At 53.5% G+C, this 70792-nt stretch overlaps 1 protein-coding gene across 1 annotated transcript; it reads right to left on the reverse strand.

Moving 5' to 3' along the window:
- Window positions 1–7619: 7619 nt before the first annotated feature.
- On the reverse strand, window positions 7620–58481 carry SV2A (synaptic vesicle glycoprotein 2A). Its single transcript, XM_074938650.1, has 13 exons — window positions 58265–58481; window positions 43804–44708; window positions 30020–30200; window positions 28247–28398; window positions 25759–25892; window positions 24327–24416; window positions 22702–22812; window positions 21499–21587; window positions 15556–15720; window positions 14721–14854; window positions 12618–12821; window positions 11364–11523; window positions 7620–8392 (listed from the first exon to the last, which is right to left on the reverse strand). Exons 2-13 carry the CDS (start codon window positions 44390–44392, stop codon window positions 8209–8211), a joined length of 2193 nt encoding a protein of 730 aa, XP_074794751.1. The 5' UTR covers window positions 44393–44708; window positions 58265–58481; the 3' UTR covers window positions 7620–8208.
- Window positions 58482–70792: the final 12311 nt, after the last annotated feature.

Consider the following 70792-nt stretch of genomic DNA (forward strand, 5'->3'; position numbering starts at 1 on the left):
TTTTAAGACTTTAGCTGCTCGTTTAAAATGTGCTCTGGGAACCCCACGATCCGCTCCGCAGAGGGAAAGAGGGAAATCCAATTGTGGGCTCTGAAAAAACCCACCTTCCCTTCCCCCAAAGCACCGCTTGCAAACCCCTCCACCTGGACCAAACGCCTCCCCTCCCAAACACACCTGTGCTGCCCTAACCCTCCCACTTCCCGTCAGCTGGGACTGCTGCTTCGGTTTAGTTGATTGAGAAGAAATGAACAAATTTTTTTAAAAAAAGTGGAAAAATATTTGGCGGTTGGGGGTGTGTGCATCTGACCCTCCGAATGGTGTCATCGAACAGGATGTAAGGGTCAAGTAAGGGTTGCCCTGGGTGATCGGTACATTTCAGAGCTTTCTGTCGGTCCTGTTTGGCCTGTTCTATGTACCCACCCCTTCCCTCTGCCTTTCAAAACACACCGTCAGTGACTGGACCAGCATGGCTCGCTTGGAGCAGGCACCAGCAGGGTCCACCAATTGCTGTTCCTCCAAGGGAGGAGCGTGGCTGCTATTGCAATGAGCTACCTCCCAGAGCGCGTCTGCTGGAGTTGTCACATTTCCATTGGCATAAGCGAGATTAGACTCCAGGCCTGGGTGATGCAGCTGCTGTTCCTGATACAGGCCTGATGCTCAGTTGAGCTAAGGCTCCTTTATGGTGCAAAGGTAACCTCAGTGGAAAGGAGAATCAGGCTCCTAATCTGTATCTTCTGGCTTCCTAGGGGCCCAGTTCTGCACTGGGTTACTTCAGCTTTGCCTCGGTGTAGCTCTGGGGGTTAGCTGGGAACGAGGAACCGGGGGTCGTGGCCGAGGGGCAGCGTTGGCGGGTGAGAGGCGGAAGCGGCAGCTCTGAGTGGCAGCAGGGTGCAGGGGAGAATGTATCCGGAGTTGTGCTTTTTCCTACATCATGTGTGGCTTGAGCTGTGCTCACCCAGGGGTGCTGCCGCTCCTGCTCCCAAACGCCGGCGAGGCACCCGGCAGGCGGGTTGTACATGAGCCATCGCAGCAGGGTTTGTGGGGATGGCAGGGAGTTTCTGTTGACCTCAGAAGACTGGGGTGCTGCTGACTTATAGGGAGTCCAGGGCCAGCAGGCTGACCCTGCAGAAGAGCTGGGGCCAAGCTGGGGAGGGACCTAAGTTTGGTCCAGTTTTGGGGCGGGGGGGGGAGGGGAAGTGACCATTTTCAAAATGTTTGTGATATTTATCCCCTCCCCTCCCCTCTTTTCTTTTCAAGCAGCCAATTAACATTTTCCAAAATGATCCCTATTTTAAATCTTTTACGTTTCAAAATAAATTTTTTTAAAAGGGGGCAGGGGTGGGGCTGGCCTTCCCCGGCCTGGGACCAGTTTGCTCCAGTAAGATAAAAATCCCTCTTGCCTAGAACGTCACTCTCCTACTGACCTCTCGTCTTTGCTCCAGTTTGCAACTAGATTTTTAAACTAAAAGCGTGATACGAAGAGGATTGTTTTTTTAAAAGGAGACTCGGGGTAATATTTTCATAAGTGCCTAAGTCCCATTTCCAAAAGTGACTTAAACCCTTGGGAGCCTAAATCCTCTTGACTTTCAAAGAGATTTAGGAGACATATTGTCAAAAGTGACGAGTAATTTTGGTCCCCGCCCCCCTTATGTTTTGCATACCCAAGTCGAGCCATCTTAACGCGGCTCAGAAGGTGGGCGTGCAACGCTTTGTGCAAATCCGCTCGCTTACCCACGCCCAGCTGTGTGCACAGACCTCAGATGCTCTGACTCATGAGTCTCTTCTGACAATGGGACTTTGGAGCTGAGGGGGTAAAATTTTCAAAAGCAGCTGAGAGACTTAAGAGCCCAAATCCTATTGAAAGGCCATAAAACTCAGGCTCCAAAGTCACATTTGATAATGCTCCCAAGTGACACAGGTGCTTTTGAAAATTCCAGCCAGCGTTCAGTTAGTCTGGTGTAAATTACGGTACAAGACCAGCCACAGCAGCTGTGCTATTCCCTCTGATCGCAGCCTCACACTTTGGGCCCAGAGTGGTTTGTCTATATGGTGAGACACGTGTAACCCAGAATAGGAACAAGCTCAGCCCAGGGTCTCGAGTTAAATCTTTCTAAAAATCAGTCCCCTTCGTTGCTAAGGCAGCCATGAGTCAAGCGCTCCTGCCGATCCGCTGGAGGGAGGCAAACGCAGCCTGGTTAGGATAGGGAAACATTGATGATCAACTGGGCCTTGCAGCCCTTCCTCACTGGAGCAGGTTGCATTGGTGGTCCTGATGCTGCAGCCTAGCTGACAAGTTTTCTAATCTCCCATCTACACCAGCCCTTTAAAATGAGCTTTTGTGGGCAACACTCATGCTCCCTTCTGGCTCAGGTTACAATGTGGTCATAATCCAGTCTGGCCCCATTCACAGTGGGGTGGAAAAGCCAACGTAGTTGGGACCAGTAGATTGATCTGAGCCTCCTCCTAGGTGGGGCCTTTGTCCTACTATAGTGCTTGGCCTTTTGGTACCTTTATTAAAGGGACTGGCTACCCAGCAGTCACCTTGTGGTTAGCTGCTAAAATAACATCTATCAACTGTCATGCTTCAGAACTGGAGCTATGATTGCTGCATGGGTCAGGAAGGAAATTCTCTGTCCCATTACATACAGGTGCTTGATGCATGTCCTTTCTCTGATCCCCCAGCTAGCAGCCACCATGGGAGGCCCAGGGGCTGATTCACTCTTTCCTTTCACCTTGTGCAGCCACTTAGTGCAAATCACCACTTTTCTCACTAGGGAGTGGTGCGCACCCACTGCGCAAGTGACAAAATGGGTGTGCGGTGCCACCACATCAGAGCAGTGGCCCTATGTGTTCCTTTTACCCAGCTGTATATGATGATGCAAGGCACGAGGCACTGAAGAATTGGGCCCAGAGGCTCCTGGCCTTGTCTACACCCTGGATAATAACAATACCCAGCTCTTACATAGCAGCTGCACGGGTTTAACGTAAGTTGGTTCTTAAAGTGCTACAAACCCTTGTGTGGATACTGCTGGTTCAGTTTACATTAACCCTGTTCTCAGTCAGCCTAAGCTAAACCCAAATAAGCCTAGTGTAAACTGAACTGTGTCCACGTAGCATTTTGCACGGGATGAAAAATCACTCTCAAACTGCTGGCCTCCACCTGGCCAGCGGCCCTGATTCTCCAGGGCAAATCCTTAGCTTGTAATAAATGATGACACCTTTGTTTAATTAAGCTTTGTTAATGGAAGAAACATTGTGCCCTTTCATGCTGCCAGAGAAGCAGAGGAAGGATAGCTCAGTGGTTAGAGTACTAGCTGGGCTAGGGAGCCTGAGCTAGGTTCAATTCCTACCTCTGCCACAGATTCCCTGTGTGACCATGGGCAAGTCACTTAGTGGACGTCTACATTCCCTGCGGCGGTATGACTGCAGCGTGGATAGACAGGCCCAATCCAGCTAACTGGAGCACTGATAGCAGTGAAGGCTAGAGCACAGTCCGGGGGCTGAGTGGGTTTGTACAGCCCCTGGTGCTGCAGCTTTATTGCTATTGTTATTCAAGTGAGCGAGATCACAGCAAGGTTGGCTATGTCGACACATGCCGCACTCACTCCTCTGATCACAGGATAGACAGACTCTTTGTCTCTCTGTGCCTCAGTTTCCCTACCTGTAACTTGTCGCACGGTAGGGCTGTGAGCATTAGACATTGTGATGTGCTCAGATAGCCCAGCTGGGGAGCTAGGTAGCTAAGAGAGACACAAAAAACGCTTCCTTTCATGTATGCTTGGTCCCAAGCTTGCGCGAGGAGGGGAAACTGAGATCTGGTATAAAATTATAAATAATGAAAAATATACTACTCTTAAATATCTCCTAAAATGTAAAAAAATACAACTCTCGCTTAAAATGATACAGCAGGACGTTTCCCCCCTTGGTGTACACCACGCTTCTCTACGCATCTGAGTAAAATTGGTGACCTGGCTCTAGTGTCTAATGCAGACCGAAGTGACCTTAAACTGACAGCCCCCTCCCCACATACAGTGTGTTTCCCTGTTTAGCTCTGCAGCGAAGGCAAGATATTTAATTCCCCGTTTTGGAGCTCGGCTGGTACGCATTACACCAAAGACCCCCAGCAAAACCGACACAGGTGCTGGTCAATTTCATCCCTTGTTTAAAATAAAAATTTTGGCTGTGTGTGTGTCCAGCTGCTATAATTAGATTAATGGGCACCGGGGACCACACGCCGTTCAGATCTTCAGATGATGACATAAAGAGACACATCTAACTATTAAAGCATGGAACCTGCATGGGCCCATTGAGCGATTAACCTACAGTGTGACAATTAGTGGGCTTTGCTATGCAAATGGGTTATAAAATACAACCAGAGAACCTGGATATTTTTCCCCCCTTTCCTCCAATCAGAGTTGCCTTGAAGTCCAGATTCTGCTCTGTTAGACTGGTATGGTGGGGATTTACTCCCAGATTTACCCCAGGGTAACAGAGAGCAGCATAAAGACTTAGCCCAGGGCATTATTATGATGTTTTGAAATTAAGAATTGCACTGTCGCCCTGCAAGGTAGAGATTTGGTTTTAAAAAGCTTATTTCCTTCCACACCACCACTGGGGGTCCTGCTGCTTGTTAGCGTTCAGTGGTGGGTTAGGTTAATTGAAGATCTGGGTTGGAACTCACTCACCATCCGGATTTTAGGCCCGCACTCTAGCACGTGCTTAAATCTTATTGACCTCAGTGGGTGAATGTGCATAAAACGCTCTCCTGCCTTCTGGGCTCAAGCCTCCCTCTTCGGCAAGGCAATGGGCTTGTGTCTCTTCCAGCACCAGGTCAGAACAGACTCAAGTGCCTCCACCCCCTTGCTGACAGCAGAAAGGACACGGCAGGGATCCTCCCCTCATTGTTTCCAAGCCACAAGATGGGGCAGATGCTGAGACATCTGCCTCAGGTCAGCTGGGGTTTTAAAGAACATTTAAATTCTCAGTTACAACCAGCGCGTGCGCGAAAGGAGAGCCCCCCCCCCCCAAGAAAGCTTCTTAGCCTCCTGGTTCCTGGACAGTGCTGGCTTTATAGTACAGAGAATTAAAGGGCCAGCATGTGACACCCAGCTGACTCAATGGCCTTGGAATAAAAACCGTACATTGGTCCTAAGGGGAGAAGGAGGCCAGGGTGTGCTTCCACTCTGGGCTCATAGATGGCGCTAGATGGCTGCTACAACGAGGTTGCTGTTCTCACCCAACACCCATCGCTGCTGATCAGTGTGGGGCCTTTGCAACCCACAATAGGGTGTCTTTAAAATAGCCCCCTGCGGCCCCTAACTACCTCTGACCTCCCTGCTCCTTCAGCCGAGCAATACCTTCGCCCAGTGAGTCCTGGACACATGCACTGAGCAAAAATCTTCGAGGCATCTTACGCCAAACCCCGGGCAGCCGCACTGCCCCTCCCGCCCTAGCTCTGCCTTCATCTGCAGCAGGAAAGAGGAAAGCAAGAAAAGCCAGCCGGAGCTGGGGCAAGGGCTCTGGGCGCCTTCGGGGCTCTGGTTTGGCCCGCCTCTAATGAGCAAGGCGCGGTGCCTTGGGTTTTGCAAAATTAGAGCCCGCTTGCGTGGAGCCATTGCGCCTTAAGTGCTACATTCTGATCCTCCCCTGGCTTTAGCTGCCCTCAGACTCTGGGGGGTTCCCTCTGGCAACCATCCAAGGCAATAGATTTTCAAGGATCTTACTCTCCCTGTGGCCCTGATGGTTAAGAGATGCCATTGCTCCATTTTCCCTGGTAGACCTGTCTGAAGGGGTGGAACTGCCCCACCCTTCAATGAGCAGCCCCCCCCCAACAAAAATCCCCCTCTGCTCCGAGCTCGATGCATAGTTTGCACCCTTGCACAGCTGTTCCTGAGTAGGAATGAGAAGAGGGACAATTGTCCTGGGGACCCGAGCACAGCGGGCTCCCAAAATGTCTATAGCTGGGGTGAAATCAGAGGAGGTGGGCCCCAGTGAACCTGACGTATCAGGGCCCCTTCTCTGGGCAGGCCTGGGTGCAAGTTAATTAAATCTGGAGGCGGAGGGTGAATTCATAGGCAAACGTTCCTGAAAAGGACGGGAGGTGGGGGGGGGGGTAGCAAAACACAATCATGGGCCTGCTGAGACATGGGACAGAGCCCTAGGCACTCATGGTCTTTCCTCTCTTTTCCCACATCTACAACCCAACGCCCCTGCTGGTTGATGCTAAATGCAACCCCTCCCCAGGCCAGCTGCATCAGTCGAGGACATGAAAAATCGGCAGCCCTGCGTGCCGTGCGGAAGACTGCGTGGGAGGACTGCTTCCATCGACGTCACTACCGGCGTGCGAGGAGGTGGCGTTCTTACACGGATGGGAAAACCCCTTCCGGTGCCAACAGGCTGCATCTGCACCAGGGCGTTCCATTACGTTCCATCAATGGGGTCAATCCACCTCCCTGAGAGGCTGGGGCTAGGTTGATGGAAGAATTCTTCCTAGGAGCAGCTACCTCTGGGGTTAGGTCAACCTAAGTAAGGCACGCAGGGTACGAGATTTTTCTTGGCCCTGAGCGACATAGCTGGGTCGATCTAATTTCTTTTAAGTGTAGACCAGACCTTGGTGTCGACCAAGGAACGGGGGGAGGGCAGCGAGACAGACGGCTACAGAATTAAATACATGAAACGCCTAATTGGAATGAGCAGCAACCCACAGACAAGACAGAGGTTAGCGTCACTCTCAGGCCAGCTGGGCTGCTGGCCTAGCACGGTGGAGCCTTGATCTCATTTTGGGGAATCACAGGTGCTACTATCACACCCCTTCCCACCCCCCCACCCCCCCAGCCCCAGCTGTGTTTCTGGATGGCCGCTGTGGGGAGAGGCTTGGGGAGAATTAAAAAAAAACAACCACCACCACAATCCTTAAGCTTCAAAGTCAAATTTTCTCCCCCACACAGAAAAAACAACATTTAAAATCCCTGAATAAACGATATTAAAAGAAACCGAGCATTGCTGTCTTGTTCATCTGCAATGGATAACTGGAAGAGGGGAATCGCCCTGGATTAGCGCGTTAAATTCGGTCCAGTTACAGAGGGATGTCTTAGCTGATGTGGGTCCAAAGGAGAAAAAAGAATGCTACTTTGCCCTCACATACAGCACCTTTCCTCTAAAGCACTCAACAGAAGGATGCCAGTATCATGATCCCTGTTTTACAGATGGGGAAACTGAGGCACAGCACATTGGGACAATCCACCCACCAGAGCCAAGGATGGAACCGCTGCTCTGACACAGCCTCTGCCATGCCGATGAGAGCCTAGACCTGCTGCCTGCAAAATGTATGAATGCCCAATATCACTAGAGCCGACAGGGGTGTGTGCCTGCCGCGCCTGGGGTGGATTGACCAGACATTTGTGACACCAGCGAGATATGATGCAAGGGCGCGTGCCGCTCAGGATTTCAAATTCGGTTCACGTGACACAGAAGAACCACTTAGCTCTGCCGATTTGCTCCTGCAAACCTGGCTTAGAAGCTTGAAATGGATGCTTTGTTAACACCTGAAATCGATGCTACTTTACATATGACTCAAAGGGCCCCGAAAAAGCAGGGGGGAGGGAAGTGGGGAGGGCGGGGGGGGGGGTTGCGTTGCTCTCCACACACCACAGGTGCCCAATGAAAAAAATAAATGAGGATTTGGAGAATATTACACAGCCAAGATCCATGAGCACACATTGCACGTACTACCAGTTTACACCCACGTGTGTAAAATTAAATGGATCACGTGTTCACCAGCACACACCCTAGAGCCAGCGCCACAGAGGGGTTCCGGGTTACTGCCCCGTGGCAGGGTGCCTAGACATTAGATGTCCCCTTGAGGAGCTGGCCCTAGCCCCTAGCATCCAGCTCTGATCAGGAGCTAGGTCAATTGGCGCCTGCCCATTTAGTCAGTTCACACTGCTGGGGCTGGGCCGTTTCCAGCCTGAATTTAGTGCAAAGAGGTTATTTCCCCCCCCTCCTTCTCAGTCAAGTTTTATTCCCTCCCCCCCCAACTCCCTCAATGAATGAGCCGATTCTCACACACGTAATGACACCGAAAAAAGAGGGAAGAGGAGCCAGGGGGGAGCGAAAAAATAAAATAATCAAAATCAGAAAATCAGACATTTCACAGTGTCTAACAACTCTAATCTCCCTGGAGCGGGGGAGAATCGGGGTACGCCCCACTCACTGCAACACCTGCCCCCGCGTCTCCGGCAGCCTCAACGCTAGCGAACTGCCCACGGCCAGCGCGGTCGAGGCCAGCAAGATTGGCACGGCTTTCGTGATGCCGACGAAGGAGGTGAAGCTGCTGATGCCCAGAACGGCCGCCAGCTTGCAGAGGGCATTGAGGAAGCCGAAGGCTGTCGTCCTGGAGAAGCGGGGAGAGAGGCTGAGGTTACGGGCGAGCTAAAGGGTTTGGGCGGGGGGAGAAGGCTGCTGTGTGCACGGGGGGTTAATGGCCCCTTTCTCCCTAAAAGGTGGAGAACAAGCAGGGTCACAGCAGCAGCCGTCCAGAGTAATCTGACTGCATGTCAGCCTCGTGGCCTGGGAACCTAGACCCCCTGCATTCTATTCCTGGCTCTGCCACTGATCTACTGCAGGACATCAGCCAAGTCCCTTCCCCTCACACCCTTTCGCCATTTCAACTGTGAGCGCTTTGTGGCAAGGCCTGCCTCTCTCTCGATATATGTACAGCACCCAGCACAATGGGGCCCTGAACTCAGCTGGGGCGCAGATGCTACCCACAACAGACACACACACTCTGTTTAAAGCTCTGCTGTTCGCATGTATTTTTCTATCAGGAAATCAGTCGCCCCGGTGTATTTAACACCGATTACGACAAAGCTCCGGTGTCTGGTGTAAGCTACCGTAAAACGCTTCAACGACAGTCCCTGCGTTCTAACTTTAGCTACAAACTCTGCAGCCCGCCTCTAGTCAGCACAAGGGCCCAGCTTCCATTCCCCCCGACTTGCTGGGTGTGGGGGGCTCCTCCTTCCAGGAGCCCCCAAACCCCTGCTAAAGCAAAGTCTGGTCCATTTAATGCCTTAATGCCTGGAGCAGCTCCCCAGTTTCTGTACTCAGCCACCTGCCCGCCTCTCCCTTCCTACTGTCTACTTCCAGCCTTTGGCAAGCTGCAGTCAAAGATCCCCTTTTCCTACGGGTCTGCAAAAAGCCGAGCACAAATGGATCAGGCACAAGGGCAGCCCAGACCACCTCCTGCCGCCCATGAATCAGTGCCCTTCGCTCTCAGTGACGGGCCCTCCAGGCAGCCAAGGCCCAACCTGGCAGCTCTGGGCATCAGTTGTGCCTGCGCGATTTCTCCCCTGCAATCAGCGGTGTCAGCAGGGGGCAGCTGCAGTGACTCACAGCCCCAGGTGAAAGGGATGGGCGTCATGGCTTGGCCTGGAGGTGGCGCCCTTGAGCCCCTCTAGTTGCCTGCATTGACAATACCTTGTCCATGTTCAGTCTCAAAGCAGCAGCCTCCCTCCCCTGCCCCCCGCATGCAAATGTTGATGTGCTCCCAGAATCCTTTGTGGGCCTTCCCTAAGCACAAAGGTTTATGGGGAACCCCTGGCATCTCGGGGTGGGGCAGGACAAATTGGCAGGCCAGGGAGAGGGGTTGGGAGCCAATTGCAAATGCAGGGGATGCCAGCTGGCAGGCTTATTGGGATTGGCATAAAATTTCCTCAGTGGTCCCATTCTCGGAGTCAAATGCACCCATGCCATCTACAGTCAGTGTCCAATTCACAGAGGAGAAAACTGGGGTACAGCAAGAGGAAGTGACAAGTCTGTGCAGCCAGGCAGAGGCAGAGGTGGGAAGAGGACTCCCCAGGAGTCCTGTGCCCCAGTGCTCTACTCTGCCCAGTAGACACCGCTCCCCACCCAGAACTGGGACTAGAACTGGCTGAAAAAGAGGGGAAGGGGGCTTCCTTTCTGTGAAAATGTGTCCAGTTTTAAGAACATAAGGACAGCCATACTGGGTCAGACCAAAGGTCCATCTAGCCCAGTGTCCTGTCTTTCAACAGTGGCCAATGCCAGGTGCCCCAGAGGGAATGAACAGAACAGGTAACCACCAAGTGATCCATCCCCTGTCGCCCGTTCCCAGCTTCTGGCAAACAGAGGCTAGGGACACCCTCCCTGCCCATTCTGGCTAATAGCCCTTGATGGACCTGTCCTTCATGAATTTATCTAGTTCTTTTTTGAACCGTCATAGTCTTGGCCTTCACGACATCCTCTGGCAAAGAGCTCCAAAGGTTGACTGTGCGTTGTGTGAAGAAATACTGCCTTTTGTTTGTTTCAAACCTGCTGCCCATTAATGTCGTTGGGTGATCCCCAGTTCTTGTGTTACGAGAAGGAGTAAATAACACTTCCTGATTCACTTTCTCCACACCCGAGACGATTTTATAGACCTCAATCATATCCCCCCCCCTTAGTCGTCTCTTTTCCAAGCTGAAAAGTCTGAATCTTATTAATCAAAATGTGCACTCCCAAAGCAGGGTGAAATGTCAAAACTGTGGAAATTTTCATGGAAACGGGCTTAAGGAAAAATTCCATTTGTTAAAAACTGAAATGGAACTTCTTGGCTTTCCAGCTGCCCTCAGGGAAGGCTCTAGTTAATTTCGTGTGAAATTGACAAGTACCTTCCCACCCCACTGCTGGAGGGGCAAAGAGCCCTGCCACACTGCCTCTCTGTGAATCGCCCTCAGCTCTAGGCACCCGAGAGGGTGACCAGACAGCAAGTGTGGAAAATCAGGAGAAGGGCTGGGGGTAATAGGCGCCTATAGAAGACAAAGCCCCAAATATCAGGATTGTCCCTATGAAATCGTGACATCTGGTCACCCTAGTGCCAGAGCATTGCTGCTCATCCCACAGAGCCGGGGGGGGGGGGGGAGCCAGGGGAACTCTGGTCTTTGTGTCTCTGTCCCCTAGAGCTGGCGTTCAACAAAGGTATGGTCAAATCTGTGGCTCATTTGGCTCAAGATTTCACTCTGCCACATTGGCATTTTCCAGCAAAATTAAGTTTAGTGGCTTCTGCTCTAACCACTAGACACTCCTCCTGGGGCTGGGACTAGAACCCAGGAGTCTTGACTCCCAGTCATTCTGCTTTAGCCATTGGGCCACCTTCCCTCCCCCCAACATGCAGGGTCCTTCGAGCCCTAACAAGTATTTATCGTTACTGCATTGTGTCCCCAAAGCTACCAGATTGCGGTGGTGACCCAGGATTCCTCCTTCTCAGCCACCCCGAGGTGGCTTCATGGGACCAGCCCATGTCTGAACTGGGTGTCCCAGGATCAGGACTTGCTCTGCCTTGGGTGGCTAACGGAGGCGGGGACTTGTACCTTTTGTCTGAGGGGTAAAGCTCCACCGTCAGCACATCCAAGGCGTTCCAGGAGGCGATGCTGACCCCCCCGAAAAGGCAGAGCAGGGCAATCATGGCTGACTCGCTGTTCCCGAATGACAGGAAGAAGCAGCTGATGCACGACATCACGCTCGAGCCGGCTGCAGCAGGATGAGGAGAGGCGTGTTAGGTGCGGTTACAGGCCTCGCTGGAACCATACCTGGTCAGAGCCAGCATCACCCGCCTGGTGCAAGAGCCTTCTCCTATGCATCAGCCTCCATCGGTCCTGCAAGGCCTCCTGACTATCCCCTCTGCACAACCCAGTGCAAGGCCCTTCTCTTCTGCAGCCTCCCTGCCTTATCCACCATCTCTCACCAGCTTCCTCTTTGCTCCTTCGTTCTGCCGGTGCAAAAACCACTGACTCTGCAATTCTGCCAGGCCCTCTGGCTACAAGAGGCAGCTGGGGCAGCTGGCCCGAATGGTGCAGGGTTGCAAATCCTAGCTGTGCCCCTGCTCTGCATGGAGAAGTTTCCCCTGGGAAAGTTTCAGTGGGAACGGCTGATGCCTATGGACCAAAAGGGTCCAGTTCAAGCATCAGCCAAGGAATAGAGCCAGTTGGGAATTTTTCAACTCAACTTTTTTTTTTTTCTTTTTCGGTAGGAAAATGGATTCATTGAACCTGTTCTTGGGAACGGGTCAGATCCGATGAATTTCCCATTTCAAACAGTTTGTGGAGCTCTGTCTTTCAGCTTAAAAGGACTTTTCATTTGGAAACATTGTTCGTTGATGATAAACACCCATATTTTCAAAAGAGAAGAGGTGGAAATAAAAACCAAACATTTCGAAACGATCGAAACATAATGTGTCACTGACCGGCTTCGGAAAGAAAATATTCCGATTTTCAGTGCGGGACAATTTTTAAGATTTCAAATTTTCGTCCCGAATTTGGATGGGGGGAAAACTTTGAAATCTCAAAAATTCTCATGGGCTGGGGAAACCTTTCCTTCCCAGCTCTCCCAAGGAGGCATGCAGCCAGCCTGGGGACTCTGTTAAGGGGTGAGACCCTCTCTAGCCAGCAGGGGGCAGCTGCAACTTCAAGCCACAGGGAAGCTGGATTAAAGGGGCAGGGGTCAATTTTTGCTCCTGCAGCCAGGGTCTACAGGGGGATCAGTGCAGAAGGAACAGACTATCCATACCCCCATACTGCCACCACCACTCCCCCCGCCAGTCCCCAGACAGCATCCCCGCCCCTCACCCAGCATCCGGAGGCGCCCGATCTTGTCCATGAGCAGGGCCGAGACAATGTTCCCCGGCAGCACGGCCAGGGTGCCCAGGAAGCTGACAAAGTAGATCATGTAGGCGTTGTTGTCGTCGCTGAAGTCCAGCTGGCAGCCTTCTTTGTTGTGCAGGAAGGTGCTGTTGATGATTTTGGTGTTGATGAATTTGTACTCAAACAGGTCTGTGGAGAGGGAGAAGACGACACTGGGCATGGCCTTGCACTGAGCTACAGAGCAATTGGCAGGCTGTTTGCCCATCCCACCAAGCACTGGGGGATGGGGGAAGATGGGCTGAGAGGCAGCCGCCTCTGAGGTGGAGCGCAGCTGCTATTTAACGACCACACATCAGCATTGCGCAAGGATGCTCTCCCAGCTTTGCAATGCAGCCACGCCACCTCTGGGTTGGACCACAGCTGCTGCTTAATGGATGGACCCAGCACCGAAAAGCAAACTACTTCTGATATGCAACATGGCTGCTGTTCAGCGGCCTCACCGCAATGCTGCACACTGACACCCACCCACCACTGAAAAGCAGCCACCTCTGGGACAGAACACGGCTGCTGTTTAGGGACTACACAGCAACGCTTCACAGGGATTGCTAACCCCCCACTGAAATGCAGCCCCCTCTGAAGTGGAACACAGAGGCTTTTCAACAGCATGCAGCAGTGCTGGGAGTGGAGATAGAAATGCAGGGGAACTGGAAGCCACCAGGGTGTCATTAATCAAGGGGAACTTGACCGGGACTAACACTTTTGTGTTTTGCAGACCAGCCCAGGGATTCTTAATCAATATGAACAGCCGGGTGCCTGGGTTTTAATGGCTAGGTCCAACCCACCAGAGGGCAGAATCAATCAGTGCGACATTGCAATACATGGAGGGTTGGACACAGAAGTCACGAATGGTCATTTGTTCGCGCACACAGGGCCAGCCTTGGAGCAGCGTCTGTCCCAGGTGAAGATGGCTTTTTTGGGGTGGGGGGATAAATTTACCAGCTGTTTGCTCCCCCTTCAACAGCGTTTGTTGATGCCTTTCAGAAAATACGTGGGTTAGCAGCTCCAGCTGCCTGATCTCTCGTTGTCTAGGGCTCCCCTCGCAAAGCCCATCAGAGTCTATTCAGTGCTGAGTCACCGCGAAGCAGCTAATTAGCACGGCCCAGAGGATATTGAGCAGCAGCCTCACAGCAAGTGCAGCAATCTCTAGCCCCACAGAGGGCCGGGTGGCGAATTAAGGCCCTAAAACAAAACAGCCCTGGCCCAATCCTTCTCCGCCCTGAACCTTGCCCAGCCATTTCCATCAGTGCAAAGTGGTTCCCAGATGCTGCCTGGTAGCATTTTACACCCCCTTTGCATCAGTGTGTGTAAATGGCTGCTGATGGGGGCAGGGCAGTGGAGAATCAGGCCCCCTGTTTGTTCCCCCATCACATTCATGTCGCTTGCCCTCCCCTTCAAGGGACCCCAAATGCAGCATCTGCGCTGGTTAGGCTAGTGAACACAAGGGCTATTAATCCTCATGCTCCATGGCACAAGCTGACCTCCAGCTGGCCGGTCAGGAAGGAACCTCCCCTATGAGGTATACTATTAGCCAGCAAGGTCCAGTGTTGGAGATTTCAGCCTGTCTCTAAGGGCATGTCTACACTGCAAAATACGGTGTGTCCTTAACATGGGTTAACTAACCCACATTAGCTAACTCGGGTTCAAATAGAAGTGAAGACACGGCAACTTGGCTTTCAACTGCGCTTCGTGTCTCAAGTTCAGTCCCTGGCTGCCCTGTAAACTTGAATTTGAGCTGCTGACCCAAACTGCCATGGCTGTACTGCTATGTTACCCTGAGTCAGTGAACCCAAGTTCAGAACAGACCTTTGCAGTGAAGACATAACCTAAAAGCCAGTGAGTCAATGTGGCCCAGTGGGTCTGGTACTGTCTCAGTGGGTCTCAACCTATTTACCATTGTGGGCCGCATCCTACACTATCTGTATGGCCCTGAGGATGTCACATGGGCTGCAGCTCTGTGCTGATTGGGCCAGGTTGAGAACCACTGGTCTAGATGGCCCATCGACTTGTTACGGGGCAGCAGGAAGTTACCTGTGTTGTAGAAGACAGTGGAGATGAAGGAGCAGTTCTTGAAGAAGGTGTTGCTGGAGGTGATGTCTTCGAAGTAGCACTCCTCAAACAGGGAGTCCTCAAAGGAGACGGATTTCAGCTTGAGGCCGATGAACCTACCAGGGATGAACCCGGGGAGTGAGCGACCCAAGAGCGACTGAGATAAGGGGTGTGGGACGTGTGGGTCTCCCTCCATCACGGGGGAACAAAAATGGTTTCTGGACCTGCTAAGCCAGACACTGGATGTTCGGTGACCCTTCTGTGCAATGAGTTTGGTGGGTCTCAGTTCAGTCCCTATTGGATGAGTAGCCACAATTGGGAGTTAATTAAGTATTTGCAATTGGCACAGCAGATAACTCAAGGCTTGCATGGACTCTGGGGGTCCGTAAAGGTAGGGGTTGGTGTGTGGTAGGGTGGGGGTTCAAGCTTGTCCTGTTGATGCCCATGTTCTGGATACACAAAGGATCCCAACCTCTAGGGCTGCACTCCTGGTGAGGTTCTGGCTGCATTTCCCTCAGCACCTATTTATTTATGCACCCCCCTCCTCTCGAGCCCAGAGACCTCTTCCCAGCACTGGCCAGGCTCGCTATCCCCCAGCGCAGGCACATGCTGCCCATTCTCTGCAACCACGGGGCCATGTTAGACCCCACCAACCTCCCAATGTCTTTGCAGGCTCTGCCCAGTATAGGGATGCCTGGTTGTTTTCCGTGAGCACGCCCCCCCGCTCTCCGCCCCAGCGCCTCAGCCCATCTCACAAGGGTCAAAGAGGGCTCTGGCTAAGTGCCCTGGGGGTGAGAAGGGACGACCCACTACTCACTTGTCATTGAAGTATTCACCGTTGCGGTGGATCTGGTTCTCCAGGGTAAAGTTGAAGGTGAAGTGTTCCACCTTCTCGCGGGTGAAGAGCTTGGTGCGGGAGGCATATTCGATGTTCTGTAAATGCTTGATCATGTCTGGGAACCAGACTGTCAAGCCGTAGTAACTATCAGAGAGAGAGAGAGAGAGGGAGAGATCAGTACTGATTGTCTGTAGTGGCTAGGATCCTGAGTCATGTACTAGGACCCCATTGTGCTAGGAGCTGTACATTGTTATTGCTATTAGGTGCATTATGGTAGCACTAGCACCCTAAGTCATGGAGCAGGTGCCCAGTGTGCTTCGTGCTGTGCACTGCTATTAGGTGCATTATGGTAGCACGAGGACCCTCAGTCATGGGACAGGAGCCCAGGGTGCTAGGAGCTGTACAAAGAAGGAACAAAACTCAGGCTCTGCCCCAAGGCACTCACAGTTAGCGCTGGGCGGGAAATGGTTTCCTGGGAGATTTTTGAAAAATGTTCCGGTCTCAACTCAGGATGAAAAGATGAAATCTCAATTTTTTTTCACACACTGAAAAAAAACCCCAAAACCCCTGCGGTTCAGGTCACTCAGACTGCTTCATTTTGATCCTTTTGAAATGCTTCATTTCCATTTTGACCTGTTTGTTTTTCTTTTTTAAAAACTTTTTTAAAAGTATAAATTAAGTTAAATTTCCAAACAAAAAGTCGTTTCCAACTGGAAACTAAACTTTTGGTTTCAAAAAGGTTGAAACATCCCATTTTGATCCTTCTGAGGGTTTTCTCCCAGCTGGGCAATTCGTCAGCTCGCCCCTTTCCTGCAGAACGATTTGGTTTCCGTGAATCTGCAATTTTTTTTTTTTTTTTGCATAAAAACATTTCTCAGAAAAATTCCCAACCAGCTTGACTTACAATCTAAGTATCAGATGAGGGACCCAGGTCTCTCGCGTCCCAGTCCTGGGCTCTATCTCCAATGTGTGCTGGATCTGGTTCTCAAATCTCAGCTAATAGCAGGGCAACCTATCCCAGCATGCTGCCCTGACAGCATGCCTCTGCGGGCATCCATTCTCCATGGACCATTCTGTCTTTGGCCTCTGTCCTGAGGCTGCCCACAAGGGGCTGGCTGTGACTGGGGAGCTCCACCCCTAAATCTGGGCTCAAACCCACCAAGCCTTTTCCCCAAACACTTGTTGCTCTCTGCCATCCAAGGCTGGATTTGAACTAGCTGCCTGAAGGCCCCATAGTTGCCCCATAGAAAGGTGTGCACCTGGCTCTCCCTGCACTGGGGGATGGCCAGTGCTGGGAGGAGGTCTCTGGGCTCGGTGGGGTGTGCATAAATAAATAGGTGCTGGGTTGTGGGGGCGGAGGGGCGGGCATGCTCATCAAGAGTGCAGCCCTGTAGATTGGGATCTTTTGTGTATCCAGAGCACAGGCACCAGCCGGGCATGCTTGGCCCCCCGCCCCCTCCACCCACTGACCCCTGAACCAGTCAGATGAGCCCCCCGCTGATTGTAATGTTGGCTTAAAGACAGCAGGAAAATGTACTGACCCCTGCATAGCTGGGGGCCCTTGGGGTGTTCAGAGAAAAAGGGGGGAGGGAAGGGGAGAAAGAAATGGCCTTTCCTGCAGCAATTCTCATGGCAGATTCTCTGCACTGAGCTCCATGCTTCAGCACCAAGGACAGCTACTAGATTCCAGAGTCTTCCTGAAGTCCTTCCCAAGGTGCGGTCAATAACACTGCCGGGAATAGAACCCAGGAGTCCTGACTCCTAGCCCTACACTATAGTCACGGGAGCAAATTCCCTCCCAGACACAGAAGCCAGGAGTCCTGATCCATCTCCAGGCTCCAACTCCAGCCACTGGATCACGCTCCCGCCTTCTGCCAACATATGGGGAGTTAATAGGCTTTCTTCTTAATTTTCAAAAGAGGATAGATAGATAGATAGATAGATAGATAGATAGATAGATAGAGGGGGTGTATGGAGATAGATAGATAGATAGATAGATAGATAGATAGATAGAGGGGGCGTATGGGGATAGATAGATAGATAGATAGATAGATAGATAGATAGATAGATAGAGGGGGTGTATGGGGATAGATAGATAGATAGATAGATAGATAGATAGATAGATAGATAGATAGAGGGGGTGTATGGGGATAGATAGATAGATAGATAGATAGATAGATAGATAGATAGATAGATAGAGGGGGTGTATGGGGATAGATAGATAGATAGATAGATAGATAGATAGATAGAGGGGGTGTATGGGGATAGATAGATAGATAGATAGATAGATAGATAGATAGATAGATAGATAGATAGATAGATAGAGGGGGTGTATGGGGATAGATAGATAGATAGATAGATAGATAGACAGACAGACAGACCCTGGACAACCCGACTGACTTCTGTGGGGCTTTACGTGATGTGATCCAGCCCTGTAGGCTTTGTGCTGGGATACAAGCCCCCTCTGATACAAGACACCCTACCCCGGTTGCACGGCCCTGTTGCTGAGGTGGCCGAAAACAGAGAAGCCGGTTAACTACAGCAGCCACAGAGCCAAATTGTGGCCGCTAAACTCAGTGGGGCTGCTTGGGCGTGAATGGCGAATCCCCACGCGACGGGGAAGCCACCGCCTCTCCGCCAGAGACTATTCCACAGCCTAGCAAGTCTCGCGGCTGCAGAAAAGGCTTTTCATTGTTAGCACGGCTTTCCCAGTTTTCCCTGTGCACAGCTCCCTCCTGGGGGAGGCCCGTCCGGCTGTAGGTGGAGCGTAAGAGCTTTGGCAGGGCTCGGGCTGCACCGGGCCTGTGCCGGGAAAGTCAAGGAGTGCGGCAAATAGCCCTGCCGCCCCCTCCCCCATTCTGAAACATCCCCCCTCCCCACCCCTCAGCCTTTCTGACAGCAGCTAAACCTAGCGTGAAATCCTGTTCTGGGAATAGCAGCTGGCAGGGGAGGAGGAGGGCGGATTCTGTGAGCGAGATGGATCCCACACTGAGCGAATAGCGTCTGGCAAGGAAGCACAGCATTCGAGCCAGGGGTAGGGGGGAAGGCTCAGCAGTGCCCTGGGAGTGGGGGCGACGGGCTGGATGGGAGGCAGAGGGAACGTGGTTGGAGTCTGGACTTGTTAGCTGGGGGCTGGGGAGCACAGCGAGAGTGGCACGGCACCAGGGGGATCCTGGCTCATAGGGAGGGGGTCGGTTCATTTGTTTGAAGCCAACCAGAACGAGCGATGTTTGGAGCCAGAGCTTGCTGTGGGCCCAGGGGATGGGGGAGCTACCGTCACACAAAGCCACTGTACATCGCCAAGGAGAATCGGGGCCAGGTGAGCACCATCCCCCTTTGTTGGCAGCAATAGGGCGGGGAAATGTCTTGGTTTGGGTCAGCACGTGGCGTTCTGGAGGCGGATCTGAACTCTCCGACTGAGAGGAGACTGGAGGGTCATGGTGAGGAGGGTCTCTGACTCCCATCCTCTCTCCTCACCCTGCCCGCCTAGGAGTAGGCAATAGGCAGACGAGCCAAAGCCGGACTGCCAGATGCTTTTGAACAGGCACCAAAATCTTTTTATTTACTCATTACCACCATTATGGTTAATATTTTTGTATAATTTCCTCTGGAGTCTGGACCTTGACCATACCTTGACCAAGAAATTTGGACCTTGACAAAAAATAATCGATTACCCCCCCATGTCTGCACTGGGAGCCTTTATGCTCGCTCATCCAATCGAAGAAAAGACGTGCTACCATGTGACCCAACTGACCAGTCGCATCAAAGCGACATGGCCCCCGCAGCAAACGCATGGGGACGTCCCGCCAGCAGGAATAGGACAGCCTGTGGCCCCGTTTGCAGAGATGCCCAGCGGGTGGATTTCATGGGAGCTGCAAGCACTCAGCACCCAATTCCTTGGTGTGTTGCTCACCGCGAACACGGCCTCAGCAATTATCCAACCATCTCAATAACGGACCCACGCTTGTCCTGTAACACGCTTTAGCAGAGTAGTCCAGAGATCAGTTTGCTAAAGTTAATTGGCAATCAGTTAACTTGAATTAGAACAGGAGCAAGACACTCAATCCTTTGCGCCCGCAAGCAAGACCCTGATTGCACAAGAGGAATGCCATGACAATCACCTCGCTGCCAGCTCCAACTGACAGGACTTTGCAGAGATCAATTACAGAGACACGGTTCCTGACTGGAGCCCTCACTGGCTCCCCGCGGCCTCGGCCGATATCGGCAGCTGAGCTCATTTGTCCCAAAAAAGCCAAGGAGGAAGATTTGTCTTCGCAGGGCCGCTGTGCAAATTGGTGGCCTTTGATTCTCCTTATGATGCTGGTAATTGCTCCATGTACATTAAAGTCAATGAAATATTTAATCACAGCGATGACAAGACTGAAATCAAGGGGAGCTAGGCGCCTAAATACTTTTAAGGATCTGGACTCAGATCCCCAGCTGGTGTAAATTGGCCACCGCTCCAGAGGAGTTGCTGGGCCAGAACCCCAGCCAGGGTGTATCGGCCTCGTTCCGCTGTGTCCGCACCGATGTACACCAGCTGAGGATCTGGCCCGAGGAGTTTAGGCCCTGAAAATGTTACCTCAGCCTGAGAGGTGCTGGAATCTTCATCAGCCCCTTGACTATCACAGCTCCTTTCTCAGCCCCGGCCCCAGCTCCCCAGACCCCAGCAAGGACAGAATGCTGCTGCCCCGATCTCAGCCCCCACCCCCCAGCCCAGCTGCCCCCGCCCCGATGCTCACACTCCTCCACCTCCCCGCATTCAAGGCAGGAGCCAACCCAGATTGAAATGCTCTGTTGGGGTTTTTTCCCCAAGTTTTCGATTTGCCGAAAAGTTAGAAAAGTTTCATTTTCGGTTCTACCCCAAACAGTTCCCCTCCCCCTCCCCCGGACACACTTTTTTCGGAGCCGCCGGAGAACTGAAAAAGCCGCTCTCCTGCTGGCCCTAACCAGAGCCGCGGCTGACGCCAGCCCATTGGGCATGACCCGCTGCCGACCACAGCACGGCGCCGACTGGCTGCTGCAGAAGGAGCTCGGGAGAAGGGACGCGCACGGAGGACCTCATGCGAAGCCAGGCAGCACGAGCAGGGGGCGCGTGCCCCCTCTGGATTGCAGACCTGTCCTCTGACCCTGGGCACCAACCCTACAGCGGGTGGGGCGGGGGTCTGATAAGGCACCAAAGTGGCTCAGGGGAACGTCGATACCCAGCTGCTGGAAAATCCCCATCAACCACATTGTATTAATCCCTTCCCTGGGCACGCCCCATTCCCCTTCCCAGCGGCAACATCTTATGTCCCCCTCCTTCAGGCTGCATGGATTATACTCGCATCCCTCACAAGATCTACACCAGGGCGTGACCATCTCTCCCTAACAGAGACAGTATGTGTAGTGGTTAGAGCAGGGGACAGGGACTCGGGATTCCAGGGTTTTGTTCCCAGCTCTGTGTGGGGAGCGGGGTCTAGGGGTTAGAGTGTGGGAGGGGAGCTGGAAGCCAGGACTCCAGGGTTTTGGTCCCAGCTCTGTGTGGAGTGGGGCCAAGAGGTTAGAGCAGGGTTGGGGCTGGGAGGCAGGACTCCTGGGTTGCGCTCTTGTCTCTACCACTGACACCCTGCCTGACCTTTGGGGAGTCACTTCCCCCTCACTTCCATGCCTCAGTTTCCCTGGCCGTCGCATGGGCATAACGGGATTCCTCCACTTTTTGCAAAGCACTTTGTGGCCTTCGCGCCATGCAAAGGGGAAGCATCACTGAGCCCGGGATAATTTGTGGCTCAGAGGAGACCCTGGCCAATCCCCTCCCCTACTGGGAGCAGAGCCAGGAAGAAACAGACCCAGCAAGTCACACAGAGCAGACAACACTGGGGCCGAAATCATCTTTCCGGCCCCTCCCCCTCCCCTCCCCCGGGGTCCCCGCGCCCATCGCACCTGAAGGACATGGTGAACCACACAGCCATCATCATGAGCGTGACGCGCCGGTACTCGGGAGCAAAGCACTGCAGGAAGTTGCTCCAGACCTGAAGGCGGGAGAGACGGGGCGCGTGAAGGGACCACTCACCGCCACGCCAGCTCTGCTGGGGGATGGGCACAGACGGGGACATGCCCAGCTCCCAGCAGGGGCAGCTGGGGATGGGGGGGCACGATGGAGGAAGAAGACAGAGACGGAGAGAAATACAGCAGCAGATGGGGCGAACTGATGCATGTGCATTGACAGGGGCCAACGGGGGGGTTGGGATGGGCACAGAGAGGGCTGGGGTGCAGACCCCACCCCCCAGGAATCCCCATTGATTTTGGCAGAGCAGGGCCGGAGGGGGGTGGGGGGGCGCACTAGGACACTGGTAAGGGACTCCCTACCCCATGAGCCAGGTGCCCAGCCCTCGAGACCCGGCTGGGCACGTCCGCGTCCCCCTCCCTGCTCGGGCACGGCAAAGCTGCCCGGCTGGAGCCCATTGGAGCGGATCGTTCCAGCTCGGGGTGGGTGCCGGGGAAAGGCCACAGGCAGGGAGCAGGGGGAGATCCCGGATATTGCCATGCTGGTCTGTGTGTTACAGGAGCCCCCAGCTGCAGTGCCACCAAGGACGCTCCCCCCAATACCCCCAACGCCTGCCACACAGGGCCGGGGATGACCCCCCTCTTCGGGCTTGGAGAACGCTCGGCTGCGGGTTCAAATCCAGCCCGAATCACCCCCTGAGGGGACGGGGACCACATCCAGGTCGCAGTGGGACCAGTGCTCTCGGATCTCTGGGCACAGGAGCCGAGGGGCAGCGGGGTCGTGACACACACCCCGCCCCGCGCTGGGCAAATCCCCTTCACTTTGCAAGGTGTCACTCAGCTTTGACCGCTGACCCCCGAAGAGTTGCCATACAAGTCCTGCCAGGCTGTGAGCTTGCCTGGCACGTCCTGATAAAGCTGGTCATCTTGGGGGAGGGAGGACCCCGCTTCCCCCCAGGGCCCAGCACATAGGGCCAAGTGCCTCACATGGCTCTTGGCCGTGCTGGGGGAGTATTCTGGCTGGGTGGAGCCGTCCTCTGGCCTGAATCCAGCCCCGGTGTAGCTCAGACCAGGGGTGGAATTGGCCCCTGAGTTCCTGGGTTTATGACAAGGTCCCGGTCACCCAGGGGCCGGCCCTACCTGCTGCAAGAGGTTCAGGATCCGAACCATCCAGCGCCGGTACCAGGTGCTGGTGTCCAGCTGGATCTCGATCAGCTCGTCCTCCTGCTTGATGGTTTTGATGTGGGTGACCTGCGAGGCGGGAGGGAAGACGAGGTTACCGGCGGCGTGGGGCAGAATGGGGACATTCCCCTGGCACAGGGTGGGGCCCGACGCCAGGCATGGCAGGACAGGGATAAAGCACAGGCCATAGGAAGCTCAGAGGGCGGAGACGTCAACCGGTCCAGCCCCTCCAGCATGGGGCCTCGGACCAGCCGAAGACCCATCGCCCCGTGCCAGGGGAACTGGTGCCAGGTTGCACCCCGATCTCTGCCCCTGCTGCCGCAGCAATGCAGACTGGAGAGCCGGGGCCTCACCCCAGCAGGGAGGTGACCTCTCCCGGCTTGGGAACTGGGCTGTCCCTGCAGTACTTCTCCTGCCCCCAAACACCCCGTCTCAACCCCCCGCCCCCTCTTCTGCTGCCCCGACAGTTCCCACGGCTCCCCACCCACCTTTCGCTGGCTCACTGGAAACACTAATCACACCAAATCCAAGCGGAGCACCTCGGGTCTTCTCCCCCACAGCCCCGCTCCTTTCCCCCCACCCCGCACGGCTTTGTGCCTCGCATTGGGAATGAATCTCCCCCTCTCACATCCTCCCTTGGTTCCCTCTCACCACCCCGCTCCGCCTTGATGCCGCAGACTCTTCACAGCCCAGCGCCCCCCCTACCTGAGCTGCCTTGCTTTGCCCCATCTACCGCATCCGGGCAGCTCCTAGCAGCGTCAAACACACCTCATCCTAGGGCTCAGATTCTCCCCGTTCTAGCCAATCCCGGCCTAGATGTTGGACGCTGGCCCGACATGCCACGTCACGCTCTAGCAACTGGCCCATATAGAGAATAATGGCCTATTACTGCTACCAACTAATGGAGTTACTCCTTTAGCTCAGGGGGTTGGGGTCCGGATCTGTGCTTTGGTGTGGAAGATGCCAGGTTCCAACCCTGCTGCGGGCCCATGGTGCAGGGCCTGTTATATTTATGGGGCGATAGAAGTAATTTCAAACCAAAATAGCGTTAACAACCTCTGCACAGGGGGTGCCTATGCCACCAATGGCCCCATAGAGGCAGCTGGCACCATACTACCCTCACAATCCATGAGCGGGTTTTAGACTCTCAACCCCCCCAAGAGTTAGGGAAATGGCCTAGCGGATAGAGCACTGGGCTGGGACTCAGGAGACTCACGTTCTATTCCCGGCTTGCTGGGTGATTTTGGGCAAGTCGCTTCCCCACTCTGTGCCTCAGTTTCCCCAGCTGTGAAATGGAGATAATGATACTGCTCTGCTGAAGAAAAGAGCTAGGGATCATCGTCATTATTTACAGGTGGGGAGCCCAGGCTCAGGGAGGGAGCGATTTGTCCAAACTCAGCAGCAGAGCCGGGAATAAAACCCAGGTCTCCTGACTCCCAGCCCAGAGCCTACTCACAACACCCTCCTCTGTCACCACTGACAAGCATTTTCCCTTGGCTTGCCCCTCTCTCCTCTAGCCTAAAGGTCTCTCCTCTGCCCCAGGGGACCAGAGCAGCCAAGGGGAGCGACTGAGCGGCGCTTACCGAAAACACCCTCTCGGGGTGGCCCTTGGCTCGCATGTTGGTGTCGTGAACCTGCTTCAGCACCATCCAGGCCTCGTCGTGCTTCCCGTTCTGCAAGACAAAAGCCAAGGCCACTACTGACCCAGCTGCCATGCAGCCCTGCAGGGGGCAGGCACCTGGGCTACTGCAACTCAGCCTTCAAGGGGCACCCCACTGCCCGATGCTTCCTGGCTTGAAGGGAGGTCAGCCATGCAGGAGATGCCCCTAAGAATTAGGTCACCTAGGCCAGCTGTTCTCAACCAGGGGTCTGAAGCCCCCTAGGGGTCCCCCAATGAGATTTCAGGGGGTCCGCCAAGCAGGGCTGGCATTAGACTCACTACAGCCCGGGTCAGAAAGCTGCCCCCCCGCTCCGAGCCCTGCCACCTGGGGCTGAAGCCGAAGCCTGAGCAACTTCGCTTCGTGGGGGCCCCCTGTGGCGTGTGGCCCCAGGCCACTGCCCTGCTTGCTACCCCCTAATGCCGGCCCTGGCTTTTATATGGGGCGCTGGAACAATGTGTACAGCGGGGGTGCTGAGAGCCACTGCACCAAACTGTAAACCCTGTCTATGATGGAAACCACTTCAAGCCAGGGGGTGGAGCTGCACCCCCAGCTCCCCTCGCTCCAGCACCTGTGCTTTTATACGCAGTTGTGGCACAGGGGGGCCGTGGAGTTTTTATAGCATGTTCGGGGGGGGCCTCAGAAAGAAAAAGGTAGAGAACCCCTGACCTAGGCACCCCACACCTCGTGACAGTGCTGGCCCACCTCTCAGACCAGGCCCTGAGCCAGATGTCGCTGCCCTCCAGGTATCATGCCCTACCGCTGCAGCCAGAATGGCCCTTCCTTCCCTGCACCCCCCCTCCAGCCCCGCCCCACTTGTGCACGGGGGCATTGCCACGAGTCGCCCAAGCAAACAGTATAGCCATGGGACACCCCCTGCTGCCAGCGGGCTCTAAGCACCATCCCTGCCCCAGGCTGCTGATTTGGTAACAGGTGCTGTGGGACTGACAGGTCCTGGATACAGGAGCCGTCTCTCCATCCCCAGAGCTCATATGGAAGCACCAGCTTTCTGCATCGCCCCCATTCGGGGCAAAGGCGGGGGATTCAGTCCTGGGGCACCTGTTCAGGGCTGAGGCTGATGGATTCATTGCTAGGCCCAGGGCTGTGACCCCAAAGCCCCGTCTCAGATAGTCTCATCTGACGGCTGCTCCTGGCCCGTCTCTAGTTTCTACTGAAGGAGGTTGGAGCAGAGCTGGAGGCCAGTTCAGCACCTGGTCCCCATACTCCAGAGCCAGCCTGTGCCCCCTTTCTGCCTTAGATCCAGCTGCATCCCAGCCCAGGGCCCCAGACGCGGACATGCACAGATGAGTCCTTTCTGACTCCCCCGCCCCCGCCGACCGAGCTGCACAGACTTTACCTCCAGGAAGAAGCGTGGGCTCTCGGGCATGGTGGTGAGAGCGCCGATGGCGAAGACGGAGGGGAAGGCGCAGACCAGGACAAAGACCCTCCAGCTGTGGAACTGGTAAGCGGAGCCCATCTGGAAACTCCAGCCTGGGGAACAGGATGGAGGCATGAGAGAAGAGGAGCGAAAAACAGGAGAGGAGGAGCGAGAAGTGGTAGAACTCAAGACAGCTACATCCAAAGCTGATTGCCGAGAGTCACAAAGGGATCTCCTTAAACGGGGTGATTGAGCAACAAAAGGGCAGATGAAATTCAGTGCGGATACATGCAAAATAAAGCACATTGGACAAACTAATCCCAACTATACAAACAAAATGACGGGGTCCAAATTAGCCGTTACCACTCACGGGAGAGATCTTGGAGTCATTGTGGATAGTTCTCTGAAAACCTCCACTCAATGTGCAGCGGCCGTCAATAAAGCGAACAGAATATTAGGAACCGTCAGGAAAGGGATAGATAATAAGACAGAAACTATCATCGGGCTGCTATATAATTCCATGGTGCGCCCACACCTTGAATACTGCGGGCAGTTCTGGTCACCCCATCTCAAAAAGACAGATTAGAATTGGAAAAGGTGCAGAGAAAGGCAACAAAAACGATTAGGGGAATAGAATGATTTCCATACGAGGAGAGACTATAAAGCCTGGGTCTGTTCAGCATAGAAAAGAGAGGACTAAGGGGGGATATGAGGGAGGTCTATAAAATCATGAATGGGAGAAAGTGACTAGGGAAGTGTTATTTACCCCTTCACCTGACGCAAGAACTAGGGGTCATCCGATGAAATGAATAGGCAGCAGGTTTAAAACCAACATAAGGAAGTGCTACTTCACACAACACACAGTCAGCCCGTGGAACTCGTTGCCAGGGCATGTTGTGAAGGCCAAAACCACAGTCAGGTTCAAACAAGAATGAGATCAGTTCCCGGAGGATAAGTCCAGCAATGGCTGTTAGCCACAATGGTCAGGGACCAACCCCATGCTCAGGGTGTCCCTAAACCTCCGATTGCCAGAAGCATCTGGCACTGGCCATCGTCAGAGACAGGACACTGGGCTAGATGGACCACTGGTCTGGGCCAGTGTGACCATTCTTAAGTTCTTAGGTTCTTAAGTGGAGGAGCGTGGGGGGAGATTTCCACCCCGTCCGCAGCAGCTGCATCTTCATCTCCACTCCTGCCCCCTTCCTCCCTCCTCTACCTCCTTAGGGCTTCCCTGCCTACCCCCATTAAGCATCAGCACCCCCCCTTCCTGCACAGTGCCCTCGCCAGCATGACCCCGATTCCCCCACCCAAGCCGGCTCCCATCCCGTGGGCGTGGTCAGGAACTGGAAGAGTGTGGGAGGAGGAGAGGAGCTTGGGTCCCAGTGGCCGGCAGGCAGTGACTGACACCCCTAGAGCAGTCCAGACCCTGGCACTCAGGGGGTTAAATACCACCCCAGACTGCCTGCTGCCCCAACATGCCCCCTTGGCGAGGGAATTTCTTTCCCAACTCTGTATCTTGCAATCAGTTCAGCCTAGTGCACATAACAAAGCCCCTGGTCCCATGCTCAGGAGCCCTGGATGCTGTTAGCATCCACATCCCAGCCAGGGTACGTCTCAGAGTCAGCTTTGGGGCCAGCGCCCCCTACACACATGCCCTCTGCTCCTGTATGACCAGTGTGGCCTGGCCCAGAGCAGGTGCAAGAGGGGAGTTCAGCCCCACCGGATGTCTCTGCTGAGGCTGCCAGCCTGAGGGTGTGAATGGCTGGGATGGCAAAACACAACCCATGCAGACAGCTAGACGGTGACAACTGGTGTGAACCAGAGTGGCAGGGGCTACAGAGCTAAAGCTGGTCCAAAAAATGTGGGGTTTCCCCCCTGGAAAATTTTGATTTTTCAGCAGAAATGTGAATACCAAAAGATTTTGATTCGGAAATGCCACTCTGGTGCCTCATGGGAGCTGTAGTTCGGGTGCCTTGTTCTCTATAGGCCAGGCTGCCTGACTGGACTACCTGTCCCATGATGCACCACAGTCTCCCCCCGACTTGGAAAGGGGAGGTGGTGCATCTTCAGAAGCCCTAGCCATGGTGCATCATGAGAGATGGAGTCCAGCTCAGGAGTCCAGCACATAAAGGAAAATGGGGGATAGGAGGCACCCAAACTACAACTCGCATGATGCACCATGGTGCATTTCTAAATCAAAATGTTTCCACTTTGAGGCACTACAGGATTTTCTGAGGGAAGCAGACACTTCTTGCAAAAAAAAAATCATTTAGTAAAAAATCAATTTTTTTGGCAGAAAACAGTTTGGATGGAAAATTTCAGCCATTCCTATCCATTGCCCATTACTACCATCCCCCGACCCACCCATTCTTTAACACAGTCTTTGCTGGAGCAAGAGGGAAGAAACGATGGTGGCTTTCCCAGCACAAGGGGGACGGGAGCACCAGCTGGCCCCTTTTTCTCTTACCATAGTGAGGGATGATGGCCCAAGCCATGGCTGATGCATAGATGCCCCCAATCATCCAGAACATGCAGAGCCAGCTCAGGTGCTCGCCTCGCTTCTCCTGAGCTAGGAACTCCGAGAAGTAGGAGAAAACAATGGGGATTGAGCCCCCGATGCTGGGAAAGGGAGGAAGAAGACATGGATCAGAACAGCTTCCAGTAGGAGAGAGCCTGCAAGGGCTGGAGATCCTCATGCTTCAGGGCATAAACTCATTGCCAAATGGGAGGAGGAGGTCAGGAAGGACTCGTCTGCACCCTACTGCGAGGTGCCGAGGTTTTAACACCATCCTCTGAAGCCAGGAAAGCAGGCCTGATGCACAATCAGCCTGATCCAAAATAGCAGCAGGTAGTGGAGGATACCAAGTTAGATAGGCAGCAGGTGGAGCAGGTCATATACCTGGGCTAGATGAATTATGTGTTTGCTTAGAGCGGGGCGGTGGGGGGAAAAGAGATCCCAGACTGGAGGGATTCCCCATTACAGGCTCTTGTATTACATCCATTGCAGAGACACCAGGCTGGCCGGATTCCAGCACTGGGTCTGGACATTTCATTCCACAGCATTGGTTTTCTCAGCCACGGGGAAGCCTGCTCTTAATTACCTTAATTACCAGCAGATTTTTGCTGGCAGATTCCAGGCGGTGCTCCCCGAGAAGGGGGATTCAGAGGTGCACGCGGCATTAGCATATCAATTCATTACGGCACCTGCTTTCCTGCCCAGATGTGGGAGCTAGCTTGATCGGCAAAGTGGCAACTTAGTTTATAAACCCATTGGGAGAAGAGAGTTTAGGGTTTAGAGGAGGGGGAAGGGAGACAGGCTTCCTGGGTCCTATTTCTGGACCTGCTACTGATTTGCTGGGTGACCTCGGACAAGACACTTCAAGTCGCACCTTCCATATCAGTGGCCACCTTTGATCTCCCAGCTAGGCTCCTCCATCACCGTGAGCAGCGGGAATTCAAAGTGGGACCCTAACAGGGGACAGAGCCCCCTGGCTGAGCTGGTAGTTGCTGTGCTAAGATTGTCAGACAAAGGAGAGGGAGTGAGAATCTGGGCAGGATGTCCAAGGTGGAGCAGATGGAAAAGTATTACAGAATTTCCAGGGACATTTCCATTCCAGATCAAACCATTGGTCCATACAGTCTGGTATCCCCACCTCCTACCATCTCAGATCAAACCACTCATCTATACAGTCTGGTATCCCCACCTCCTGCCATCTCAGATCAAACCACTGGTCCACAGTCTGGTATCCCCACCTCCTACCACCTCAGATCAGACCTTACTGGCATCCCGCCAGCTTCCACCCATTTGACCACTGGTCCATCTCTGCCAGTTTCCCACCTTCTGCCATAGCATATCCAGCCTCTGGCCCATCTGCTATGGCCTCCCGACTGCCTCTCGTGTAGCAGCTCCGACTGTAGGTCTACCTAGCTCCCTCTCTTCGGATACCACCACTCATCCAGCACCCCAGACTAGACCATCCAACTTCTGACCTGGCCCAGAGGAGACCTCAGTGGCTCTAAAAGCTCCGGGGAATGGGTTTTCTACCCCGCCTACAAACATGGTGCACAGAGACTGGAAATGGCTCAGGATCAGTTTTGATCCACCAGCCATGACGCGGCCAGAGGTGGACCTTCCCCTTGGCCCCCTCAGGGACCGGATCCCATCTGAGGGCGTGAACACACCACCCTCCTGGCAGAGCATCCAGGACAAGCGGGCTGGCTCCTGGCAGGCCTCCCTTACCCCACTCCGGAGAGCAGCCTGCAGAAGAGGAAGGTGCCGTAACCTTGCACGAAAGAGGAGAAGAAGGCGAAGACGCTGTTGACCGAGAGGGAGATGAGGAGGCACTGCTTCCGGCCGATCCGATCCGCCAGGCCGCCCCACAGGAACGCTCCCACCATCATGCCCAGGTAGACGATGAGGCCTGGAGGGACAGAGCAAACAGAGTGGCACCTGTCAGCAGTAATGCACAGGCCTGGAGCGCCCCTCACCCATACCCCGGCTGCAGTGCTCCCTCGAGGCTCAGCAGAGCACGTCCAGCCAGGGGCTGTGCGGCCGCCAGCAGCAGGCGCTGGGGTGGAGCGCGGCAGGCGGGTAGGGCAACAGCTTCTAGGAGGCAGGCAGTGACAACAAGGGGAAGAAGAGTCAGGACTCCTGGGTTCCACACTCAACCCCGTGCTCTAAGCATTAGACCCCACGCTTCTCCCAGAGCTGGGGAGAGAACCCAGGAGTCCGGAGGCCCAGCCTCCCTGCTCTAACCACGAGACCCCACTCCCCTCCCAGAGCAGGGGAGAGAACCCAGCAGTCCTGCCACCCATGCTGCATCTGAACCCCAAACCCAAGGAATTAGGAGCTCATAGGAGATGAAGATCCCTCTTTCCCGTAGCGGGCAGCCCATCACTCTTCTGGATGGTGGCTCTGTGTGGTTCCCAGTGCCCCCACCCCCACCCGCCCCTCCAGCAAGGGCTGTGATCTCCCAAGTTGTCCCAGCAACCCGTGGCTAATTTCTTGCTGCACTTCTATGCCGCTGGGGGTGCGAGGGGAGCCCTGCTCGCTGCCCGGCTAACGGGACTGGCATGAGGGGCAGCTCTGGGCCACACGGGGCTCCCTCCAACCCACCGTGGGGCACTGAGAGCCAGGCAGTCAGGGGGCTGCTGTAGCTGGGAGCAGGGCAGGGCAGGAGATGGGAAGGGAGGAAAGGGGGAAATGGGGAGCGATGTGCTACGGGGTACAGCTGAGCTGGGGGGGGCAGAGCCAGGGGGGGAAAGAGGGGGCGCAGAGGGGACTGTGTCATGCTGCAGAACTGAACAGGGGGGTCGGGCACAAGGGGGCAATGGGGGAGCAGAGGACACAGTGTCACACTTCAGGGCTGAGATGAGTGGGGGGGTGGGGCGGGGTTGAGTGCAGATGGAGATGGCGGGGAGGTTCCTGTGATGCTGCCAGGCTGAGTTGGGGGGCAGAGCATGGGGCAGATAAGGGTGCCGGGGGGACCATGTCGGGCTGCAGGGCTGAGCTCAGGAGGAGCTTGGAGGGAGCAGGGGGGACAGTGTCACGCTGCAGGGTTGAGTTGGGGGGCAGAGCACACGGGTGCAAGGGGGTGTCCCTGTAATGTTGCAGGGTAGGGGTGAGCACAGGGGAAGACGGGGGCACGGGGGGGGCAGTTGTGTCGCAGTGCGGCTCTGAGCCGCCGAAGTACGGAGGGGAAACGAATCCCTTCACCCCCAGCCTCCGATCCTGACGTGGGGGGGGGGGGGGGGCGGGGACTCCGAAGCGGCACGTTCACACCCCAGCGACCAGCAGCTGTCGACCTGCGTGATTAGCACGATCCTGATCCTTCATCCCGGGGATTTCACGGCCCATCGGGCAGCTAAAGCTGAGAGGGCTAACTCGGCCCCCACAGCCACCGGGGCTTGTCGGCCTAGCCCGGGGGAGAGAAACATCCTCCCGCCTACGCAGGCCAGACCCTCATCGGCGTCATGCCCAGCTCCTCTCCCCGCGAGCGGCCTGAGGCGAGGACGAACCCGCCTCCCCCCACGCTGAGTCACTCCTCCCTGGAGGCTGGCGGGCTCTCCCGGACCCCCACCGCCGTGCCCTTCGCGTCACTTTCAGGAGATGCCGCGGCTGCCCCACAGCAGGGGATCTCGCCAAATCCTGCACGGTCAATCCAGGGGACGCTGCCCAAGGCGGACACACGGCAAGCGCGGGCGGCTGCTGCTTGCCAGGTCACTGCCCGAGGCGAGCCAGAGCCCAGATTCTCCCTCCAGTGATGTGCTCCTCAGTTCTCCCGGCCTGGAATCACTCACACCCCCACCAGGCAGCTACTCCCAGGATTTAACTTCTAATGAAATTGAAGCAATTTTTTTTACGTTCCTAACTGATGCAGCAGGCCCAGAGGCGCCGGGGCTATGAACTGCCAAGCCTAGAGGCGCCAGCCCTGGCCCAAATTAAGCACTGGCTGCTCCTGTGGAACAAGCCACCTATCACCCCGGCGGCACCCAGACAGCGGGCTGAAGGCAACCTACGGAGTCTGCATGGGCTCCTGGGGAGGTCGCTGGCCTGCGTCCTATTCCTGGTCTGCTGCTGACCTGCTGGGTGACTTTCGCCAAGTCAATTCCCCAATGCAAGGGCACAAGGGCAAAACCAATTTTCCAGCCACAAAATGCATTCTCCAAGCCCCACGGGACAGTCAGGGTTAATTATCTTGTATCACGGCAGCGACTGGGAGCCCCAGTCATGGGCCAGGGCCCTATGGTGGTAGGTGCTGTACAAACCCAGAACAAAGAGACAGTCCCTGCCCCCAAGGAGCTTGCACTCTAAGTATAAGCAAGAGACACCAGATGGAGGAAAAACAATGAGGTAACTTTGAGCCTGTGACTATTAGCAATAAATCACTCAAGCTGGTGTAACAACTTTACAATGTCTGAATTCCAGGCTACAGTCATAAAACCATCCACGAAACATGAAAAATCCAGAGAGCATCACCAAGGCTGGTGGCAGGCGGGGTCATCAGGACTGGGATGTAGTGGGTTGGGGACTGTATTGGGGAAAGATGGACTCAGAAAGAGACTTAAAAGCCATAGTGGAGAACCAGTTGAAAGATGGTGGTTACGAGAGAAAATGCAATCCTTGGATGGATAATCTGGAGAATACTCAGCAGATGCAGAGACGTGTTATCACCATTGTATACGGCATGAGTGAGACCATCAGCCAATACTTGCCCTGGGGAAAATTTTCCGTCTGAAATCGTTTCAGGATCAAAAAAATCTGCATTTTTTCGTCAACCAAAACATTTTTGTGAATTTGTATCAACTTCATTGAATTGTTCCAATCAACCCTGCCCCCCCAAAAAAATCCCCCCAAATTTTGAAATGTTTCATTTCCACATTTTTGAAGCAAAACTTTTCAATTTTTCAATTCAAAACGATTTTCCATTTCAAGCTTTACTTCAATTTTAGCTTTTTTAAAAAAAGGTTAAAGAACTCAAAACCCACCCAAAATGAGTTGAACAGATCATTTCATTCGAAAATATAATCTGAAAAATTTTCATTCTGGGGCAACCTGACACTGTTCCCTGCCCCCTTCCCAAATTTTTCAGTTTCAGACACTGCAGATCAGTTCTTTGCACAGAGCTGCTGGATACTGGGGCCAGTCCTGGTGTCCGCACTTCAACAAGGATGTTGATAAATTGGAAAGGGTTTGGAAGAGAGCTACAAGAATGATCTGAGGCCTGGAAAACCTGCCTCACAGCAAGAGTGTCAAGACACTGTAGCTATACTGATGTATCAAGCATTGAAGAGCCCATTATCAAGTATTTGTTCCCCACTTAGGTGCCTATAGACTGTGATCAACTCACCCCTTAACGGTCTCTTTGTTAAGCTAAATAGATTCAGCTCATTGAGCCTATCACTACAAGCCAGGTTTTCTAATCCTTTAAATCACTCTCGTGGCTCTTCTCTGAACCCTCTCTGAGCTACCAACATCCTTCCAGATTGGCCATCTCTTTCTCAGAGACACATTCTAGTTCAACCAGACGTTACGGGCTCCATGCAGGAATTGCTCGGGGAGGTTCTCCAGGCTGTGCTATTCAGGAGGGCAGACGAGATGATCAGAACGGCCCCTTCTCGCCTGAAAATTGACACATTCAACAGAACTGACCCAGTCTGAACTCCCTGACCTTTCCAGAGGAGCTTTCATCTCAAAAGGAAACCCAAAGCTATGGCCCCAACCCGGCAATCGATCCACGCAGGCAGGTCTGAGGATGGGTCTGTCCGGGCTCAAGGATTGGATTGCAGGACCAGTCACCCTTGCAATAGAGTGACAACAGAAAGACTCCTGCAACCCCAGGACTCCCGTTTTACACCAGTGTATTCATGGGGAGAATGAGGCTGCTGCTCTTTGGACCAAACCGGTGTCGGGACGTAGAGCAGGCGCTCTCGATGTCTGCAGACACCAGAGGGATCAGTACTAGCTCGAGCTGTCCACATCCCACATCCCTCCACCCTAATCCTGCTCCTGAGAATCAGTGGGAAACCTGTACAAAGCCTGCCAACTTCAGCACAGGCACCCATGCCCTACCCTAAAGATCACGCCTTAAAACAGCGTCTGTGATGCCTTGATCCTTCTCCAGCCCACGCAGCAGCTGGTGGCTCCAGCTGGAAGACTGGGTCCCCAAGGGGACTGCACTGGCCCAGAAGGTGAACCCTGTAGGGCAGGCTTAGAGCATGGCCATGACGGGCTGTATTCAGGGGACGCTCACCCCAATGCCTATCCTAGTTGCGTGCATAGGAGGCGCTGGTCTCCGGGCTGGTCAATCCAGCCCTTTCCCCAATGCTGAATCCACTTAAAACACGGAGAAAATTGCCCAACGAGAAATCATAAACCAGCCTTGACGAGGAGACAAAGTCCAGATGGGGTCCTGGGCTGGAAGAACTGGCTTATTGGCGGGGTGGGAAGCCAGCCACCACAGCAAAGTAGTGGAGTGCCGGGAGGCAGAGCGCACGCAGAGGAGAAGCAGCTATTTTTATCCTGCCTTTCATTTCAATTTGAGCTGCAGTCACAGGGCCATGCATCAGCATGATACAAGGTGACAGGCCCCATGGAAGAGCAAAGAGCCACAACGATTTTCTTCTGGACAGATTGGGGGGTATTCGGGGCAGGGGGGCATATGGGGCAAGGGGGCATCTGCATTTCCAAATGGAGCCAGGAAGAACCGTATTCCTGCAGCGATTGAGCGTACAGCTGGCAGGAGCCAAGCAGCTTTGGGACCAGGGAGCCTGATTAATAGTCACGCCCTTCCCACACTTGGGGCAGGGGAGGGTAAGAGAGCTCCTAAGCCCCCTTATGTCCCCCGCCCCCATATTCTGGGTCATGCAAGCTTCTGTCCAACCCCTGGTGTAAATTACAGCAGCCTTGGGGCTGCTCTAACTCACATTCTGTTTCCCATAGGAATCAAAAGGATACCCATAATGCTGTGCTCTCTAGCCACACCACTAATCCACCCCCATGCCAGGGGTCTGGGAACAGGGCAGGTGCAAGGCCCGTATGCCAGCTCTGCACCGGCTGGGGAGGCCTCTGCAAGGGGGTGGGATCCTCCGAGGGCTGTTTCCACCCCCTTTGTGCTGCCGGAGTGTGACTAGGGGTATGTCTATGCAGCAGAGGCGTGAGCTTTGATCTAGCTGGCTCGGGTACCAATAGCAGGGAAGCTGCAGAAACACAGGGTACGGCCTAGGCTAGCCATCCGAGCAAGGAGCCAGGGTACTGGAGTGGGCTTGAACCGAAGGCCATGCTGCTATGGTTGCACAGCTATTGGTACTCAGGCTGGCTAGATGGAAGCTAGCTCAGACCACACCCCATGATTGCAGCACAGACATACAGTACCCTGAGAATCAAGGCCAGAGACATTAGAGATGGAACGACCTGGCAGAACCTCGAGGCTGGTGCAGGATTGTTCCGTAGGGGCATTTTCCAGCAGATTGTCCAGTCTGCTCCCACCCTCCCACTTATTCCAGCCAGAAACTTTCCTCCACCCAGGCGCCATCCCATTGAACTCAAGGCTGGGGGGTCACACAAGGAGAGCAGAGATTGCCCTTCCATTCAACCCTAAAGGAAGAGGTTGAGCTTGTCTGCCCTGGCGTGGTTTGTTTCCTTCAGGACCAGCCTTTGGTGCCCATGCTGCAGGGATGTCGATTCGCTGCGAGCTCTCGGCTCTGTGCCCCAGGAGCAAATCTCCCATCTTAGATTGTTAGCCCTTTGCGGTAGGGCTCAGCTCTTTGTTATGTGCCTGTACAGTGGCCCGCATGGGGGGGTGTGAAGTGTCCCAGGCCACAGCCCGTACAGCACCCCACACAATAGGGATCCATGACTGTGGCTCCTAGATGCTACCACAATATAAACAGTAAATAATCAAACGGCTGGCACAAGGGATGGGACATGGGGACTGTCCCCTCTCAGCCACCCTTTTCCTCCAGCAGCAGGATCCAGAGATGGCGCAGCGGGGTGGCTTCTCTCCGCTCCCTGTTGCTGCATCCCACTCATGTCCCATCTGGTTCCTCCACCACTGGCCCTGGGGTCTGTCCTCCCCCCACCCCACTTGCTGCTTGGAAGCAGCGTATCGCTCCCAGCTGCCAGATCCACCTGGAAGTCTCCAGGCTGATGGGGCCCAGCTCCCACTGCAAAATACACACGCCGGCCAGAGCAGGACTCATGAGGCCCATCTCCCCCTTCATGCCAGGGAAACCCAGCTGCATTGCCCTGCACAGGATTCAAAGTGAACATGACCTGTGCTGATCCTCTACCGTATCCTCCAAGAAGCTTGCAATACGGCCCCATGCCCTGCCCAGTGTGCAAGGCTCCACCGACTACCCCCTTGCTTCACAGGTTCTCCCGGGGCTCAGTCCATAGCAGCCCCTGTGCTCAGTAGTTTGACCTGCCGCGGGATCCCCATGGCCCTGCATGCTGCACTGAGCACTGGCACGGGAGGCACTCTGGTTTCCAACGGCTGCCTGGCGCCGCCACCACGATGGAGTCCTGGAGGATCCAAACCAGGAGCAGCCAAGGGCTGAATAGGCAGATTCTTCCTTCTCACCCCCTGGCTCCTCCACCAATCCAGCTCCAATCTCCCGCACATCCTGGTTTACTGCTGAGAAGTGCAGGGGCTCCCCTCTCTCCAGCTCTGTTTCCTCTGACCCGTCCATTCAAGCCCTTGGAGCCTTTAAGCACAAGGCAGCTGTTCAGGGTCCTGGTTCCTCTACTTACACTGGGGCAAAGCCACGTGTGATGATAGTGCCCCTGGCACCGCCTTGCCCAGGCCATGGCGTCGAAGGGAAGGGCCCCGTGGTCAAGTGGCCCCGTTGGAAATCTCCCAACCAGATTCCGATGCCACTTAAGCCTGCTGAGCTCACAACAGCTGCCAAGGGCACGGCCCCAGGTGGGACCCGGGTGCAGAACCAGCCAGCTCTGCGGGGCTCACAAGAGAGATCGCTGGTCTGCAGGTGGCCAGTCCTCCGCGCCCCGTGAGCTCGGAGTAGTAACAAACCCACTGGCTTTATCGGTCATGCTTATGTTTGAATTCAGCACTGGCAAGCACCGCAGCGTGGCATCCCAACACCACTCTGCCCTGCAGCTGGCACGGAGGAGCTCTTTGACACTGACAGAGGTGCCCCCCAAACCCCACCAGAGTTGGGGGCTCAGCAATGGGGGAGGGGGAACAAACCACTCTTTTTTTTTATGCACAGCCTCCCTAAAGACAAACACTACGCTGGTCGCCAGTAACAGCCCCCAGCCACCTCAGCTGCGCTTGGGGCTACGGGGTAACCGTTCCTGCAGCATACTGGGGTACAGCAAGTAAAGCGAGGAGAGGAGGGAGACACGCAGGGAAAACGTGAGTTAGAAGCAGAACGGTTTCCAAGCAGTGTGTCTGCGGCTCCCTCCCGCCCCCCCGAGCACATTCAGCCAGAGCTCCAAGATCCCCCAGCGCACAGGCTCCGAGAGCGATGGTGGAAGTGGAGTTGATCTGACCCTTTGCAGAAACAGCTCCCAGCCTCCCCCCCACCATGCTCAGAAGACAGACAGTGTCCTGACCGCGCCCCTGACTCAGGCCATTTCACTGGAGAGGTGGCTGGACAGGGGGGGCATGAGAGATGGGCCTTTTCCGGGAAGCCGGAAGGATCAGCGAGGGAGGCAGAGAATAAAGCCAGACTCTCCTGTAACGAGATGTGCAGACCCAGTGCAAAGCTCAGGAAGGAAATGCTCAGGCTGCTGCTAAGGGTGCTGGGGGAAAGAGAGGAGCTGATGAGGGAAAATGCCAGTGACTGGCAGCCTCATGGTTACGGGCGGATGGCTTATCTAAGGGGGAGACCCTGAAGCCTAAGGAATTAGTCCTCAGGATGTGCAGACAGCCAGGCATGGGCCAGGACTGGGGCTGTTATCAGAACACGTGTCCTGGGAACCGTGAGCGGCGAGGGAACTGCAGTTATTAGTCCTGGGGTGAGCCAGAGACTGGACTCCTGGGTTCTATTCCCAGCTCTGGGAGGGGAGTGGGACCAAGGAGAGAGGCCCAAGCAAATCGCACTGAATTAGCAGCTAGACATTCCTGGCAACTGCTGCCAGTCAGGGTCCTTCCAGAGTTCACGCTGGGCACCGCCAGCGTGAGTTCAGCAAAAGGGCCGGAGTCCTGTGGGGATGGGGAGCGCAGGGCAGAGCGAGGAGCTTCCCTGACAAACCACTCTGCAGCCCAGATCCTGTCAGTGCAAGTGACTGTCCGCATAACGCCCTGGGAGGGGCAACATGAGGGGCCGGGCCGGCCAAACCCTAATGGGAATCAGCCTCCCGCACAGCTGAACACGGCCTCGTGGTTCCACACAGACACAAGCATGTTCCCCCGGCCCCTGGCACGGGCACACACATGCCTCCCCGCACTTATTCCTCCACGTGTGCTCAACCTACACACCCTGCCCATGTGCTCGTCTTGCACACACCCCCATGCACGCGCACTCCTGCCCTGCCCCACGCATGCACGGGGCCAGCAACAGCTCTCCCAGCTGGGGATCTCCAAAGGGGAAGCTGCAGAGGGCTACACCAAGCAGTGACCAAGCAGCTCCTGGGGTCGGGGCCGGGGGAATGGTGAGAAGGCGCTTTGCACACTCAGGCCCGGGATAGGCATGGCCAAGAGTCAGCCCTGCTGTCGTATGGCGATGCCTGCATGCGATGAGTTTGCTGGGGCTCGTTCTAGTTCCTAGCAGACAGGGAGGTCCCCCACTCAGAGCCTTGGGCAGACAGACTACGCAGACAGGCCGAGGATTGAAAGGGCCATGGAGACTAAGTGCCCCGCAAGTGGGAGATGGGGGGGGCTCCCTCCCCAGTCTTCACGGCTCTTTCAAGGGGGGGTAGCTCCCGCTCGGGGCTGTGACGGGCCATGCTCGAGGTGGGAGGGGGAGCGAGCTTTGCCGCAGTGCAGCCTGCACCTGCTCAAATCGCCACATGCCGGGGGTGTCGATCCTGTGCCTGCCTCTAGCACAAAACTTGCTTGAAATCCAGGCTGCTCTGGGCCTTCCCCGGGTTCCCAACTCCTGCCCTCCCCTCTCTCCCCAATTATAGCAGCCCCACCCCTTCACTTCTCTTCTCCGCAGCCGTTCAGGCAAGATTTTCTCCTGCTTGCTTTCATTTGGATTTAATTCCCACTAAGCTCTTTGCGGCAGTGCCGAAGCCTGGAGGGGCTGTCAGTGGTGCAGGGAGATAAGCTGGGGGCCCGTTCACATTGGCTAAATTATGCTGGTATTCGAGGACGGCAGGGGAAGGAGGACGATGACGCAGGGGGGAGTCACCGACTGTCACTGCCGGCCGGGAGCTCTTGCCCGCCGCAGCATCCAAAGGGATTTCAGAGCATGAGCCACCCCTAGCTACAAATCCAGCTCCCCACCCCCTATTTCCAGCTCGGTTCTACCAAGCAAGGCGCTTGCCTGAGTCCTTCGCTGTCATTAGCCTCACTATTATCCATCCGGGAGACAGAGTCAGGTTAGGAAAGCAGTGTGGCCTAGTGGAGAGATCATTCGCCAGCAATCCAGGTGCGAATCCCACCTGGGCTACAGGCCTGTTGGGTGACGCAAGAGGTCTGGTCTACATCCCAGCCGCTGAGCAAATTCTACAGGGCATCAGCCTCTTACATGGCCTCTTTGCGCCTCAGTTTCCCCCTCTAGTCTGATTTCCTGTATATCACAGGCCAGGGAGTGGCTCCAAAATAATTCCGAGAGCAGATCTTTTAGGAGAAACAGTAGCACAGCCAGGAATAGAACCCAGGAGTCCTGACTCCCCAAATAACCCTGCTCTCCCCACTAGATCCCATTCCCCTCTCAGACTATAACCCTGCAGTCCTAACTTCCAGAACCAGGCTCTAACCGCAGTTTGACTTTCAAGAGTCCTCCTGACACTCCACGGAGCAGCACCTCATCTCACCAGCTACTCGCCTGGTCATTGGCCTTGCTCAACTACTGGAGACAAACAGAACTTAAAAAACAAAAATGAAACAGGGGGCAGCAGCTGACAGGTGCCATGGGTGAGGGCTGCAGCCTCCACAGACCTGGCTACGAATCCTAGCTACCAGCACCAGAAAAGAAAAACAAAAAAAGGGCCATAAAGACTGAAGTCCACTCTCATCCCTCGAAGGACAAGGCTAGGGCATCAGGGTATTGATCTGGGTGCACCTCACAGTCCACTGGGGATTTATCCTACATGGGGTTGGGATGGAAAGACATGGGCTGAGCTGGGGAGTCTGGGGGAAGCCCGGGGCTGGAACAGCAGGGGGCTGCAGGTTGGGATTGAGGGGCACCCAGGCCCCTGACTCTAACCACTAGACCCCACTGCCCTCCCAGAGCAGCGACTAGAACCCAGGAGTCCTGGGGTTCCTGGTCCCTTCCTGCTCTCCCCACTAGACCACTCTCCCTCTCACAGCCCGCCCTCGAAGGAAGCAAGGGGGATGAACCCTTCCCCAGTTACTGAACCTAGACTTAAAGGCACGAGAACTCCCTCGCCCCGGGCTCCCTGGGCTCCAGCCCATGCTCTGCTTCGCCAGCTGTAACACTCCCGGGGCGGGGGGGTGAGCAGTACTTCATTTAAAGCTCTGCTGTCTCCGGCCGTCACACCAACCCAACAGCGCTCGACCCTTCGGCCAGTGCTCTGCCCCTCACCAGGGAGAGGCAGCGACTGACCAGGCCTGTATGGAACAGGATCCCCCACCCCAGGCTGCCCCCTCCCTCCCAAGCCAGGAGCCTTCCTTATAGCCAGGGCCAGCATAAAGGAATCTGGGAGGCAGCAAAGGACAGCATATCAGGCAGCAGAGCTGCTCGAGAGGAAGGCCGGCCTACTGGTTAGGGCTCCAGCCGTAACCCTCAAGAGGCCCGCATTCAAGTCCCGGCTCTGCCAGCAACTTGCTGCGTGACTTTGGGCAAGTCACTTGCTGCTCTGTGCCTCAGTTTCCCCACCTGTAACTATGGCTCACAGGGGGTTGGGAGGACCAGTCCTTTCATGACTGAGGCACGGATACACTATGGTGGCGAGGGTCAGGCAGAGCCCTGCCCGCACAGGTCCCACTGCTCCTTCAACTCCTGTGCTGCAGACAGTTGGCCCTGGGGTTCTGGTCCAAGCTCTAGAAGGGGAGTAGGGGCAAGTGGTTTCCGCAGAGGACTGGGTGTCAGGATTCCTGGCTTCTACTCCCAGCTCCTTCACCAATTTGCTAGGTGACCTAGGGCAAGTCGCCGCCTCAATATCTGCCTCAGTTTCCCCATGTGTAAAGCAGGGATAACGATACAGACCCATCTCCTGGGGAGGCTTATTCTGGAGGGACAGCGCAGCCTTAGTCCCCCAGGGATCTACCCAGAACCCTTCCCTAGGGGGCAAGGGGCTTCCTCTCCTGGCTCCTAGGTTACGGCAGCGCTGCCTGCCGCGTATCCCTGCCTGCCTGCCTGCTCTGGGAAGGCAACACCCCATCCCCCAGAGGAGGTGGCGACCAGGGTGCAGCTCTGACAGCAGCAAGCGTGGGTGCACTAACCGGGGACGGAGCCCTCTCACCCCCTCCAAAGGCACGGACATGGAGGGAGATCTGGGATCTCAGTCTGGGCTGAAGAGAAAATCAACAGCCCAAAAGAGCCGCTAGCCACCTCCGTACAACCCAAACGCAAAGGCCTGGTCCAGGCAGGGATGCTTTCATACCCAGCTCGGGGGCGGGGGGGGGGTACTTCCCCTGAAACAGCCTCCCGGGGAGTGGGCTCAGGAACTGCACCCCCTTCCCCGCCCCTCACAGCTTCCTTGGGCCTGCGTCTCCCAGCTGCACTGGCCTTTCCCACCGGGCTCCCATCACGCGGGCACCAGCACTGACTCAGCAGGAAGCAAAGCCACAGGGACCCACTCGGGAGAGAGCCAGGTGCCAGACAGCTAGTTCTCGAGAGCCCATCTTCATGGCCGTGCAGGGGTTGGGAGGAGAGCTGCTGGCCTTTAGCCACTGGGACGGACAGTCAGGGACACACGATGGACTCAGGACAGAGCGGGCACGTCTCAAAGCCGAGGGAGGGGCTGAGGGTCAGGACTCCTGGGTTCCAATCCCAATTCTGGGAGGAGTGCGAGGTCTAGTGGTTAGAGCAGCAGACTGTGGGAGTCAGGACCCCTACGTCCTATTCCCAGCTCTCTAACTAACTGTGTGCGAGACCCAAGTCATTTCACTTTGCTGCTTCCCAGGGGAAGGATATTGACCAGCCTTCGGGGACGGATCACGGGGCCTGACCTGCAAGACACTTTGAGATTCTCCTGCAAAGAGGTGAAGAGCCGTGACAAACCAAATCCAGGACTACCAAGGACTTGGTGGATTTCAATAAGGCACAGGGCAGATAGAACTCAACCTCCCACCCCAAAAACCAAGTCCCTGCCTCTTTAGAACCCCCGTCAGCTGTTAGCAGTACAGGGGCTATGAGACAGAGCTTGGGAGATCCGATTCCATCTGCCAGAGAGCAGTGGCATGCCTCAGACACACACACACACACAGCAGCTCATTAGCTGCTGCAGAAATAACATGAGCCAAAAATGAAAACCCCCACTGGAGGGGTGGGAGGAGGGTACAATGCACCCACTGGGAAAGCAATTTGCAGGACTCTTGTGGAGAAAGACTACCCTGGGTTCACACAGCACAGCCAGGGCAGAAACCCCAGTTGCCATGTGCTAGGGGAGAGGCAGCGAAAGCTGCTTGAGCCTCTCCCAGCTTTCCAAGGTGGCCTGCAGCCATGGGCCAAAAGAAAAACACAAATTGCAGACATGCCTGGCTGATCGGGGCCCGGATCCCATTCTGGCCATGCCCTGTGTGCACGGTGGGTTCAACCTGTGCTATTAAACCAACAGGGGTCTGCCTGGGGCTGGCAGCCACTTTTACCACTTTTGCCCCCAACAGCATGGTACAGAGCTGCAGCACACCAGTTGAGAGCCCAGAAGGGAGAATAATCTGAACCCACACTCGGAGCCAGCGTCCTCCCCATTTTGGTGGAAGTGCAACTCAGGGCTTCTGCAAAACCCCATCCGCTATCCCACTGCACACACCAATTACTCTAATCTCATAGGAGCTTGGGACAGGGAGGGGGCTCTCTGCACACAAAATCCTGAGCCTTGCAGGTGGTGGTGGTGGTGGGCAGACCCAACTGAAAGGCTTTGTAGCCAGCGGGGCTCCCCAAAAAATTGGCTTGAACCGGCAATGCGCTAACCGTGAGAGTGCTGCGCACTCAAAATGACTGCGTCACCCACAGCAGAGCACTCCCACATGCATTTGTGAGCAGGACACCAAGAGGGGGGGGATGCCAAACTAACTTTCAGCTCACGAGGACCCCCCTCCACACCGAGCCAAAGGGAGTGCCTATATCTCCCTGCCTCCCTTCCCAGCATGCACTGCTTCGGGCCTATGGTGGCTAGGCTCCCTCTGGGAACACGATCCCCCAGAATGCTTCTTTCCCCTTCGAGGGTCAGCATCCCCCCTCCCTCCTGGCATCCCAAGGACTTACCCAGCATGCCTTTGTTGGAGTCTGACAAGCACATGTCCTTCTCGGCGCTAGGGAGGACAAAGCCCACCACGAAGACCTCCACGCCATCGGCCATGAGGGCCAGCCCCAGCACAAAGTAGAGCGTCCACTGGAAGCGCCCGTGGCCGCACTCCTGCAGGATGAGCTCGTACTGCTGGGCCAGCTCCTCCTTGTCCTTCTTCTTGTCCCCTTCCAGGTCCTCGAAGTCTCTGAACTCGCTCACCACCTGCTGGTTGTCGGCCAGGTGGTCCCCGGCCTTCAGGGACTCATTGCGGGGGATGCCCTGGTACTCGCCCTCGTAGATCTCGTCGTCCTCGTCGTGCCCTTCGGTGGCATCGCTGGAGGCCCCTTCCTCGTCATTGGCCGACTCGCCACGGTAGTAGCCGTCCTGGGGCTGGTAATCCTCCTCCTCCTCATCCTCCTCGAAGCGGGAGTAGGAGCGCTTGGTGTATTCATCCTGCATGCGATCCACGCCCTTGCCCATCTTCTTGGTGGCATGCTTCTTCACCTCCTTGGCAATGTCCTTTGCCCCTCGGATGAAGGCTGTGCGGTCCCTGAACCCCTCATCCATGGCTCTGCCCTGGCCGACGCCCCGCCTTCAGATCTCACAGGTGTGAGGAAGAAGAGGATGGGAACCGCCTTTGACGAGGGGCAGGGGGTGGAGGGCAGGTCTTCCTGGATGAGCACGCAGGGCCCCTCCCCGTCTCCTCAGGCCAGGGGGCAGCGGTGGGAATCTTCGGCAGGCAAGGAGGACGCGGCTTTCCAACGGCGGCCGATCGAGGTCACTGAACCACGACCCATTCGCTTAATCCAGGCTTGAGACGCCGGAGCAGCCAGGCAGGTCGATTGGGCGATTCTCCCTTGGGCAGCAGTAGATGGAGACGGTCCTGGGAGGGGGAACAAAGACAGAGGGGGGCGTTATCAGGCAGGAAAGGGCATCCGTGCTCCCTCTCTCAAGAGCCAGTTCCCAGCGGAGGAGGCTGCTGGCTGTACCGCGTGGCTGGGGAACAATTCAATTCAATACCGCATGGCTGGGGAACAATTCAATACCTAGGCCCTAATGTCGAATGAAGGACCTCAAAAACGCAACAGCAAAATTACAGACCAGGCTTTTCAGTGGTTTGCTAAGCAGGATGCGAGACGTTGGCAGAGGTCCCCTGAAAACCCACGTTTGGAAAACGATTAAAATACACTGACAGGGCAGCTGCTCCGCTGTAGCACTTTGAGGAAGATGCTCTAAGCCGAGGGGCGAGAGCTCTCCTGTTGGCACCACAGTGAGAAGCAGTAGCTAAAAAGCAAGGTGACAATGAATAATTGAGGATAACCCAGGCAGAGCGGATGATGATACCAAAACATGAGGCCAACTGCTGAATGGTAAAGAAGGAGGAGGATGCGTTCGTTTGATATTGATGGAATGTCAGTGGTTTACTTTTGAATAACTAACAGGGTGCCTTGCCCAGAGGCTGGAGAGCTTGGGGCTAAACCAACCCTGATTACAAGATGGGGCCCACCTGAGGGGAACCAGGTGGTCCAATATAAAAGGCAGGAGGAAGGGGCAGAGGTGTATCTGGTTGAGAGAGAGAGAAAGGAACGAACAAACAAACAAACAAACAAACAAACAAACGCATGCACGCACGCACGCACGCACGCACAAAACACTAACTTGGAAGCAGGGCCAAAGGGCAAGCTCCAGCCAGAGAGAGCTGGCAGAGGCAGGTGGAGCTCATGATTGGGGGCTTCCTTGATGACTGTTTTGGATTATTTTGCAGTTAAGGACTCTGAGGTTTGCATGAACTTTATTTGCCATTAAGCCAGCCTGAGTCAGGGGTGCTGTGAGTCACAAAATAGGCTACAGATTTCAGAGTAGCAGCCGTGTTAGTCTGTATCCACAAAAAGAAAAGGAGGACTTGTGGCACCTTTAGAGACTAACAAATTTATTTGAGCATAAGCTTTTGTGAGCTACAGCTCACTTCATCGGATGCATGCAGTGGAAAATACAGTAGGGTGATTTTATATACACAGAGAACATGAAACAATGGGTGTTACTATACACACTGTAATGAGAGTTATCAGGTAAGGTGAGCTATTACCAGCAGGAGAGAAAAAAAACAACTCCTTTTGTAGTGATAATCAAGGTGGACCATTTCCAGCAGTTGACAAGGCTATGTGGAGTACTTCTGGGGTCTGCCAGAGGGGGCTAACAAGGCTAAAACCCTTTCAAACACCCCCCGGGCACAATAAACAGCCACACTGCTACAGACAGCATAGACGGGAGGATGGAAAAACAAATCATGAAAACGTGGGTCGATGGAGAACTGGGTATGTGTGATGTTAAATAACGGTGGCTGCAGGAAAGCTAACGACTCTAACGTGGAAATGTAGAAGAACCAAGTGAAAGAGGGCCCAAGTCAGAGAAATACCAGACTGGAAACGGAAGGAATGAGACTGAAGGAAAAGCCCGGAGGCCAGAGAGTGAGACAGCCATCAGGAAGGATAGGAAAGCGTCCCAGAACTTGGGTCCACACCTGTTCCATTTTCTCTCTCTATTGTCTGGCATAAACATATGATCAGAAACTATAAGAGACAATTGTCTGAAAATGTATAAATAAAGATGAAAATTGATTAAGCCTAAATTAAGTGGACTCATGCCTCAGTTTCCCACCTTAAAGAGCCTAACACCATGGGTTCTGCGGTAGATTGAATTTGTGTTAAAATCACAAGCTATCAATTGAATTTGCAAGCTAGAGGGCTCAGCGGGGAAGTGTCCAATCAGAGTCAGCTCTGCAGGGAGCTAACTTACAATAAGGTGGGGTGAATTGTGCTGCTCCCCACCTTTAGGGAGCAGCCTGCTTTGTCTCTCACTGGTTTTGGGTCCCTGGGTGTTACCATTCTGGAGTTTAAGTAATAAAGTCATGTTCCAGGGCAACCTTCCACCAAGAGTATTCATGGTTTTTATCTAACTTTCCTGTGCGTATGACTAAACATAACAGGGACCTGATCCAGGACTGGGACTTTAGGTGCTACCATAATACACCTAATAGCAATGAACATGTACAGCGCCTAGCACCATGGGGTCCTGGCCCATGGCTGGGACTCCTAGGTGTTACTGTATTACAGATAAATAACTTTTAAAAGATCCCCATGTTCTCCAAGCCAGGATTCCAAGTCATTAGTAATTTTGGAGGTCCAATTTATGACACCATGGAAGAGATGGATTTTCAGAGAGTGCTGAGCCCCGTCCTCTGAAAACAAGGCCCCTCTTAGGTGTCAAGTCTTGCCAGTGTGTTTGGTGCTCCTTTTGAAAAGCCTGGCTGGTATTTTGCTTTTAAGCAGCACCTTCTGTCCATGAAACAGAAGGAGCCTGGCCAATGCTAACTCAGCCCCATTGCTTCACTATGAAATGGCCTTGGCCTCTAAACCATCTGCTGTGGAAATGCAGACATCCCTGGGGTGGGACACAGGGGCTGTTTAACAGCCGCATAGCACACGTTTGAGACAGGAATTGAAGAATGCTATGAGACCACAACTGCAAGTGGAGACGTAGGACAGCAGAATGTAAAAGGCCCTGTCTTCCTGGCCCCAGAAGTCAGCTTCATAAACACTAACATATCACCAAGGCTTTAGCCACCCACAAGAGCTCAGGACTTTGGTCTCCCACTGCATCAAACAGGTGGCACCTCCAGCTGCACAGCCCCCTAGCACCATGCTGAGCCACTGACTCCATACCAAAGGGAAGAGCGCCCCTACGGCATCACCAGTGTCACTTCCTATGCCACCAAGGTCCTGCTTGGAGATCTACCATCCAAAGATCAATGTAGCCCAACCATGCTTAGCGTGGAAAAGCCGAGTCATAGCTGGAGATGACCTGTGGCAGCATGGAAATTGATTATTAATATTGTCTATATAAGAATCCCCATATCTAGCTCTGGTCATCCCCAAGCTATCCAGAAACTCTCCCAAGCCAAGTACGGTTCAGATAGGTTGATACTGGGATGAGAGATCTCAGTATTTATATATAGTTATTCTCAAAGGTGCCATCAGCTGACAATCACAGACATAGTCCATCGCTGTTCCAAGAACTCCCTTTCAGAATCAATGGAAGGAGCAGTTAAGCCCCTTTATGTAGCCGAGACAGCTACAAACAATGGAAGGACAGCCCAAGGGTGGTCAGAGCTGAGCTTGATGGGCTTGGGAGCAAGGGGGGGGGGCATTCCCTAGCTGCAAGTGCAAGGGCTAAGTTATCAGTTTTGAAGGCCTTGTGTGTTGGAGGCAGAGAGGCAGGAGAAGCAGTTGTGAGCATGATCCTGGGAGGAAGCAGAGAGAGAGCGATGCTTGGGCACAGTGCTTGCTGAAGTGGCAGACATGGGAATTTCTGAGCAAGGAAATTGCCTGCTGTTTGTTGCTCCCGGGTTCAGGCAACCAGGACTCTGAGGACATTTTTTTTTTTTTTAGTGGTAAATAATCAAGGTTCCCCCCAAACAATATCCCTGGCTCATATCAATATTTTACAGTGAAATTTCCCTTAAGCAGCCATTCCAGGGCTCAAGAGACAGAGCTTAACAGGGCTGAGCCTTCTAATTAAGGGGGAGGAAACTTTTCAAAGAGCGGTGGCGAAAGTTGGGCTCTTAGATCTCCAGTTAAGTCTCTAAATAAGGGGCCTGATTTTAAGAAGTGCTGAGGACCCAAGAGCCCCCATTTGGCCTCAGATAGGAGCTGCTGGGTGACTCCGTACTTGAAAAATCAGGAGACTTATTTAGCAGCTTCAATAAGGATTTAAGGATGGGATTTACAAAACCAGCCAGGGCCCGGATCCAGATTTAGACGCCCCATTCCCATTGATTTCCTTTGAAGATGTGACTTAGTCAGAGACCTGTGATCCTCTCAAGCTCACCCTACCTACTTGTGAGAATCTTGGCCAATACATTTGGGAGATGCTTTGGGACATTCTTCCGAGACAAGCCTCTTGAAGAAGATCCCCTGCATTGGAATATGAAGTGGATTTCGCGTAAGCAAAAGGACGGTAACATCCCAGCAAGGCACAAAGACCCTATTACACACAAATCACAGACCAATTGGCTGTAATAGAGATGCCAACAACTCTGTGCCAGCCGAAGCTAGTGGGACATAAACCTGCCACTGTATACTTTAATATGCCGATTATAAATGATACGGCAGGCAGACCAGAGAGAGCAAAGCTTAATCATTTCTAGGCTGGCCTGAAGACCCTCCTTTCCCAATAGCCATAGGGGAAGGGGGTTGGGATAGTTCATGAATGGCCAAGAGGTATATGAGAATCGATTTGCAACACACGCCCCCCAGCTCAGCCCCTGCAGGGAAGCCCTAGCAAGCTGAGGCTGGAGCATTCTGAAATGCCTGCAGGGGAAAATGACCCAGTCGCTGTACCTTGCCCACGATGGAAATAGCGGGGTCCAGGGACTCCGGACTCCTGGGTTCTATTCTTCTGCCTCACACACACAGGGCAGAGGAGGAATCGTACAGAGGGGGAACCGAGATGAAGAGACATGCCCAGCATCACACAGGCAGTCGGGGGCAGAACCTTTTCTTGAACCCAGATGTCCCTCCTCTCAAGCCAGCGCGTTTGCCGCCAGGCCGGCCTCACTCCCTGCTGTCCTACGTCGGAGGGAAAACGGCAACAAGGGAGGCCGACGTGCGATTGGGATCGGGGACCTGGCCAGGGCGGGGAGATGAGCCCTGGTGACAGCCTGGAGAGCACCAGATAACACACAGATAACAAGGCTGTCAATGGCTTCTGGGCAAGAGCTCCCGTTTCCTGCTTGTAGACTCCAAGCAGGGGCTTGGCAACCGGCCCCCCGCTCCCCCGCAGCCTCATGCTGGCCCAGGGGCCTAGCGGAGTGGGGCTTGGTGCTGTCCAGGCCAGTCTGGCGAGCCGTCACCTCAGAGCAGGATGTCTCCAGGAGGGGGAAAGCTGTTCCACAGGGAGCATCAACAGAGCACCCCAGCGAGAGGAGGGGACAGCGGGTGGGGGAAGGACCCGGCTACGGACAGCAGGGATGGCTAATGGGGGAGGAAGGATTCCCTAGCGGGCAGCACGCTGGCCTGAGACTCAGCAGGGCCCTGCTGTTTGACCTTGGCCAAGCCACGTCCCTTCTCCAGGGGGCTGTTTTCCGCCCCACCCTGTGTCTATTTACACCGCTTGTCGCTGGCACCAGACCGTGGCGGGCGAGGGAGCAGCGGCTCCTTGATCCCAGCCTGTTTGCCAGGGGACACTTGCAGCGCCCTAAAGGATGCGCAGCCGCCCTCTCTCCTCACCAGGAAGGGGCTGCTGCGGGGAAGCGGGGTCGGCCAGTTCAGCCCCAGCAGGCACCAGAGAAAGTCCTGGAGGGCTGCATCCAATTCTGGTCATCGCTGTGTAGAAAGGATGTAGAGAAACTGGGAAGGATCCAGAGGCGAGCGACCAAGGTGGTCCAGGGGCTGGAATGCCAGCGCCGTAGGAGCAAAGGCTGAAGGGACTGGGTATGTTTAGTTTGGAAAAGAGGAGATGAAGGAGGGGGACGTGGTAGCGGTCTTCAAATCCTTGCAGTCCCTACTAACCCTCTGGTACTATGAAAGCTCCCTGCCCAAGGGATCATCTCCCCAAGCCCTGGCCAGCCCACAGCCTGCCCCACACACCTATACTAGCTCGCCAAAAAGCCAGTAACACAGAGAGGGCCTCTCCCTCTGAGACAGGGCCAGCTGGAGCGCCAGGCCAGCCAGAACCAGCCCCTGCCCCCAAACTCCCCTGGGGGCAGAAACAGCACTCCTGGAGGAACATCTTTCATCCAAGCCGCAAGTGCCCTAGATACTGTTGAGAGAGGGAGAGGGAGAGGGAGGATTATCAGGGGCATTCCAGCAGTACCTGGAGGTCCCCACCACCTGAGACCAGGGCCCTGTTGGGTGCTGCGCAGACCTCTCGAGAAGCGCACGCTTCAGGGCTGGAGCCCACTGTTACCTATTCCCGATGAGGGTGAGACCCATGGGCTGGGAGGGTAGATTATCCCACCTCTGCTACTGTGGGGTTCTTACCCCTTCCTTTGTCGGCTACTGGGCTAGGCGGAGCTGGGGTCGGAGCCAGTCTGGCAGTGCTTGTGTTCCCCAAGGAGTCATATGCTGCTACCCTGGCAGCACGAATTCACAGCCAAACAGCTCTCCCTAGCAGGGAGCTTCCCCCAGGGCCAGCTGGCATTGCCCTCGGCTCAGTTCTGGTCCGTTCCTCTGCTGGGGGCGGGGGGGGGGCAGATCTGGATTCTGCAGGGGGAGAACGGCCCCGCCAGACCCACACATGGGCAGATGGTTGGTGGCAACCATCTTCGAGAGGCAGGACATCTGCAGCTCAGAGCGCTACTCTGGGCGGATGCTGATCTCACGCATGCGGACGTGACGCCGCCACTGATGCTCATGGGGGGATTGTCTTTAGTTTGCCCCACGTGCACCCAGCTGGGCCCGGCTTTGCAGCAGTTCCGGGCATGGCAGGAAGCGCTCAGCGGGGTCGCAGGCCCAGCTGCAGCCTGGCACGGGGCGGAGGCCGGGGGGAGAGAGAGAAGAGGCCGGCCTGGCTTTGTTTCCCAAGCTGAACCTCATTTAAAAGCACATTTCTGGGTATTCACTTCCTATGCTTCTTAAAGGATACTGGGAATCACAGGGGCCTCTCCCTAGCAGCAGAGCCCTGCAATGCTCCTCAGTCCCAACCTGCAGCCCCCTCTAATGTTCCACACCTGGGCTCCCCCCCTCAATCCCAACCCACAAGCCCTCAGCTAGGCCAGCTCTGGGCCCCCTCCTGCTTCCCAGCTCTGCCGCTGCCCCTCAATCCCAACCTGGAGGCCCATCCACCCACCCACCCAGCTGTGCCAGTGCACCCCAACCCTGCCCTGCAGGGCCCCGCTCCCTGCCATTCCACCACTTTCCCTAAAGGAAGCTGCCAATCATGCTATAGGAAACAGAGACATCCACGAGGAGTGGCGCGAAGGCCAACAAACCCATAAGCCGATCCCCAGTTACAAACCCAAGTCTCCGGGAGAAGGGGGCCAGAGCAGGAGACCAGCCGGAGCAGAGGAAGCCTGGCATTTTGCCATCGCCGTCTAGCCCCTGGGGCAAACACAGATCACAGACTCACCGGACCCTAACCCGGCTCACGACTTAATGGTGCTTTTGCCACCTTGGAGCCCTTGAGGCCCTGGGCTTACACGAAGGGCTGCTTGTCACAGAGCTAATCCGAACCCTGCAGGTGCATTAACCCTTCACATACTGGGGTTTTCCACATTGCGTGGCCAGTAGCTGCTTTAGGGGACTTGCCTAGTCCTACTGGCCAGTGAGTCTGTGGCCTTATGGGAGTGAGGGGGTCCATGTCCCCCTGAGTGATGCAGCCAGCTTGCAGCATCTCTCAGGTTGCCCAGCACCCAGCTTCCCATGGATTCGGTGGGGCAGCCAGTGAGTTGTCCCTCATGTTGTGTCAAACCTAGAGAGAACAGACCTGCCTGGGCTACCCAAGCCCCTGAACCATGGGGCAGCTGTGAAGATGGCCCTGGGAGCCCTGGATCCACAGGCACAACTCCCTGCCCCTGCCCAGTCCTGTCCCCCATAGATCTCCCTGCCCTCATGACAGAGAAGGTCACCCCACCTTGCCCATCCCCCAGCACATGGTCTGATCACGCCAGCCCCTCCAGCCTGGGGAAGGGGCCGCCCCACAAGGCGCAGTAACATGAGGGCTGGCGGGAGGGCGAGGGGTTTTCTGTCAGAAACATGACAAAATGAACAAGCCCCCAGGACACACCTCCTGCCAGCAGTGACCCGCACGCATAGCAACTGAGCCCAGCTGTCCCATAACACACAGCCTGGCCTGGCACCATTTTGTGGCCACTGCGTGGTTCGCCCACCTGTCCCCTTCTGGTGGGTGCCTGGGCCACAAAGAGCCTGCTACAGCCTTGAGACACTGGAGAGGGGCCTTTGAGCTCAGGCCGGAGAGGCCCGTGCCATTAAATCCAGAGGGCCTGGGTTCAACCCTGCTGCCACTGCGGGCCAGGTATGAGTAAGTTTACGGAGCCACACTGGGCTGCTGCCCTGCATCCATTTACACCAGTGCCGAGCGGGTGTCTGCCATCGCCAGGTCAGAGCGGCCGTGTTCCCACATCCAGCTTCCACTGGTGCCCGAGGTGCAGGGCAATGGAGGAAACAGTTAAATAAAGGTCCCCACGATACCCTGCTCCCTTCGCTGCTCAGGGATGAAACTAGCTGGTCCGGACACAGCAGCTGGGCTGCTGAGGGCTCACCGTCCACTAAGGTTGCCAATTTTGATTGGACATATTCCTGAAGGTTTCATCACAGGACATAATCCTGGAGGGCTGGCAACCTTACTCCCCAGCTCTCAGCATCTACACCAACTCCGCCTTGGGAGACCTGGGTGTGTGGCACCCAGAGACCATGGTGGTGGGCATGAGATACAAACCTAAATCGGATCAGTTCTGCCTAAGCTGCACCCATGCTGACTAACGCAGGGAAAAGGACATGGCCATTCCAGGTGCTTTATCCCTACCCCCCCGGTGAGGGGCAGTTACCATCAGAGATGGGTCGAGAGCGGCTCCCAGATCTGGGATCTCAGGAGCTTCAGAGCCGGATGCAGAAGACCAAACTGCGTAAGAGGATGGGTCTTTAAACCGCAGGCACTGCACACTCCACCTAACGCGGGGGGCAGGCGCGCTCTTGTGCACAGAGCCCTGCAAATCTGCAGATATCCACAAACCATGTTTGGCATCCACATCCAATCCGCAATTTTGTACCCACGCAGGGCTCTGCTTAGGCAGCCAAAAGCATCCCAGCCCGGCGAGTGGCCCTCCTGCCTTTCGCCCTGGTTGGCAATAAAAATTGTCCCTAGCCAAGCAAAAATATAGGCCATTAAGCTCAGTGGGGGAGCTGTGCTGGCAAAGAGCCTTTCCTAGAGGGGTCGCAGCGCCATCTCGTTCTTCTAGCAGAGCACCCTGCCTGGTGACCCAGCCTCGCCCCTCACCCAGGCTCTGAAATGCATCTGGGCACCCACTGCATTGCCAGTCCCAAAAAACCCAGAGCAGGCTGGGAATTTTCCAGTTAATTTTTTGTCGTTGTTGTTGTCAGCAAAATGCCAGTTTTCCAAGCAGAAACGTTTTGGTTTGGAAAGGGGCAGCGTGTGTGTGTGTGTGTGTATGTGTGTGTGTGTGTGTGTGTGTGTGCGGGGGCGGGGGGGGGAGTTTCAACCTTTTCTACATGAAAAATTCCCGTTTTCTGGACAAATAACTTTTTTGTTTTGAAATGAACGCTAAAGCATAGGGGGTTAACAATGGTCAAAACCAAAATGAAAATGTGGCAGTTGACCCAAGCCAGATTTTTTTTTTTTTTTTTTTTTTTGCAAGCTGTCAGTTTGCGCAAGTTTTCAAGATGGACTTTTCATCCTGATTTGGCAAGGGACATTTTTTTCGACCTCTCCAAAAATGTTTGCAGGACGGGAAGACCAGATCCCGCCCTGCTGTGCTGAGACCCCTGCGGAGATGACAGACAGGCCAGTGTGTGGCGGGGTACTAATTCACGGTCACTTTCAGGGAGATGTTTCCAGACAGGGTTGAAGGAGCAATGAATATTGGCAGAATCCAGGCCGGCAGCTAGAGAGAGCGGAGCGTTTGTGCCTCGAATTGCTGGGGGGGGGGGGGGGGGGCAGGGCAGGTTGGAAGACGAGCAAATGCCCAGATCTTCACAAGCTTCAGCTCGTTCATTGCAAATGATGTTCCCCTTGGGGCAGTGCTGGCAGGTCAGGCTTGTGAGGGACTGCAGAGAAGAGAGCTAAGCCGGGCTCTTCCCCCAGGTCTCACAGGCAGGCCTGCTTGTTTCCTACAGCTGAGCAGGCTGGTAACTGGATCTGCAGGGCCTGCTGGCAGAGGCTACTGGAAAGCGAGGGGTGCAGAATGCCCCCTACAGAGGGTCACTAGCCAGGGATGCGTCTGACAGGGAGACGTGTACAAACGGATTTCACCGAGGATCCCCCCTGCAGCCAAGGAAACGCTTAGATCACCCCCAGTGACAAAGCTGGGACCAGAGTGATTGCAGGGACCCCGTGGCAGTGGGAGGAGACATGCTACAGAAACGGCCACAGCAGTTCTTTGCCCCGTCCAGCCACTTCCCTCTGAGGGGCTCATAACACTTTACAATCACCAACGAATTCAGGCCGCAATGCCCCTTGTGAGGGTGGGGTCACTGTCCACATTTTACAGAAGAGGAAACCGAGGCACAGAAGGGCGTGACTTGCCCAGCATCATGGCAAAGCTAGAGAGACTCCCAGGACTCTGTTCTAACCACTGCCCCACTCTCCTTTCCCTTCAGGGCCTGACCAAACCACTGCCAGAGCAGTGGTCAAACGCTCCAGCCCAATACACATGCCTACCTCTTGCTGACGCCAACGGGAGCCAAGCCAGGATGAAAAAACCAGCCTGGGCCCCTTGGCATGAACGGGTACAGCTCCACTGACACGGGATGTGTTTGAAGGTGAGATCTCAGGAGGGAATAGGGAAGATACATTCAGGAACGCATCCCTCAGCCAGCCAGCCAAGTCTCTCAGCCAGCCAGCCACTTCCCCCAGAAAGACTATTTTTATCTTCGGCAGCACAAACACACCTGAGAACAGTGTGTGTGTGTGTGTGTGTGTGTGCGTGTGCGTGTGTGTGAGAGAGAGAGAGAGAGATGGGGTGGGAGGAAAGGGGAGAGAAAAAAATGCATGAATAAAAGTGTAAGTCAAGCAGGATGAAACAGACCTGGCCATTTATGTACTGTGTGTCAGAGAGTGGGGGGGCATGATTTCAAGTTAAAATTAGCCCTTCTAAAATAATAATGGCTGCACCTCCCGTCAACCCTGGATGTGGGAGCAAGCAGCGCAGCCTGGCCATATCACCTACACATCCAGCCATTCAATCTACTTGCTCACCCTTCCAAGGAGGACGGAGAAACCAAGGGTAAGCAAGTTGCAGTGGGGGAGGTTTAGGTTGGATATTAGGGAAAACTTTTTCACTAGAAGGGTGGTGAAACACTGGAAAGTGTTACCTAGGGAGGTGGTGGAATCTCCTTCCTTAGATATTTTTAAGGTCAGGCTTGACAAAGCCCTGGCTGGGATGATTTAGTTGGGGATTGGTCCTGCTTTGAGCAGGGGGTTGGACTAGATGACCTCCTGAGGTCCCTTCCAACCCTGATATTCTATGATTCTATGTAATTCACTCACCTAAAGGGCAGGGGAGGAATTGTTACTTGCCCTAGGCCAGTGGGATTTTGCAGAGCAGGGCCAGTGCATGTGTGGATCAGGCACTTACAAAGCAGACAGCTGGGATAATGCATCTTCTGAGAGATTGTGTGTGCGTGAGTGTGAGTGTGAGAGAGAAGGCAGGATTTAAATGCAAACTGGGGAGTCAAAAATAGATAGTGCTGACTCTGCATTCTCTGTGTGCGAGCCACAGTCACATCCGTACACATTGTACGTATCCCTGCTCTCCCCAGGTAGATCACGTTCACACACACCGACTCGAAAAGGCTATTAAAAATGTAAATCTGCAGAAGAGAAGAATGAGGGGGGATTTGACATCAGCCTTCAACTACCTGAAGGGGGGTTGCAAAGGGGATGGAGCTCGGCTGTTCTCAGTGGTGGCAGATGACAGAACAAGGAGCAATGGTCTCAAGTTGCAGTGGGGGAGGTCTAGGTAGGATATTAGGAAAACTATTTCACTAGGAGGTTGGTGAAGCTCTGGAATGGGTTACCTAGGGAGGTGGTGGAATCTCCATCCTTAGAGGTTTTTAAGGCCCAGCTTGAGAAAGCCTTGGCTAGGATGATTTAGCTGGGGATTGGTCCTGCTTTGAGCAGGGGGTTGGACTAGATGACCTCCTGAGGTTCCTTCCAACCAGGGGCGGCTCTACCAATTTTGCCGCCCCAAGCAGTCGCTGCCGAATTGCCCAAAAGCCGCGGCGGCCGGAAGAGCAGCGGGGCTGCCGCCGAATTGCCGCCCCATTTGAATGCCGCTCCAAGCACCTGCTTGGAAAGCTGATGCCTGGAGTCAGCCCTGCTTCCAACCCTGATATTCTATGATTCTAAGAGCTGGCGACAGCTCATTTCTGAATGAACGACGCAATGTACTTTTAACGAACACAAATTACCTCCTACGCCCATTCCCCCTCTCTGAACAACCCCATCCAAGTTCCTTTATGCGGGCTCAAATAATACAAGAAGGGATGAAAGGTGCTAAGTTTTAAATAAACAAATTAGCGTCCTTGAAGAAAACAATGTGACCCGCTTCTTTATGACAAGGTCATTCTCACCCAGCCAACACCATCTCCAGTCTCCTCACCAGTCCCTTTTCTCCTTTCGATATTCACTAAAGCCATGTCAAGGCAGTTATATTTACTGCGACGCAGCTGTACGCTTAGGGACTCGACAAGGGAGAAGGGGAAATCTAGATGTAATTAGATCTATCGGAACAAGGTCATAGGCTCTTCTCCTCCCTGGTAGAAACGATGGTTTTTAAAGCCATAATCTTAGCAGCTGTGTCAAGGCAGTTTATGAAGGATTGAAGCTGTTTAAACCCAGAGCTAGTTTTGATTTTAAGAGAATCTACAAGCAGACATTTCATCGTCAAAGTTGGAATCCCCCAAAATACCCTCCTACGCATATAAATGCATTGCTGCTATTTAAAATCTGTACCAAGATTTAAGCTGAGCATCTCAGCAAATAAACACTATCAGCAGTTTCCAGACAAGGTTATTTATTTTTGAACCCATTTCCTTTTGCCATTTCTTTGATCAGAGCTGTTGATCAATACAGTACTTACTCCTGGGTTTAAAAGAGTGGTTTAGTTAAACACACACTTATAAATCCCAAATGTGCCAAAGACGATTTGTTTGGTTGGATTGGAAAGGGTTGGGACTTGAGTTAACAAGTGATTTCTCTTCATTTGAAACCCCCGTTCTTTTAGAGACCTCCTCATAGACCAACAAAAACCATGGCGACGATAGATAATGAGAGTTTTTAAATCTACAGTCCCCAAGGTCATTTTCCAACACATACACCCGCTCCCAAATCCGGTACAGATTTCTTCCCCTGTTCAAGACGTGTGGGTTTCATCGATATAAATAACCATCCCTCCAATGAGATGCCCATCACCCAACCTACCAAAGATCTATCTGCATAGATGCCAAGCTGTAGGATAGCTGGAATAATCGGGGCAAGTGAGATGACCGGACGCTATTAACACTCATACACAAATAAAAAGACAGACAAAACCTAGAGGCAAGGTTTTTCAGGACAAAATGGCCACACCAAAGGGGGAGGGGGGAAAAAAACCCAAAAAACCTTTCTACATCAACAACTATGTATCCAATTATACTAATTAAAGCATCTTGTTTTTACAAAGACATTTGTTTTCCTCCTTACCTGGTCTATACTCCGCTCTGCCACAGCCCTCCTTTAAGTATCTGTCTCGCGTGATATTATGAAGGATGCTCTGGCAGGGATACAGGAAGGAAATAGCTCATGGGTACCAGAACGAGCATTAGCATCGCAGCCTTCTACACACACACTGAACATTGGGAGAGTCCATTGTAACAGCCCAGGGAAGGGTGGTGGCAGGACCGGCTGCTATAGAAAATGAAACAGAGAAGGAGGAGGGGTTGTCTTTTTTTTTTAATGAACCAGGAAAAAAAAAAAGAGAATGCCTCCCCCAGCCGGTTACCCATCCGTGTGGGAATCTTCTGCAAGATCAGGTTGCCTCCGTCAGGGACGAGATTTCAGTTTAACCTGCTTCACTGAAATGCACTGAAGGAGGTGAGACTGACTGATGGTATAGTATTAGTCAGTTTCAGCTGATAGCTGCCCCTGGACAGCTTTGCTGGGAGGAATGGCAGCAGCAGAAAGATACTTTGTGTTTGTGTTTGTTTTTGCTCGGAGATGCTCGCAGTCACCTATCGCAATTTTTCGCGCCCCCCCCACCCCGCCCATCACAACCGCAGAGACACAGCACGCTGCATTTAAATGTGATTTTTCAAACAGGAATCAATGGTTTTTTTGTGGGGGGGGGGGAGGGAAACCAAACAAACCCAAATCCTTGATGTTAGCCATTTGAATTACACATCTCAATACAGCAGAGTTAAACTATCTAGATTCTCTGGCCCCCGTTACTGGGGGTATTTGAGCGGCTCGGTCTTGGAGTTATTTTATCCTCACCACGCTCCCGTGAGGTAGGATGGGGAACTGAGGCACGGAAAGACTAATTGACTTGCCCAAGGTCACTCAGAGAGTCTGTAGTGGAGCAGGGAATTGAAGCCAAGTCTTGTAGATCCTAGGTTAGCATCCTAACTGCGGGATTATCCTTCCTCTGTGCATGAGCTGCACACAGCCACCGCCTAAGGCCTGGCCCACACTAAACATTTTAGACTGACAGAGCTCCATCGCTCTGCGGTGCAAAAAAGGCAACCTGAGCGCTGCAGCTGTGCCAGCCTAACCTCTGGGGTAGAGGTGGCCGAGTCAATGGAATAATCCTTCCGTTGACCTTGGTGCCACCGCTGGGGGAGGGGCAGTTCCTACAGAGCTGGAAAAAAACCCTTCAGCCGCTGCAGGATAGTTGACACGATGGGGATCACGGCACCGCATCTCTGCCGCTGGAGTTCCCGCTGCGGAGACAAACCTGAGTAATGCAGGGTGCACAGTGGGCTTGGAAGATCAACTGCGATCTGCAACAGTGCGACAACCTTCCAACTTCCAGGGCATTAGTAGGGCTTACCTTTCAATCAGCCACCAAAGTTTCTTCGTTATGGTGTTTCATTTCCCTTGGAAAGGAGGAAGTGGGTTGGGTTTGGGGTTTTTTGTTTTTTTTTTTGGTTGGTTGGTTTTTTAAGTGGGGGAAAGTTTACAGCAAAGAGTCCAGTGAATGCATCCGATGAAGTGAGCTGTAGCTCACGAAAGCTTATGCTCAAATAAATTGGTTAGTCTCTAAGGTGCCACTAGTACTCCTTTTCTTTTTGCGAATACAGACTAACACGGCTGCTCCTCTGAAACCTGAAATAATATTGTAACAAACCTGTGGTTACAGAGGACTTCACTGTTACTGCCATGATACCGTTCAGGACTTCACAGAAACAGCAAGGATAGAATTCAAATCCTCCTGTGCCAAATGTGTAGGGCCTTGCCACTTGAGCTAAAGGAGAATCACCATTAGTTGTATGCAGTATAGGGCCAATGACACACAGCTAAGCAGTTCCAATTATGTACAGGGGAGGGCAGTGGTGCAGGCAGTAGCCAGCTCCTTAAATTATCTTATTTGGATCCCAAGCCTCAGGTAACAAAGCATCAGAGGGAGATACACTTTCTTCCAACACTGAACAAGGAACTTTAATAAGTAAAACGGTATCATCCCTGAAGCTCCCCCGTATCTCCCGCTCCACTCCTGCCTAGAACCTTCCCCAGCCCTCTGTCCAGGCTGACTCCTTTGTACAGGTTTAAAAGAAACAATCTTTACTCAAAATCCAAGAGCCATGAACTCAGAGGATCTTTCTAAGCAGTCACACCTTGTTTAGGTAGATTTATAAAACAGTCATCAACTTTCCTTCAAATACATATATTGTTTGTATTATGTTAGCACCCAAAGCATGCCCCTCCCACCCACCTACTCCCCAAGATCGGGGTCTCATTGACATAGACAAGAGGGGAAGGGGACTTGCCCATGGTCACCCAGCTGATCAGTGCCAGCGCTGGGACTAGCACCCAGGTCTGCTGAGCCACTGGGCGGTGTCCTACTCAGTGGGTCACATGCCTTTCCCGCCAAGATAATCAAACAACAAGCAACAGTTAACAACGAACGCCCCGAGCCAATGGCAAACAAAGGACACTTCCGCCGGCCTCAGTACAAACCTTCGCCAACCAAACTCCAACCAAGCTCATCCAAAGGGCTGAGCACGGAGTGGGGCCTTTGAATAGCCATACGCATCGGGCCCAATTTTCCATTGCCCTGGCCTGACACAGTTATTCACCTCTGTGCAAAGTGCAACTGCATCAGAATGGGGATGTATCATATAGACTTCCCAAGGGGTGTTTGTTTATTTAAAGTCCTTATCTGTCCCCCATTACCGTGGTATCTGAGCACCTCGCAATCTTTGATGAATTTATCCTTGCCACCCCCCCTGTGAGTTACAGCTGTGCTGTTAGCCCCATTGTAAAGATGGGGGAAACTAAGGCACGGAGCGACTAAGTGACTTGCCCAAGGTCATACAGGGAGTCTGTGGCAGAGCAGAGAATTGAACCTAGCTCTCCTCAGTCCAGGCTAGCGCCCTAACCACTATGTCATCCTACCTCTCAAAAACCCAGGACAATGAAGAATCTGACCCTGTGACTTGGGCCATTCCAGAGCAGAGGACACCTTGCCACTACGACTCCAGGGCTGATGGCTTATGTGCTTTGGCCAGCTGAGACCCAACTCACAAAAACATCTCTATTCTGGACAGCACTAAAGCATGTGTGAGTCCCATTGAAGCCAGGGGGACTTAAGCATATGCTTAAAGTTTAGCACACACTTAAGTGCTTTCCTGAGTCAGGGCCCCTCCCCAGGGTACAAAGCCAGGAGAGACATTGCATCTGTTTCTGCTGCAAATGCCAGCTCAGCTAGTGCCCTCAGCAGAGAGGCCAAGGAGAATCAGCCACCCAGAGACCAGACTCCCCTCTGGTGCCTGCAGTTTGGGGCAGGGGAGGGGGGGGGGAAGGCACACATGGGGCAGTGCAAGAGGAAGCTTGCAGTTCAGCTAGGCATGAGCTGCAGGGAAAGGCGGGCCCATCAGTCCCCACAGAGGAGGAGTGTGACATCATCCAGGATCTATGCAGGCTGCGAAATCCACCTCTGAAAAAAAAAAAGGCCTTGGTTCTCATGCAGGGCTGAAGCCAGAGACTGACTTCCTGTTGAACTGAACGATCTTCCTGGGAGCCCAGGGAAATGGGGCAGGTGAAACTGACCAGCAAGGTCAGTTCACCGCAGCAGGTAACTATCCCAGCGCCTCTGCCCGGCCACTCACATCCACCCTGCTCAGACTGCAGCATCAAGGCCAGTTTGGAGGACTCCTGAACACATGGCTGCAGTCTCAGCAGGTCAGCTCTGCAGCGCCTGGCGAATGATTCACAGTTCAACAACTGCCTCTGCGGAGACTTGGCTGCCCGTCAGCGTGACAGCCGTGCAGGTGACATGGCCTCCGGTGAAGCATAATTGTGCAAGCAGGTGGGAAGAGATAGGGTAGACGGCTGGTGCAATGGCTTCCCCAGCCCTGGGTTCAAACCCCAGCTTTGACCACAAGTGAAATGGATTTGAGGAGTCTCAGCTTAAGGCCGCATCGAGACAGGAACCTTTTCTCTGGTATAACCTATGGTTTGAATTTAAACGGACATTGTTACACTGGCATTAACCCACTCGCCCACGTGGGCACACTTAATCCAGTACCAGAAGTTCAGTGGATGTCACCGGGGAAGGGCTGTATAGTCTGTCTATCGGTATAACTAGGTAACATAGATCAGCCCTTGTCCTTAGGAGAGATTCACCCACAGCACAGAAATGTCCATATAGATTAGCACTGTGCCTCAGTACCGAGACACCATTCGTTCTATACAGCTTGGGGCTTATTTTTGCAGAAGATGGTTGACTTTCATGAGCACTTTCTATAGGCTTCTGTCAGACCATTGATTCAGGGCATCAAGCAAGCCTGCCGGATCTGAGGCAGCGACTTGGCAGATAGCTTTGTTGACAGAAGAGCTTGATAACAGAATGGAAATCTGCAGCGAGATCTCGAACACGCTGATGACATGGTCTTGTTGGCTCACATTGGTGGGTCGCTACAGCCAATGGCCCACCTGGTCAGGCAAGAAACAGCATGCATCAGTCTGGTTATTAATCCAGGTAAAAGTAAGTCCCCGGCCTTTACCATGGGACAACCTCCAGCTCTAGAGTATAAGCAGCTCAGCATTAACCTGTCTGGATGGGACATGGAGCAGGTGACAACAGCTGTTAAGGAAAAGTTAGCACATGTGACTCCATTTTGGTTTGGGGCCCACCATTGTTTAAATGCCAGCACATCATACACCAGGAGGAGTGATCCTTAGATACTGAATCCCTGTGAAAATCCTCCTCCTTGTCTCCACCCTGCCTTGACTCCCAGTATCTGGTTTTTGTTAGTCTCTAACTCCCTGTCTCTTGGCCTTGATGTGAGACCTCCCATCCTGATAATAAAAGTTACTGATGCATGGCTTTAGGACCATGCTGTGTAATTAACATACTGGTATAGCACAAGGAATGCACCAAGCAGGGATAGGTGGTAGATAAGACAAGGGTTTGTTTATTGGCTAAGGTTTCCGGATGCACGAGGGCAACATGCTTTGCTAAAAAGTAGATAACCTTTGTATAATCTGTATTCAGGGTCCCCTCCTGGCTAGCAGGGGGGCACCACGCTCGAGCGTAATAAACTTAGTGTCTTTTGGGAACTCTGCAGTTGTGGACTTTATTTCTGTGCCTCAGCCTAGATTCGAACTGTGCGTGTCCTACCAGGTGTAATTCGCAGCAGTTGTGTGCGTGTCCTACCAGGTGTAATTCGCAGCAGTTGTGTGCGTGTCCTACAAGGTGTAATTCGTAGCACAGCCAAATACCTGGGCAATGTCATAGAGTGGGAGAGGATGCACAAAGGATGTGGATGTTCGTATAGCACCAGTTGCTGCCCCGTTCTGGGCTATTCATCAGCCTTTGTGGGGACGCCGTGACGTCAGGTTTGCTAGGAAGCTGTGGATCTACAGAACCGCAGTTATAGCCGCTCGATGGCACGGCACTGAAACGCGGGTGCTGAGCGAGGCTGAAGAACACCAGGTGGCTGTTTACGATTCTTGCCGTCTTCATCAGCCTCTCCTCAGTCAGTGGCTGGACAAGATCTGCAACAAGAACATCCAAAGCTGAACCCAGCAGCCGCCGCTGTAGTTCAGTTTCGGCAGCTTTCTCGGTATTAGGATGGGAGACCAAACGCGTTACAAAGCATGTGTGCCCAGGAATGCCGCTACGCAGCCGGAGATCACAGGGACACTAAAAGCTTTGGAGGCATGATGAGATCGCCAGCGATGGACATACATTGACCATCCAGTCAGACCACCTGAAGGACCTAGCTGGAGATCGATCCGGATGGCGTTTGATCTGCAAGAAGGCTACGTCCCTTTGCAATTTGTCCCGATGATGATGATACTTATATTAGAAAGTTTTCCAAATTACACCAAGCTAGTTATACAGGATAGTTATACTGGTGTAAGCTTGACGGAAACACTGTTTTCAGTTTAGCTTAAACCCCTCCCCAAATATAAACTAAACCGAAAAAAGCCACCCTTACCGGCCTGGCCCACACACAGATTTTGCACCGATGTAAATGTAGGGGTATAATTTTTAGCAATGCAGCCTCTAGTGTGGATGCAGTTACACGGATACAAAGGTGCCTTATACCAGTGTACCTTATTCCCCTTCCATATGGGGGTAACCTATACCAATGTAACTCCCTTTATACCAATACAACTGAATTCCACATTAAGGGATTTTACTGCTTCAGCTATACTGGTGTAGCTAAGCATTACAACTTCCATGCATGGACAAAGCTTTATAGCAGAATAAGAGTGTCCACACGGGGGTTACTCTGGTGTTACAATCACTTCATTTCTTGATGCCTTTTCCTGGTTATACAGGATCAAAGGTGCCCACAATTCTTTGCCACTCCTTCCAGTCCATGGCACAGGTTCACAGGCCATGGAGTTCCAGTCCTTTTCAGACTTCTACTGACAGATTCTTTCCATCGGATCCTTGGTCTTGCATGTCCTTTCTCGCTGTCCTCTTCCTCCCGTGTTTTCTTTGCTGGCTGTTCTCATCACACATCCAGTCTATCTCAAACCTGTGCTCTCCAGCCCCAAGTTCATCTTCCCCTGAATTTCTGCCATGGGGTCTGTTTACCTTCTGCTTGCCTGCCATTCTTGCTATCTGTATCTTTCTTTCTTCCAGCTCTGTAAGACCAGCCGCTCCCCAACCATGGAGCGGGCAGGGACAAACACATGTGGCACCCACAAACTCCCATTTTAGGGGATACTGAAAAAGCCTTCCTGTGCAGGCAAGACCTTAGACTGAAGAGGTAAGGCAGAGGGACCAGTATCTTTTCCCCTCCTCTTCCACCAGAGAGGTTCACAGCAACGTGAGGAAAAGGCCAAATTCCCAGGCTGCAGGAAACCACAGTACATAAGAACATAAGAATGGCCATACCGGGTCAGACCAAAGGTCCATCCAGCCCAGCATCCTGTCTACTGACAGTGGCCAATGCCAGGTGCCCCAGAGGGAGTGAACCTAACAGGTAATGATCAAGTGATCTCTCTCCTGCCATCCATCTCCATCCTCTGACAAACAGAGGCTAGGGACACCATTCCTTACCCATCCTGGCTAATAGCCCTTAATGGACTTAACCTCCATGAATTTATCCAGTTCTCTTTTAAACCCTGTTATAGTCCTAGCCTTCACAACCTCCTCAGGCAAGGAGTTCCACAGGTTGAATGTGCACTGAGTGAAGAAGAACTTCCTTTTATTTGTTTTAAACCTGCTGCCCATTAATTTCATTTGGTGGCCCCTAGTTCTTATATTATGGGAACAAGTAAATAACTTTTCCTTATTCACTTTCTCCAAACCACTCACGATTATATAGACCTCTATCATATCCCCCCTTAGTCTCCTCTTTTCCAAGCTGAAAAGTCCTAACCTCTTTAATCTGTCCTCATATGGGACCTGTTCCAAACCCCTAATCATTTTAGTTGCCCTTTTCTGAACCTTTTCTAATGCCAGTCTATCTTTTTTGCGATGAGGGGACCACATCTGTACAGAGTATTCAAGATGTGGGTGTACCATGGATTTATATAAGGGCAATAAGATATTCTCTGTCTTATTTTCTATCCCTTTTTTAATGATTCCTAACATCCCGTTTGCTTTTTTGACTTCCGCTGCACACTGCGTGGATGTCTTCAGAGAACTATCCACGATGACTCCAAGATCTTTCTCCTGATTAGTTGTAGCTAAATTAGCCCCCATCATATTGTATGTATAGTTGGGGTTATTTTTTCCAATGTGCATTGCTTTACATGTATCCACATTAAATTTCATTTGCCATTTTGTTGCCCAATCACTTAGTTTTCTGAGACCTTTCTGAAGTTCTTCACAGTCTGCTTTGGTCTTGACTATCTTGAGCAGTTTAGTATCATCTGCAAACTTTGCCACCTCGCTGTTTACCCCGTTCTCCAGATCATTTATGAATCAGCTGAATAGGATTGGTCCTAGGACTGACCCTTGGGGAACACCACTAGTTACCCCTCTCCATTCTGAAAATTTACCATTTATTCCAACCCTTTGTTCCCTGTCTTTTAACCAGTTCTCAATCCATGAAAGGATCTTCCCTCTTATCCCATGACAACTTAATTTACATAAGAGCCTTTGGTGAGGGACCTTGTCAAAGGCTTTCTGGAAATCTAAGTACACTATGTCCACTGGATCCCTCTTGTCCACATGGTTGTTGACCCCCTCAAAGAGCTCTAATAGATTAGTAAGACATGATCTCCCTTTACAGAAACCATGTTGACTTTTGCGCAACAATTTATGTTCTTCTATGTGTCTGACAATTTTATTCTTTACTACAGTTTCAACTAATTTGCCCAGTACTGACGGTCGACTTACTGGTCTGTAATTGCCAGGATCACCTCTAGAGCCCTTCTAGAACAATTTCACTTCCACCCAAGGGTCTCCAGACACTGTGTAAACATTCATAAAGCTTCCCAGCTGGTAGAGGAGTATTATCACCATCTTACAGATGGGGAAACAGAGGCAAGGGAGTCACAATTGAGGTGAGTCATCAGAGCTGCCTCATGGCCCAGGACTAGAAGAGCAGGGGGTGCTGCAGGTTGTATTTGAAGGGCATCAGCATGTGGAGGGGGGGGATGGGGGGAAGAACCCCAGGACTTGAATAGCAGGGGAGCTGTGGATTGGTACTGAGGCATCGGCAGAGAAGAACTGTGAGTCAGGATTAGGGTGAAATGGCAGCGCTGTGTAGGGGCCCAGGGATAGCGTGGGGGGGCGTCTATGGGTCATAATCAAGGAGCTACAGCAGAATCAGTCTGGGGGAAAGGTTAGAACTGTCAAGTCGTTTAGCCCTGAAGTGTAGGAACTTACATAAAAACAAACTTCTACAACGCCGAATGGGCGCAGAAACATTCAATTTAAACCTCATGAAATGAAAAACAGGGGAGCTGGTTTCTTCTTAATTAACTTTTCCTCCTGGGTGCCAGAAACACTCAACTATGCTAGCACTGGAGAAGCGGAAAGCGAACCTGACAAGGCCTAGCCCTCTCCTTAAAGCAGGATTAGGCACAAGGGTGGAATGTATGTGCGAAATAAAAAGAAATCACTCCGCACTGGTCTGTTAACGCAAACAGTAAAACTCCCATCAGACTCACTGAGAGCAGAGTCTGGCCAGCACTAAGTGATGCTGCAAATCCCACCTTAGGGATTAATCAATAACAGACTCCTAGAAAGGGAAGGTTGGAAGGAATCTCACCTCATTTATGCCCCCGTGCTGAGGCAGGACTCCATAGCTCTTTTCAGGCGTAGATATCAAAGCACTTTTACAAAAGAGGTTGGCTTCATTATCCCCGTTTTATGGATGGGGAAACTGAGGCACAGAGAGTAGATGTAACTTGCCCATTGTCACCCAGTAGGCCAGTGACAGAGCCAAGGATAGAACCCAGCTCTCCTGCACCCCAATCCTGTGCAGTAGCTACCAGGCCAAAGGAAAATACCCAAACAAAACCTGTGGAGTTCTCTGGTACCTTGGGCAAGTGCCTTCATGGAGAGAATATACCAGGTACTACAGAATCCCTTAATCTAGCGGGGAAAGGCAGAACAAGAAGCAATGGCTGGAAGCTGAAGCCAGACCAATGGAAGTTAGGAAAAAGGTGTCAATTTTTAACAGGGAAGGTGACTAATCAGTGGAACAAACCGCCAAGGGAAGTGGTGGATTTTCCATCTTTTGAGGTCTTCAGATCCAGACTGCATTCCTCTCTGGACGACGCTTTAGCCAGACACAGGTTATTAGGCTGAATAGAGGGGTAACCAGGGGAAATTGTCTGCCCTGTGTCAGGGCTGGCCTTAAAAATCTATCCCTGTATTACATCTATCAGTCAAGCCCCCAGATGAACGTTCACACTAGGCTCCACTGCCCTTTGCTGTTACGCCCCCATGCCTTTGTCCGTACATCTCTTCCTGCCAGCACCTCAGAGCAGGCACCTTTCCTGCCTCACACGTGTCACAGCGATTGATAGACAGAGTCTCTGCCCAGGTCAAGCACCGCGCAGAGCGTTAAACCAAATGGTGACAAGTCCGTTCGGTTCTCAGGGCTCTGAATCTGACCTCACTTACGCAGGGTGGGATAAAGGGACATCCCCACTACTGCCCATTGAATCGGGGGGAAGCTGGTTTAAGCGAGGGGAGAGCCAGACCATGGTGGGTAGGAAGAGGCTGATCATTTAGTTGGGGATTGGTCCTGCTTTGAGCAGGGGGTTGGACTAGATGACCTCCTGAGGTCCCTTCCAACCCTGATATTCTAGGATTCTACACCCCTATACTGCAGCCCTGAGTGGTTTCTGGTGGCTTCCCAACCCAGAGAACACTGAGCGCCATTAGTGTCTGTTCTGCCACGGGTATCTGAAATAGCAGCAGCGGGGAAGAGGCCGTGAGGAAAGGCCCACACCCAGGAAATGGATGTTGGTATAAAGAGATTCTCTCCCTTCAAGTCAGCTCCATTCCGTCCCTGACAGGTCGAGTTGTCCGATCCACAGATGGGAAGCCAGGAATGCTGGGTTCTGTTCCCTCCCGGTCGAGTGGTTTGATCCAGCGACGGGGAATTCAGGACGCCTGGGTCCTATTGCTAGCACTGTCAGAAACCCTCCTTCCCGCGCAGCCACCTCCTTACCTGCTCCCTGCGCCCCTACACACGGAGAGGCGGCCCACCCCCCAGTGGTGCCAGACAACAGAACAATCCGCTTTGCCACCAGTTACGCCGGTGAAACGGGCTCTAACGGGGGGGGGAAGGCACACTCTGACCAGAGCCAGCTAGTCACGCCTACAGCTTCCCCGCTCCTGAGCGCCACGTCAACAAATGGAGCGAAGACGCAGCAAGTCCGCACTCCCGCAGCCCACTTCTAAGATGCAGTTACGCAGCGGCGAAGGCTATTAAAGACGGAATCACTGCCCCAGCTCGTGCCATATGCCGTTTATTACCCATCCTGGGATTCCCCTAAGAAGCTTTTATCATCAGAAACTGCAGCAGCATTTTATTGCTCTTCTATCCGTTATTATTTGTGGCCGTGTAAATACCACGGTCTTGCTGGAGATTAAACAAGGATCTCAGGCCGTCCGTATAGATCTGTTGCCATTCAAGGATGTGGAGATGCTGGAATGGGACTCAGGAGGTGTATTAAAGGTTGTGTCACCTAGGAGCCTCAGTCAAGGATCAGGTGCCAATTATGCCGGGCGCTGTACATTTTTATGACTATTAGGAGTATTACAGGAGCACCTACAAGTCTGTCTTGGCTCAAGATCCCACGGCGCTAGGCGCTGTACAAAGAAATGGTCCCTGCCCCAATGAGCAAGCACTTTAAGGAGATCCAGGTTCAATTCCTGGCTCTGCCACAGACCTGCTATGTGGCCTGAGGAAAGTCACTTAGCCCAAGGTTTCAATAAGTGACTGGCCATTTGGGAGCGTCTATATCACCAGATGCTTTAAAGGAGCCCTGAGGTCCAGATGCTGGGTCCTCACCACTTCCTGAGCATCAGACCCTTTGAAGGCACCTCACACGGGGCACCCAGGATATCACTCTGGAACATCTTGGCCTCTCCTGGGCGCCCCATCTGTAAAACAGGGATAATAAATCTGCTACTTAGATTTCGAGGGCCGGCTTTTTCCAAAGGTGCCAGTGGAAATCAATGGGAGTTAGGAGGAGTCTAAATAGTGTTAAGCTCTGGGGCAGGGACTGTATCTAGGCAGCACAGTGAGGCCTTGATCTCTCTTGGGGCTACCAGAATATACATAATAATGAAAGTTGGATTAAGGGGGAGGGGGGACAGACAGCCCTGAAGGTCCCTGGGGATTCTGAGATCAGGGCCAGGCAGAGCAGCAAGGGGGCTGGCTCCCTACACAGACTCACTGGGTCAGCCTGCCTCAACCCTGCCCTTGTGGGGATGGGAGGGGATTTCAATCCTTGGCTGACACCTTTGTGGGAAGCCTCAGTAGAGAGCCTCTCCATTAGTTACCAATTGTTCAATGGCCACCAGGGACCAAATTGAGACAGACACACACATGCACAAACTCATCTCACACAGGAATTTATTTCCATTGCAGAGAAGGGGGGGGGGGGGGTTGGAGGCAGGAGGGGAAAAAAACATTTCAGCTAGGATCTGTTTGAAAAGAATCATTTTCCACCCATTTTGCCAAGTCTGTTGGTAGCCTTAACAACCACCTCCCTGAGTGGCAGGCTGTGAAATTAAATCCAACTGTACAGTAAATGGCACCAAATTACAGGCTGTAATTGTCCTATTGCCTGGGCCCTTTCAGAGCTTTCATTGTATGGCATTTCGGCTTCTCAGAACTGAAGAATACAAACAGAGGAAGCAGACACTTTGATGGGCCTCTGCAGAGCAGCCACGGCTGTGAGGAACACGGCTGTTATGAGGGACTGCAGGACTGGTTAAGCACCTGCATTGCAAAGGGATATTAGATATAAGAGATATTAAAGATTAGGGCAGCACAGACCTGATACAGTGAATTATCAAAGATGCCGGGCGGGGGCGGGAATAGGAGAGGATCCATTCTTGGGCTAAGTGACTTT

Source organism: Natator depressus, chromosome 24 (assembly GCF_965152275.1).
Source record: "Natator depressus isolate rNatDep1 chromosome 24, rNatDep2.hap1, whole genome shotgun sequence".
Taxonomy (NCBI): Eukaryota; Metazoa; Chordata; order Testudines; family Cheloniidae; genus Natator; species Natator depressus.

Bases quoted from the DNA above. Each gene is read 5' to 3' on its own strand.
- SV2A (XM_074938650.1), bottom strand. From the start codon at position 44,392: ATGGATGAGGGGTTCAGGGACCGCACAGCCTTCATCCGAGGGGCAAAG. The intron at 21,588-22,701 runs GTAGGGCCGGCC...TCCCGCCTTCAG, and splicing joins TCCTGAACCTCTTGCAGCAG to GTCTGGAGCAACTTCCTGCA. The intron at 14,855-15,555 runs GTGAGTAGTGGG...CATCCCTGGTAG, and splicing joins GGTGAATACTTCAATGACAA to GTTCATCGGCCTCAAGCTGA.